This window comes from Vicia villosa, unplaced genomic scaffold, assembly GCF_029867415.1.
Source record: "Vicia villosa cultivar HV-30 ecotype Madison, WI unplaced genomic scaffold, Vvil1.0 ctg.000664F_1_1, whole genome shotgun sequence".
In the NCBI taxonomy this organism is placed as follows: Eukaryota; Viridiplantae; Streptophyta; class Magnoliopsida; order Fabales; family Fabaceae; genus Vicia; species Vicia villosa.
The window spans coordinates 250760-322848 of NW_026705296.1; the positions used below are offsets into that span (position 1 = coordinate 250760).

Sequence of the window (72089 nt, forward strand, 5' to 3'; positions counted from 1 at the left end):
TCGCAAGAATAGGATAATATATACATTTTCACAGGTTGACTCGGTGCTTGGTGATCGATTTCCAACTATTGAAGACATGAAGAAACTCAAATATACAACTCGAGTGATTAATGAGGTACAAAAATGACATGTCTCCCATCATTTGTTAAAGTGATTATTTATAGCAAGCAAGAGATGAACTTTTCTTCATATACTCAATTTTCAGTCATTGAGGCTTTATCCACAACCACCCGTGTTGATTCGTCGGCCGCTCTCTTGAAAATGATGTACTTGGAGAATATCCTATAAAAAGGTAAAACTATCATCTTGTTTAGCTGGTTAAGAACAGTTTCATCGAAGTTTATTGTCTTGTATAGCTGCATTAACTTTTATCCACACACAATATGTGATATAATACATATTTTCCCTCAACATGCAATATTCTGGGTCGGTCTTAAATACGGTGAATTTAAATTTCTCGTTAATTATTTGTAGAGGAGAAGATATCTTTATATCTGTCTGGAACCTGCATCGCAGTCCAACCTTGTGGGATGGTGCTGATAAATTTGAACCGGAAAGATGGCCGTTAGATGGACCTAACCCTAACGAGACGAATCAAAACTTCAAGTATATTACCTCTATCTTATCAACTTGCATTGCATGATTTATAATAAACAAGCAAATAATTAATATGTTATTCTTTCTATTAGATATCTTCCATTTGGTGGAGGACCGCGAAAATATATAGGGGATATGTTTGCTTCATACGAGGTACGCCCTTATATACTTAAAACTTGTTGAGGGCAAATACTGTACACATACTAACGTAACAATAATTGTTCGTATGCTTTTATGATACTTATTGTAAAGACTATAGTAGCCCTTGCAATGCTTGTTCGACGGTTCAACTTTCAAATGGCGATTGGAGCTCCACCGGTAAGTTTGTTTGTTACTTTATTGCGATATTTTAGTAATACTCGGTTTTGGTCCCTATTGACTCAACTCATTGTCTGTTTATAGGTTGTGATGACTACTGGAGCCACAATTCATACAACACAAGGATTGAATATGACTGTAACACGGAGAACAAAACCTCCTATTGTGCCCTCGTTACAGATGTCGACATTGGAAGTGGATCCGTCCAAGAACATTTCTGATCAAGAGGAAATAGGTCAGAAAGGCCAAGTTTTTCAGGCTCAAAAGTCCTGATTTCTGGAAGTGGATTCATATAACATAAAATGAATTGATTATTGGTTAGTTCCTTTTTCAAAAGGAAGAGAGCAAAACTTCAAATCCTTCACAATTCATAGTAAATAGAGTACAATTCACAGGTCATTTCTTATTGAAAAAGCTTCTAAAGAAATATAGTATTTAAGTCAATATAGATTTATCTTCTATGTAGAGTCAGCAATACTGTGAATGTGGATCAAAGTTACAAGTTTTATTCTATATATATGCATTTTTTGTTATTATGTGTTTATTTGTTTGTTCCCAAAATGAAGGATCAATCGAGGCTTACAATTACATGAACTTTTATTGTTAAAATATAAGGTTTCTCTTATATTTCATGTGTTTTTCTATACAACTAGGTCCAAAACCCGGGCGTTGCAGGTAGGACTGTTTAAATAAACTGTGAATCGAACTGAAGTTATAAATTGTTAATCGAACTGAAGATAAACTAATTGAACCGTACTAATTGAACCGTTATGTTTGGTTAGTGAATCATACTATATTGTACAAATAGTTCTAGAACTGAACCATATAGTAAATCGAACCGAATCTAAATTGAAAATATTAAAATACTAAAAATAAGTTTTAAATTATTTTTTAAAAAAAAAAGGAAAATAGTTTAACGGTTTGGTTTGAAAAAAAATTGTCTTCTAACAGTTCACTATGGTTCGAAATTTCAAAACGGTATACCAAACCAATAATTTTGGTTATGTTTGGTATTGAATAAAGTGAAACTGTTCGGTTCAATTTAAATAAACTTTTACTATGATTTAGTTCGATACAGTTTATTTTTTAATAAACTGTACCATGAACAACCTTAGTTGCAGAGTTTTAGGGAGATGAAAACTATAAACATTAAATTGAAAAGGGAAAAAATAAATTGTAGAAGCTCAACAAAATCCTTCAATTTATCCTAATAAGACTATTGATGGTAAATTGGATAATAACACTTTGACTGTTCTGAACTATTTCTGGAGAAGCTCAACAAAATCACCAGGACAATTTACATTTCACAATCAATTGAAGAATAAACATGATTACATCGAGAACTATGTCAAGGACCTATTCATCTAGAAGACTTGTAGCAACCAAAGCATCCTTGTATGGAGAAATGTTTATTTATTGAGGCTACTGGCTTGGACTCATCCTTAGTATCAGGTTTTTTGGGTCGATAATGTTTATAGAAGGCGTTAACAGCTCCCACAACCCCATCTTCGTTTTTCATGGAATTGGCAAGTTCAACAGCCCGCATTTTCACCTGCATAAAAAACACAGAACAATAGATCAAAAGACATTAAAATAAGACTAGAAGAAAAGTCCCTTTGTCAATGAACAAACAGTAGTGATTGGCATACTTAATAGGAAGTATCTATAATATGATCACTGATATTTGTTAACATTACATCCATCTGTTCAATATTCTTTTATAAAAGTTGGAAACTGTATAATGGTCGTTTATTTTATTGTCTCCAAAATGTACGAGTCACTTTCCTATAGCATAATATATAAATCCTTATATTTCAGCGGATAAATTATGTCAGATAAGCATAAGCTATTTTCTATTGCTGCTTAGGTAAAGCATAGTCCCCTTTTGCCTGGTTCATTATGGTGTCAGATGCTTGTGCATCTTAAACAAGGAAATTCATTGTACGTCGTAATGATGCTACATTCCCAACACTAACTGATGTGATATCCATTGAACATTACCTCTGGATTCAGCATAAAGCGTATGGCATCAACCAGCCTTTCCAATGTAAACTCCTTGACCGGGATGGGAGCGGGACCTACTCCTCTGGCGTGCACCCGCTCTCCCCAAAATGGCTGGTCCCCAAAGAATGGTACAATTGTAGTTGGGCACTACAAATAAAAGAGAGGAGATAACTCGTTAGAGATACATGTATAGTATAATACTCTATTTAGAATATTTCAGACTGCACTAATTACTTCAGCTCTAAGACCAGCAGCAGTTGTTCCAGCGCCCCCATGATGTACCTGAAACATTCGCAACTATCAACCGAGATTCATTTATAATTCAAAATAACTATACTTCCCACCAAGAAAAAATTAGTACGTACCACAGCAGTGCATCGTGGAAATAGCCAATCATGCGGACAGTTGTCCAGTAAGTACACAGATTTGGAGGTATTTAGTTCTGCCACTAAGAAATTGAAATCACTACATGCTTCACAATCAGAGCAGTAAAATAATGTAAGCTGATGGCATGCTCGAAGTAGAAATCAAGACTCACAATTCCCAAGACCACCCCACCCTTTATTGATGATACCTCTCTTCCCTGTTCGTTTCAGAGCTTGAACAATAATTCTTGTCAATTTTTCGGGTTCCTGTAGAGGCTGTTTTAAAATTCAAAACAAAATTTAGAATGTAAGTCTGTAAGGAGTTTAATAAAAGCATCGGTGTATATAAACAAGACGATTAAGCTCAGAATTATAGGTTTGTAGCCCCGTTTCAAATGGCTGGTCTGGTGAATGCCTATTGAATTGATCTTTTCCAGAACTGGTAAAGTTCTTCCTTTTGTTTCTAGAGTGACCCTTTACTATTGTTGTTTCTAAATGTAAATACATTTCAATACTGATGCAAATTTCATTCAAGACGGGTCTCTTTTGTTCGGTGGATTTTGGAAAAACTTATCTTTACGTTACGGACATTTCCTCAAACACTTCAAAAAAACTGATCTTCCAACTTTCATTTTCACGGACAATTTTCCAACACAACTAACGATATCAAAATAAGTTGAGGAACATAACATACCACTTTGAATCTAATGTGTGTGTCTATATATATATATATATATATATATATATATATATATATATATATATATATATATATATATATATATATATAGATAGACGCGCACACACACACACAATTGATTAATGATTATGGAAAATTATACATTGAAAAGTTATACTTAAACAGTGTATGCCTAGATTTATCAGTGTGATGAGGGGACCTATTCAAAGTCACAATATTAGGTGAGGATCATTTTATGGTACCTGAACTAAAATTGACATAACTTCACTGGGTGAAGGGAATACAGCAGTGATTGTTGCAGCCTCTTTACGGACAGTGTCTGCAACAAATTACATGTCCATCACTGATTCTTTCAAGAAAAAATAGTTTCGCTAACAGAAGAAGTTATAATTCAAACCTATGATTTCTTTGTACAAGGAGGGAAGCCCACGAGCAACATTATTAGGACTACTTTGTGCCGACTGTTCACCAAGAACTAGCCTAGTGTCTGCATTCATCACTTCCACATCAATAAACATTGGACGTGTTGCCACATAATGTTGCATCGCACTTGTGCCCCTGTTGAACTGCATTGCAAAGATCAAGCTAGTTACATATATGCACTTATTTTTCAAATATTAAAAATTTAATTTCTATTATTCTTATTTCAATAGAATAACACAGACCGACTAGTTTAGAAACAAACCTCAGCTAGTGTCCTCCTATGCTTAGAGTCTTGAACAGAAACATCTTTCTTAAGATTGTGTAGTCTCCCATCAATCTTCCATTCAAAAACACAAACAACATTAGCATAATAAAATTGAGACACCAACCCAATATTGGCAAATAGCCGAATAGCATTGCAGAACATACCAATATTGTTAAGTATTGCCAAATAACAGTTTCAGCACTACTATAATAGCACGCTAAAGCAACTTAGGTTTGCATAATTTAAACAAACAGTTATCCTCTGCAATCAGCAATGAAACGTTACATCAACCAAAATCTGAGAGAGAAGAAAAATAAAAACCTGTTTACGTAGCTTGAGGAGTTCCTTGCAAGAATCCTTGAACAAAGACAAGAGCTTTTCAACCTCAGGAAACAAAGGACTGTGAAATTCTGGTATGACAGTCTCAGATGTCAAGCACGATGTTAAGACATCTAGCTGTGCAGATATATTATGCAGGGTATTACAACTGATCTCTTAAATTATCTTCTGTCCAGGATTAAGTTGAGATCATACAATACTACAGAACCATTATAAAACTGCATAGCTGAAATATGCAGACTCAGTGTTGACAGGTTCTGTTAAATACTTGATTAACAAGTAAACAATGGATGTCATCTCTGATGTTATGACATCGTACAATTAACAACAGCAAAAAGTAAATTGCACACAGAATTGTTAACCCAGTTCGGTTCTAACCAACCTACATCTGGGGGCATACCAAGCCAGGAATGAAGTTCACTTCCAGTAGTATTATTTTCTTACAAACAACCTCAGGTTTGCAGGCAACAGCCACTGTTTACCTAATGACTACCTAATGACCCTTCTATCTAGGATACCGCACCTAGATAAGAGATATCCCCATCTCAATTCCAATCACCGCAGTGATGTTGAACAATCTCCTAATTCCAGGAACTGTTACAACTGCCTAATATCCTATAACACTTCAAATACTAAGAAGGATAGAAGAAACACTTCTATCAAAAACACCTAAGACTAAAAGTGGTTAAACTTTTAACTTAGAACACACCTTGAAGTTGCTTCACAGCTTCCTCCAAGAACAATACTCAGCTCATACCTACAGGTTTAGAGTGAGAACAAACTTCCTCTTGCCTACAGGCTTCAAGGTAAACAGGGTGACCATCCCACAGTCCGGGTGGTTCACCTAACAGACTCAGCCCTAAAACTACATCTTCTTCAATTCACGGCTTCTACAAAGTAGGTTATAAAACTTCTATTTATAACCCTTTTATCCCAACTGGATTTGGGCCTTCAAAATAACAGCATAAGCTGTAACAAATTCATAACAAAACGCTGCTATATTTACTCCACAAATATCTCCATATTATTGTAACAACAAATAGCAGCTCCAAGATATTCTCCACGAATATCTCCATATTTGTTATAATAACAAATAATTATTCCACAATCAGCTCCAACAAATAAGGATTCGCTCGTAGTCAAATCCTAACAGTAAGTTTCCTAGAATAGTGCCACTTATATCTAAACTGCAGTGCCTTCTACTGTCAGTTCAGAAACATTTACTGATGTCATAACATTCCACTTGACATCTAGTAAACTTGTATTAGCTAACAGAAGTACATCCTCAGGACATCTTATACCCATGCACATTACCAAAAATCCTTTGCCAATTACAAACATCTACAATCTCCCCCTTTGGCAAATTTTTGGCTAAACAATCAATATGTCACTCCCTCACAAGACACAATACACAACAGTGATGTACTTGTAGCTAATACACCATACAGACTTCCTCACAGGCTTGTAAGTGACATACATACAGCATCTCTCCCCCTGTTTGGCCACAAATGTTGCCAAATCAATCAAGCAAACCAAATTGCCATACCTTGTTTATTTTAAATTGATGTTTCAACATTCTTTGAGACAGCTACATCATTCCTTTGAGTTGAGGACATATACTGCTCCCCCTCAACTTCAGAGTTCCATTCACAGACTCTATTTCCTCTTTTGGAACATAAGAGGATACTCAATATGACAATACAATAACTTGGCCCATCCAATTACTTGTATAGTAAACCAGTTATCTATGTTGGATGACTCAGAACACAAGACAGTCAATGTTCAAGACTATAGACTCACAAGACATATTCAAAATAGACAATAACTCTATGTTGAACTACTGAGAATACAAGAAGCAACATGTATTCAGACTAGAAAATAAAGACTCAAAACAAGAGCAAGAAGAAAACACAAGATCTTATGCAAAAACAACTGCAAAGATTGACCTCAGATTTTGCAAAATCTGAACACTACCCTTAATCCCTATGTTCATCACAATTTGATAAACATAACCTAAACTCTAGACACAGGACTATACTTATATTCAATAATAAATATAAGTGACTCAAATAATGAAAGAATAAACTAAAACAAAAGACTCTATAAACCTGAGCATAATGCATAACATACCTAGACTTTAACAAATGTCTTGATCAAGAGATGTTATTTGAGAAATCTGCTTCAGGTGAACTTGTGCAATGGTTGGAACATGCACTGTATCAGAACAAGTGATACACACCATCAGAACATGTTTTAGTTGATAAATCAATGAATGTTCCTTGCTGGTTTCAAGGATAAAACATGTTGTGAGTTATGTTCTGACATCACATATGACATTGTTCATCTGCTTTTGAGATTAGTCATTGATAGACTTTCCATGAAGATTATATGCAGATTAACTTTGTCATTGCTGATCTTCAAACTCCTTTACTCCCCCTTACTTATACAAACAGAGGATATCTTTGATGTTTGAACTTAAAGCATCCTTCACTTGGACTTGCCACAGTTTCCAAATATGGAATACTTTAGTTACTTGCTACACAATATACAGTCTGCCACTTACTGTATCTCGTTGTAGAAGAACTTAGAATGTATAACCATGAGATTGTCTTCAATGATAAGCACTAAATTAACTTTAACACATGAAGACTTTGAGATGATGTTATAGCATCTGATGAGACATCATCTTTCATGATTCTTGATTAACATCTCTAATAGCTTGTTCATTACAGTTTGGTGAAGATAGTAGAGTTCTTTTATCAGCATAATCAAGGAATAGATAGCCAGCATCTCAATATACCACTACAGACTCACACTCTGATTATGAGATGTTGGATGCCATAGTCTATACCTCTAGAGGAGATTCCCTCAAGAGATTTCTGGAAAGACTTTAGGAATGGCATGACACTGAATAAGTCAGATTTTCAATGGATCATCTGACATCCTTGATTCTTCAACATAACTTCCTTCTTTGAATATTACTTTAGGGAAGTTCACAATCCATAACCATATTTCACTGTGTATAAGACACAGTATTCAGTTCCAACAACTGTTCTATGGTAATGAATCACAATATACATCTGGTTCCTTTGATCAGAAGAAAAAACCAGATATAGGCTCAACTTGATTTTAATATAAAGGGATAGAAAGGTATACCTTTATGAATCAATTATGGCATTTTGAGCAAAAAGAGTAATTTCTACATATATGAACATTGTTGTAGAATTACCAATTGATCGTGTCCTGATCAATCATAGTCAGATGTCTCCTCTTCCAGATCAGGAGTAGGTTCCAAACATATGTACTCACACTACATTTGCTTAGCACCAGAACATCTGTTCTTCAACTGGTAGCTGCATACCAGTGCAGATGTCACAACTTTTAGTGTGACATTTATTCCTCCTTTCAGGAAAACACATGCAGATTTTATGACTGACATTGATCAAGAGTCATTCATCAGCAATAATGAACCATGTCAAAATGAGTGGACTTGAGAGATTACTCAAGTATCTTTGACACTTCAGTTATGGCTGTAAGAATCTGCTTAAAATAAATTCTGTTGAGTATGTCCCAGAGATAGAGAACGGACAGCAGTCTTATTTCAACAGAATACACATTGCTTACTTCACATCTTATAATAGTAAGCATCACACATAGGGCATAACACTGGTTTTACCCTAACAAATAGCTTGCTTCAGCTTCAAGCTATACCCTAGACCCAAGCACCTATGGATAACTTTGGTCTAGCACACCTAGTTACCAAGATCTTCCAACTTTAAGATCAAGTAACCCTCTTCATGTCATATGAAGCCTTCAACATGAAAGTAGTTTAGACCACTACTGTCATCTAGATTAGAATCTGCCCATTCCAATCCACACTAAGTCAAAACTGCCACTTTTGACAATAATGTTGCTCTCCAAACTTCAGCACATTGTCTGCTTTTCATATCCATATTAAGCAGAACATGTTATAACATGAGGTGTGACATCACACACATCCTTGGTAATCTCACCTTCCACCAAGAAAACACCATGCTGGAAACACAATCAGCACAACAACAGTAATACTTTCACCTTATCCAGGACAACACATGTTTCCTTGTACTTTGATGAATGGAAAACATAAGACGCATCTTCATGTCTTCAAGAGCGCACCCTCTGTTCAATTCCTTATTGAACACAATCTTCCTCAGTACTTAGACTCCATGCTCCCTTCATGGTTCTTCATTAATGTTGTATCATAATCAAAACATCCAGCACACACAATCAACCAGCTTAGAGCACACACATCTTCTTGAGTCTTCAATCTTATCACCCTTCTGCCCAAGAGTAATTTAATCCAAGACACGAAAAAAGCCAACTGCCACTTGTTGTCTTCCTCTTTTAGCTGTTGATTACATCATCTACCTTGCATAAAACCAGAAAGTATCTCCCATAGATCTCATCCAGAAACAGACAGGATGCCTGCTCTGATACCAATTGAAATTCTGGTATGACAGTCTCAGATGTCAAGCACGATGTTAAGACATCTAGCTGTGCAGATATATTATGCAGGGTATTACAACTGATCTCTTAAATTATCTTCTGTCCAGGATTAAGTTGAGATCATACAATACTACAGAACCATTATAAAACTGCATAGCTGAAATATGCAGACTCAGTGTTGACAGGTTCTGTTAAATACTTGATTAACAAGTAAACAATGGATGTCATCTCTGATGTTATGACATCGTACAATTAACAACAGCAAAAAGTAAATTGCACACAGAATTGTTAACCCAGTTCGGTTCTAACCAACCTACATCTGGGGGCATACCAAGCCAGGAATGAAGTTCACTTCCAGTAGTATTATTTTCTTACAAACAACCTCAGGTTTGCAGGCAACAGCCACTGTTTACCTAATGACTACCTAATGACCCTTCTATCTAGGATACCGCACCTAGATAAGAGATATCCCCATCTCAATTCCAATCACCGCAGTGATGTTGAACAATCTCCTAATTCCAGGAACTGTTACAACTGCCTAATATCCTATAACACTTCAAATACTAAGAAGGATAGAAGAAACACTTCTATCAAAAACACCTAAGACTAAAAGTGGTTAAACTTTTAACTTAGAACACACCTTGAAGTTGCTTCACAGCTTCCTCCAAGAACAATACTCAGCTCATACCTACAGGTTTAGAGTGAGAACAAACTTCCTCTTGCCTACAGGCTTCAAGGTAAACAGGGTGACCATCCCACAGTCCGGGTGGTTCACCTAACAGACTCAGCCCTAAAACTACATCTTCTTCAATTCACGGCTTCTACAAAGTAGGTTATAAAACTTCTATTTATAACCCTTTTATCCCAACTGGATTTGGGCCTTCAAAATAACAGCATAAGCTGTAACAAATTCATAACAAAACGCTGCTATATTTACTCCACAAATATCTCCATATTATTGTAACAACAAATAGCAGCTCCAAGATATTCTCCACGAATATCTCCATATTTGTTATAATAACAAATAATTATTCCACAATCAGCTCCAACAAATAAGGATTCGCTCGTAGTCAAATCCTAACAGTAAGTTTCCTAGAATAGTGCCACTTATATCTAAACTGCAGTGCCTTCTACTGTCAGTTCAGAAACATTTACTGATGTCATAACATTCCACTTGACATCTAGTAAACTTGTATTAGCTAACAGAAGTACATCCTCAGGACATCTTATACCCATGCACATTACCAAAAATCCTTTGCCAATTACAAACATCTACAGACTGGTAACCCCTTGTGAATACTTAATTGCATCCCTTAGATGACCGTTCGGCAGAGAATCAGCACCTTCCAAATAGAAGCTTGAACGAGAGTCCAGATTGTTCGCCGAACATAAACAAAAGACTCCCAATGAGTATCCAACAACTAGGATCAGACAGCATGTATTCAGGAAATCAAGGTATATCCTTCATTAAGATACAAAGGAAAAAGATTTTTGGTGAACCTCTCAATTTTGGCTTCATCCTCAGCCGAGAATTCCAACTTAACGATCAGGAAGCTGAAAGTCACGCTGCAAGGAGCCAGTTTATCCAATTATCAGTAAAAATAATTAACAACTGAACCATGTGAATGCAAGCAAGTAAAGCCAAACAGGGTAAACCTGTAGAGTTGCACACTGGAATTTTATACTCAACGCATCAGATGCACTGATATCTATCTTTGGTCCATAGAATGCTCCATCCCCTTCATTCAACTACATGTGAAAGACCTATATGACCATATATTTGATAACTTCTAAGATTAGGCAATAGAAAATAAGTAGCAACAACACGAATTAAGGGACCAATATAACATATCTACAAGGTGGCTTTTAGTCTCCTGCCAAATTGATTTATGTCCTATCAGAAACTAAACTAGATAAATACAAGACAGATGAAAATTTGTTAATCCTTGGTAGTAACAATCAAAACAGCCACATTAATTTTCATATGTTGAGTGTCATGCAGATCATTACTATTTGTATCAGCTTGCATCACTTAAGACAGTTGCATAAAAGCCATCAGATATAGTTAGTTTTAGGCTCCTAATATTAACATCATATTCAGATATTAACTAAACCAAACCAAACATTCCTGGAGACAATGTAATCAAGTACATAAGACATACGACCAACACACATACAAGACATATACATTATTGATGAAAACTTGCATGTGGATGACTTGTGGACAACAGCATACGAGCGTCCCGAACCTCTACGACATATTCGAACTGTTAAAGACAAAAGATAGTATTTAGGAAGCATATTTGAACTGTTTAGGATGACTTTTGTAATGAGTGTATTTTCATAACTTCCTGCATGATGGTAGTATTTAGGAAGCATATTGAGCAGAACCTACAATAAGAGGAATGAATAAGCATAAAGATGAAATTCAAATCAAAAGGCCACCGTAAAAGTAACTAAAACAATAAGAAAGACTTAAACAATTACCCTGTGTTGCTTGTATTTATCCCTGATAGCTTTCAATGGTGCCGCCTTTCTTGACAAATATAAATCATGTAAAATGAGTACACATTCTTCCAACTCAGCAGATTTATAACCCAAGAAATCACTAAGTGATGAAATCTGCAATAGATTCTCAACATTAATTGCCTTGAAATACATTTATTATATTACTCATTCACATATTAAATAGACTAAAGCAAAGGACATTGAATATTTACCCAAGGATGTACTAGCAATTAAAACACCGAGACTCACTGAAACACACAAATTGCACAGTAAAACATAGGTGTTCTCTTTTTCTCCGTCTAAGAAACAGAAAAAACTTTAATAACCTAAAAATTGTAAACAATAAGTAAAAATAACAAAATCTTACCTCCATGTGGCGAAGATAGTTGGAAATATCAAATGCATACGGTTCAATAATCTGTTAAATTTCATGTTTTGCGTTGGTTCAGTGTTTTTCCCTCATTTTTGAACCACGAGTCTGCATCTTCGATTGAATGGAAAAGTGTAAACGAATATGAAGAAAGAGGAGCAAGATTAGGGTTTGTGAAATATGGAAGAAGAAAAAAGAAACGGGAGATTGTGTCTATATAGAAAAAGGGGTTTTTGAAAATGTTTTCGCCAAAATGAAATTCCATGAAGCTATTTGGTTTTCTCGAAAATTTGAGTGTTTGGGTGTTTAACTTTGGTTTGAAATTGGGAGGTTTGTAGCGGGTTTTTTTCAATGAAATGTTAATTTTTGGTTGCCGCCATTTTGTTCCGCTTTGCTGTCTAATTAAAACCACCGAATACAATTTCAAAAAGATAAATTTTTTGAGTTTTCAATTTTACTAATAAAATAATAAATAAAAAATGAGTTAAAAGATAGTGTACTGACAGTGTAAAATAGTTTTATACTATCATCCAATAGGGAGTCATGAATGTGCCATGTCATTAAAGTTTTTTTAAAATAAAAGAATGTTTTAATTGGATGCATGGTGGTGATTGGTTGACAGTGTAAAAATATTTTACACTGTCAGTGCATGACCCATTTTCTCATAAAAAATTGTTATAAAAATAAAATGATTTATTTTAATTGATTCATAACATAACATTTTTTTTACGAATGTATCAAATTAAATTATGAGAAAATAGAATATCGATTTATCATATAAATTAATTTTACACTGTCAACCAATGATTATTATGTATTTCGTCAAATCATATTCGAATTTTTGAATTATTTATATGATAATAGTACATTTTTATTGAATATCAGTGTAAAATTAATTTACCCTATCGATGGTCATCTATGAGTGAACCATCGAAGATAGTCAACAGATAATAGTTAATTATGTGTGAACTATGTCAGAGATGCATAGATGATGATCAACTATGTGTCAATTATGTTAGTGATGCGTAGATGATGGTTAAATATGTGTGAACCATGGAAGATTGTCACCATCATCTACTGATTATTTTCCATGGTTCACACATGGTTAACCATTATCGATGAATTTCTAACGTGGTTCACGCAAAGTGGATCATCGTAAAGGCATCTCTGACATGGTTCACCGTCGTCTAATGACTATTTTCCATTGTTCACACATAGTTGACAATCATCAATGCATTTCTGACATGGTTCAAACATAGTTGACCATCATCAATGCATCTCTGATATGGTTCACCATCATCTACAGACTATTTTCCATGGTTCACACATAGTTGACCATCATCAATGCATCTCTGACATGGTTCACCATCATCTACTGCCTATTTTTCATGGTTCACACATAATTGACCATCATCAATGCATTTCTGACATGATTCACACATAGTTGACCATCATCAATGCATCTCTGACATGGTTCACACATAGTTTACCATCATCAATGCATCTTTGACATGGTTCACCATCATCTACTAACTATTTCCATGGTTCACACACAGATGACCATCATCAATGCATCTCTGACATGGTTCATCATCATCTACTGACAATTTTCCATGGTTCACACATAGTTGACAATCATCAATGCATCTATTACATGGTTCACATAGTCGACCATCTTCTATGCGTCTCTGACATGGTTCACACATAGTGGGACATTAGCAGTTGACTGTCTGACATGGTTCACACACAGTCGACAATCTTTAGTGCATCCCTGATATGGTTCACACATAGTCGGACATCATAAGTTGATTGTCTGACATGGTTCACACATAGCCGACAATTTTTAATGCATCCCTGACATGGTTCACACATATTCGAACATTAATAATGCATCTCTGACATGGTTCACACATAGTCGATCATTATTTATGCATCCCTGACATGGTTCACACATAGTGGACCATCATTAATGCATCTCTGACATGGTTCACACATAGTAGGACATCTCTAGTTGACTGTCTGACATGGTTCATACATAGTCGACCATCTTCAACGCATCCCTGATATGGTTCACACATTGTCGAACATAATTAGTTGACTGTCTAACATGGTTAACACATAGTTGAACATCATCTATTATATGTCAAACATGGTCCACCCACAGTTGACCATCTCATATCCATTTGTAATGTGGTTCATACATAGTTAACCATCTTCTATTGATTGTCTTACATGGTGCACACATATTTGAACATCATTTATGAATCTCTTACATGGTTCACACATAGTTGACCATCATCTATGCATCTCTGACATAATTCACACATAGTTTACCATCTTTTGTTGACTATCTTCCATTGTTCACACATATTTGACTATCATTTATGCATCTCTAACATAGTTTACCATCATATGTTGACTATCTTCCATTGTTCACACATAGTTGACCATCATTTATGCATCTCTGACATAGTTCACTCATAGTTGATCATCTCCAGTTGACTCCCTAACATGGTCCACACCTGTTTTTAATGTGGTGAAGTCACACAATTATGTGACTTCAAGTTAAAATGACTTGATTTTCTATCTTAAATAAATTATCAAAGTTGAATAAAAAAGTGAAATGAGTGCTAAAAAAATAGGTTTGCACTTGGTGAGTGTTGAACTCATGCCCTCAAGGTTGCAGCTTAAAACCTCAGCCAACAGACCAGGCGCTTACACGTGATCATAATGCCCAATCAGTTAATAAAATAGTAAAGCAGGTTCTAAATGGTTAAAATAAAAATAAAACTCAAAAGTTAGTGTAACATGATGCACACATATTTGACCATCATTTATGCATCTCTAACATAGTTTACCATCATATGTTGACTATCTTCCATTGTTCACACATAGTTGACCATCATTTATGCATCTCTGACATAGTTCACTCATAGTTGATCATCTCCAGTTGACTCCCTAACATGGTCCACACCTGTTTTTAATGTGGTGAAGTCACACAATTATGTGACTTCAAGTTAAAATGACTTGATTTTCTATCTTAAATAAATTATCAAAGTTGAATAAAAAAGTGAAATGAGTGCTAAAAAAATAGGTTTGCACTTGGTGAGTGTTGAACTCATGCCCTCAAGGTTGCAGCTTAAAACCTCAGCCAACAGGCCAGGCGCTTACACGTGATCATAATGCCCAATCAGTTAATAAAATAGTAAAGCAGGTTCTAAATGGTTAAAATAAAAATAAAACTCAAAAGTTAGTGTAACATGATGCACACATATTTGACCATCATTTATGAAGCTCTTACATGGTTCACACATAGTTAACCATCGTACATTGACTCTCTGACATAGTTCAGACATAGTTGACCATCAAATATGCATCTCTGACATAGTTGACCATCTTCTGTTGACTATCTTCCATTGTTCACACATAATTGACCATCATCCATGCATCTCTGACATAGTTGACCATCTTCTGTTGACTGTCTTCCATTATTCACACATAGTTGACTATCATTTATGCATCTCTGACATAGTTAAGACACAGTTTACCATCTCCTATGAGTAAACCATGTCAGAGATTCAACAGATGATAGTCAAATATGTGTGAACCATGAAAGATAGTCATCATATGATGGTTAACAATGTGTGAATTATACCAGACATGGTTCACACATAGTCGAACATCATTTGTTGACTCCCTGACATGGTTCACACATGGTCCACCATCATCAATTGACTCTCTTACATGGTCCACTCATAGTCGACCATCATCAATTGACTCTCTGACATGGTTCACACATAGTGAGCCATCATTTATGAATCTCTAACATGGCTCACACATAGTTAACCATCATATATTAACTATCAATAACTTAGTTTACACATAGTTGACCATCTACTAATTACTATCTTCCATGATTCACACATAGTTGACCATCATCAGTTGAATCCCTGATATGGTTCACATATAGTTGATCAACATCTATGCATCTCTGACATAGTTCACACGTACTTGATCAGCATTTATGCATCTCTGACATAGTTCACACATAGTTGACCATCATTTATTGACTATATTCCGCGGATCACTCTTAGTTGAGCATCATCTATGCATCTATGAAAGAATTCACACATCGTTTACCATCTTCTATTGAATCTCTTCCATGGTTCACACATAATTGACCATCATCTATGCATCTCTGATATAACTCACACATAGTCAGACATCATCAGTTAACTCCTTGACATAGTTCACACATAGTCTAACATCATTAGTGCATCCCTGACATGGTTCACACATGGTCGAACATCATCTGTTGACTATTTAACATGGTTCACACATGGTCTACCATCATCAATTGACTCCCTAAGATGGTTCACACATAGTTGACCATCTTTTATCCATCTATAACATGGTTCACACGTAGTTGGACATCATCAGTTGTCTTCCTGACATGGTTCACACATAGTCGGGCATCATTAGTGCATCCCTAACATGGTTCACATATAGTAGAGCATCGTCCGTTGACTCCTTGACATGGTTCACACATGGTCGAACATCATCAATTGACGCCCTGACATGGTTGACACATAGTCGAACATCATCAGTTGACTCCTTTACATGGTTCACACATAGTCGACCATCTCCTGTCCATCTATAACATGGTTCACACATAGTCAGACATCATTAGTTGACTCCCTGACATGGTTCACACATAGTTAACCATCTTATATTCATATGTAACATGGTTCAAACATAGTCGACCATCTCCTGTCCATCTATAACATGGATCACACATAGTCGAACATCATCAGTTGACTCCTTGACATGGTTCACATATAGTTGATCATCATCTATGCATCTCTGACATAATTCACACATAGTTGACTATCATCGGTTGACTCCCTGACATGGTTCACACGTAGTTGACCATCATCGGTTGACTCCCTGACATGGTTCACACATTGTTGATAATCATCTATGCATCTCTGGCATAATTCACACATAGTTGTCTATCATTTGTTGAATCTCTTCCATGGTTCACACATAGTTGACCGTCATTTATGTATCTCTGACATAGTTCACACGTAGTTGACCATCATCATTTGACTCCCTGACATAGTTCATACATAGTCGAACATCCTCGGTTGACTCCTTGACATGTATTCCGTCAAATCATATTCAAATTTTTGAATTATTTACATAATATGGCATAATAGTATATTTTTATTGAATATCAGTGTAAAATTAATTTACCCTATCGATGGTCATCTATGAGTGAACCATCGAAGATAATCAACAGATAATAGTTAATTATGTGTGAACTATGTCAGAGATGCATAGATGATGATCAACTATGTGTCAATTATGTCAGTGATGCGTAAATGATGGTTAAATATGTGTGAACCATGGAAGATTGTCACCATCATCTACTGACTATTTTACATGGTTCACACATGGTTAACCATCATCGATGCATTTCTATCATGGTTCACACAAAGTTGATCATCGTCAAGGCATCTCTGACATGGTTCACCGTCATCTAATGACTATTTTCCATGGTTCACACATAGTTGACAATCATCAATGCATTTCTGACATGGTTCAAACATAGTTGACCATCATCAATGCATCTCTGATATGGTTCACCATCATCTACAGACTATTTTCCATGGTTCACACATAGTTGACCATCATCAATGCATCTCTGACATGGTTCACCATCATTTACTGCCTATTTTTCATGGTTCACACATAATTGACCATCAACAATGCATTTCTGACATGATTCACACATAGTTGACAATCATCAATGCATCTCTGACATGGTTCACACATAGTTGACCATAAATAATTTAAACTTTATTTATTTTTAGATTTTTAAAAAACATCAAGTTTTTAAATAAAAAACTAATAATTCTAATTTTGAATGCAACTTTTCATTATGCAGTTAGTCCCTAATTAATTTTAGTCTTAATTAATACAATATAATTTAAATAATCTTAAACATAACATAATATAATTTTAATCTTAATTTTAATTTAAACTCTAATTATTTTGTAACGTTAAAAATGAAGACATTGGTGCAAGATTTCAAACATTAAATATGAAAATAAATTAAATCTCTTTAATGGTACACCACACCATCATCTATTCCAATCTAATTCAATGCAGAATTTATTTGGAGCATTCTATACAAAAACCTCCAATATACATATTGTGAATCATACAATATCATACAATATTACAAAAACCTCCACTATACATATTGTGAATCATACAATATAAATATAAAAAAAAAGGAAAATAGTATTTTGGCAAGTTTGACAAATGTCACATTTTTAGAATCCTTGTCATTTTTACATTTGTTATTTTTAGAAAATTTACTATAATTGACTTTATATATTTTTTAAAATTAACTATTTCACATAGAAAAAAACAAAATAGTCACGTTGAGATAACCAAAATCATGAATTAAGGACTAACTAACCCATTCAATTCTTGTTGTTTTCCAAAAAAACAAATATTCCCCCTCTCTCATCATAAAATCCAACGCCTTTCTCTCTTAGAAATCATAGGGTTTCTCTCTTCTCAAGAACTATTTTAAAAGTATTTTAATTTTAGTTTTGGTTAGTAATATACATTAAAAATAGTAATTTTTATATAAATGGTAATATGATTCTTTTTAAAATAATTTCAAACAAACATATAAAAGTATTAAATGTTGCAATAATTATATATTAATATGTATATTAATTTAAAAGTATGTTCAATGATGCAATAATTATATGTTGAGTGAAATACTTTAATCTTAAATAACAATTGATAAATATTGAAAATACAACGTATTTTAGTTTTTAATTGATAAATATTTTCTCTTGCTATTATTCATTGTTACAATATCAAACAAACATAAAAAAATAATTAAAACTATTTTAATTTTAGTTTTGGTTAGTAATAATCATTAAAAATAGTAATTTTTAAATAAATGGTAATCTGATTCTTTTTAAAATAATTTCAGACAAACATATAGAAGTATTAAATGTTGCAATAATTATATATTAATTTGTATTTTAATTTAAAAGTATATTCAATGATACAATAATTATATGTTGAGTGAAATACTTTAATCTTAAATGACAATTGATAAAAATTGAAAATACAACGTATTTTAATTTTTAATTGATAAATATTTTCTCTTGCTACTATTCATTGCTGCAATATCTAACAAACATAGAAAAATAATTAGAACTATTTTAAAAGTATTTTAATTTTAGTTTTGGTTAGTAATAAACATTAAAAATAGTGATTTTTAAATAAATGATAATCTGATTCTTTTTAAAATAATTTCAGACAAATATATAAAAGTATTAAATGTTGCAATAATTATATATTAATATGTATTTTAATTTAAAATTATATTCAATGATGCAATAATTATATGTTGAGTGAAATACTTTAATCTTAAATAACAATTGATAAATATTGAAATTACAACGTATTTTAATTTTTAATTGATAAACATTTTCGCTTGCTACTATTCGTTTCTGTAATATCAAACAAAAGAAAAATAATTTGAACTATTTTAAAAGTATTTTAATTTTAGTTTTGGTTAGTAATAAACATTAAAAATAGTAATTTTTAAATAAATGATAATCTGATTTTTTTAAAATAATTTCAGACAAACATATAAAAATATTAAATGTTGCAATAATTATATATTAATATGTATTTTAATTTAGAAGTATATTCAATGATGCAATAATTATATGTCAATATGTATTTTAATTTTAGTCAGTAATAAAGATTAAAATATAAACCATAAACTGCTCTATAAATATTAGTAAATTCATTGATCTCCACCGCATAAACTTTTGATCACATTATTTACAGTCACAAAAAGAACAAATAATATATTGTTTCCCATAAGTAGCACATGAAAGCCAATAATAAGCTTAGAGTAGCCTCTGTATGATCATTGAATATCGCATACAAAATTTGGTGAGCTTTGTGCCTGCCAAACAATTGTGTCCAATCTCATTGATTTGAAGTACGGGACAGACGAAACGAACCACCAGCGTGCATCATTTAAAAAAAAGGTAAAGGAAAACTGCAGGTGGCTGGGATCGAACCCACGCCCCCGCACTTTATGAACTTAAAGCCCTCCCATTGCCGCTACGACATCCTTGCTTCGCTGTAAGTAAACGAAAATTATACAATATATATGAAACGAAAGCGCTTAAAAATCTGAAACAAAAAAGCTTACGCCGGTACTGTTCCTCCATTGTTCTCACCATGCTTTTCCCGGACCTGCACATTTCATACTCATATAACACAGCAAATAAATATTAAAAAATCACATGGTTCAATTGGAAATTATATTCTGAACACAATAATATCTTCTTTTTTGTCCAATTTTACTTCTTTTGAGGAATACCAATTTGAAGCTTTGATAACCCAACAATGGTGAAAAGCCAAACTCCATCTTCTTCTTCCTCAAGACCACCACCATGGCCAAACTCATATTTTCTCCATTCCTCATCAAATTGAAAAATGTAAAATACCAAATTGCTCGGAATTTCATCACGATTCCAACCATGTAACTTATTAAAGCTATCAACCAAAGATAAATACGAATTTCCAAAAAGTACCAAATAAACCCTAACTGAACAATTCAATCAATCTATGAACACAGTTGATTTTAATCGAAATTGACGACGCAGTTAGATTTAGCAATATAATATCTACATCTTCCTACAAAAAATTTATGCTAATGATGCTTATATGATGACAGTGTCGATGTCAACGGCGGAGAACCACCGCCGGAAAATTCTCCAAACCAATTATAATTTCTCACGTTAGTTTTTTTTTATATTTATGTTTATATTGATTTATTTTGAGTAGATTTTGATTTGGTGAAATGGAGATTGAAGTGAAATTGTTGAAATCAAAGGGTATCTGAAATTATATTTTTACGACTATGAAAAGATGAAGTGTGGAAGATGAATCATAATTTATTTTATTCTTTTAAAAACATTAAAATTTAAAAACAATATTAATATGTTAGGAACTAATAAACATTAAAATTTAAAAACAATATTAATATGTTAGGGACTAAGTTGCAATATACAAACTATAAAATTACCACAGTAAGTGTCAATAAGGGTCATTTAATGCTTCAGTCCACTGTGGCACTATTAGGACTTAGGGCTTAATTCTGATTGGTCAGGCAGTGACTTCACCACTGAAGTCAAATGGGCGAATGCACCGTAGAATTTCCCTATATGAATATGTCACTCTCTCCTTCAATTATTCTCTCTTAATACAAACAACACAAGAACCTCAAATTAAGGATTGGTACTACGTAGTAAGACAAACTACCACTACCAGCCTATAAAGAGCATGGTGAGAAGTTGTTGTGACAAAACTGGATTGTGTAAAAAAAGTTTTATAGCTTATGTTACTATGTAGGGTTATTAGAATTGTCACATACTAACTAATTAGTTTCTAGAAATTTAATCTTCACAAGATAATTATCGTCAAACTTTATGAAAAATTGGGTATCGTCAAACTTTATGAAAAATTGGGTTATATGTATCGATATGCAAACTCTCTGTCGCCCCCTCCATCGCAAAAGAATCATATTAGAAAATTATTGAGAAAAAGACTCACATGCCAACTTCTGGGGTTCGGCACGTCTTGAATAAATTCAAAGAAACATCTTAATATAATATTTCCCTAGACTTAAATATATTTTTGGTCCCGGTAAATTAGCGAGTTTTTTATTTTTGTTCTTGTAAGTTATTTTTTTGTTTGAGACCCTCTATTTTACTTTTTGCTTGAGGTTTAGTCCTTAAAGCCAAAATCCGCATGAAAATCTGCAGGTTTTCTGCGGATCTTCCTGTGAATTTTCCTGCGGATTTTGATTTTAGAGACTAAAACGAACACGAAAGTGAAATATAGGGACTAAAACAAAAAAAAATACTTACAGGAACGAAAATAAAAAACTCGCTAATTTACAAAGACCAAAAGTGCATTTAAGCCTATTTCGTTATCACTAAGATTACAACTAATATAATTGGATCTGAATCCTCTTCTGTTGGGTCTCTATTGCTCTCTAGTCTGCTCCAATCCAAGCCTTTAAATTGATCTGATGATAGGAAAAAAAAATGGTCAAAGAAAGAGTAAGCCATTAAATTTAAATCAAAGACCTGATGTTACACAGGAGAGGTGGCAGCAGGAAAAAGCATAAGGAAATCTTTTTCCATAATAATTATTTTGTAATATCCCAACATATTATATTACTTAAAAAATCCTTCCATTAGTAAAATAATGGAATTAAGATGTTGAAAAGGTAAAAGTCATTCTTATTCTTATTTAAAGAGACATTTTAATTATTTCTCAATGATATAACATGATATCGCAAATCAAGTCAAGATTTTTTTTTAAGGGTTAAATGACTTTTACCCCCTGCTATATAAGCGTGTTTTGGTTTATCCTCTTAAAAAAAAATTTAAAGCAGACCTAACAAATAAAGATTTCACCATTAAAGTCTCTGTTCCATTTGTTTTTGCCAAGATTCTTAGAATCTTGCATACGTGGATAAAAATAATGTGCTAACTGTGTAATTGCTGCACGCGTGCCATTTTTTTTAATTTCCACGTGGAAATTCTTTTTTTTTTAATTTTTTTAAAAAAAATATTTTTTTTAAGTATTTAATAAGTATTTAATAAAATAGCAGTAAACAAATAAATAATTTATCAAATAATGTATATGTAAAAAAAAGCAGTAAACAAATAATTTATATATTTTTATAAATTATATATAAAATTTATATCCATTTGTAACCCCCTACTTATCACTCTAATAGGTTTGAGTGAAAATAATTTCTTAAATTTTAATTGCTTCTATTGTTTAATTTCTTACATTTTATTATATGATTTATACTCTTATTATTCTTTTGTTGCTTTGGCCTTTTTCTTCTTATGAATCTTAAAAATATAATATCGTAGTACTTGAATGGTCTATGAGAAATATTAAGATTTTTATGTCACCTACCATTATATGGTCTATGAGAAATATTAAGATTTTTATGTCACCTACCATTATATGGCTCAAATTAAAACTCATCAAACTTGGTGAAAAAAGTTAGGCAAAAGAAGAACAACATGTAAACCACTATTGAGGTTGGTAGGTTTGAGACTAGTGAGTCAAAGTAGGCATATTAGGCCACTAAAATTTATGATATTGGAATATATAGAATTGAAGATATAGTAATTCTTAATAAAATTTATCTTATATTAAACAAGTTTCTTATTTACAATTTATCTTGAAAAATAGTAAATCTAATCCCATAATTTTATTTAGAAGTATGAATAGTCTCAAACTATATTTATTTTTGCTTAAACTATATGTTATTTTAATATTTTTGATGCAAGAAATTAAACAATAGGAGCAATTGGCCTAGTGGTAGATTGTGACTCTTGGAAGTATTATGTCTTGGGTTCATCACTCATTGTAGACAAAATAATTTACTTTTGATATTTAACCTTTTAACAACCAATCAATAATGTTAAAAATATATATAAAATTAAAAATAAACTTTCTTTAAAAAGGATTTCAAAAAAAATTTTAAATTTTTTTTTATTAATTAAAAAACACGTGGAAATTAAATAAAAAATGCCACGTGTGCAGCAAATATACAGTCAACACATTATTTTTGTCCACGTAGGCAAGATTCTAAGATGGAATCTTTATTTGTTAAAGTCTTCTTTAATAAAAAAATTTAAGGGGGGTAAACCAAAACACGCCTATATGACAGGAGGGTAAAAGTCATTAACCCTTTTATATATACTAGCGTTCAGACGGACACTCCCGTGTCCGTCTATCCGCTTTTTTTAATGCGCACAGCAGAGAAAAATAAACGTGTGTATATTTTTAAGTTTTAATAAAGTTTTTACTGCACGATATATTTTAAAATAATATTAGTTAAACATAATAAGTAGAATTAAAATCAAGATGATAAATCAATTTTTGACTTACGATATTAAATATAATATTATTTAAATAAAATTATTAAAATTAAAAATAAGCGGATAAATGTCAAGTATTACTTCCTTTCTCTCTCATTCTCTCCCAAAAATCTCCCCCTCTCTCAACCTCTCAACTCTCTATCAACTCTCGCTCTCCCTTAATACTTGTTCTCATTTTCTTTCTCTCTCTCTCTCTCTCACTCTCTCTCTCTCTCTCTCTCTCTCTCTCTCTCTCTTCCAACGCTCTATATCTCTCTCTCTCTCTATCTCTCTATCTCTCTCTCTCTCTCTCTCTCTCCCCCTGAATTCACCCTCTCACTCTCCATCTCCATCTCCCTCTCCCCTTCAACTCTCGCTATCTCTTTCTTTCTTTCCCTATATCTCTCTCTCTCTCTCCCACTTAACACACACACACTCTCTCTCTCTATATATATATATTTCCCTTTCACTCTCCCACTTCAATTCTCTCTCTCTCTCTCTCTCTCCCTTCTCTTTCTTTATCCATCAACTCTGTATCTCTTTCTCTATTTCTCTCTCACAAAAGAAGGATATAATGTCACACAATATTAATATAAGAATGTTGTGACACTTTTAGAGAGAGTTGAAAGGAGCGAGGAAGAGAGAGTGTGTGTGTCTGTGAGATATATAGGGGAGAGTAGAATTGGATTGGGAAGTTGTTTTATCTCGTTCGTATCGGGAAGCAAATAGTCTAGCGAATGCGTTGGCAAAGCACAGTTTTTCTATATAAGATATGTGTATTTATTTTTCCAATTGCCCAGATTTGTTTACTCATATCTTGGATGCAGATGTTGTTGAGGAAATTTAATAATTTGCACGTTTGGGTTGTCCTAGTATTTAGGAGTGTCAGTAAGTTTGTTTCAGTTTACCTAGTAGGTTTGTTTCAGTTTACCTAGTCATTAGGAGTTTATTTTGAACGTGTTAGATAGTGCCTATTTTCATGGTACTTTCAGTTATGTATTTGCCTATTTGTAGGCAGTCAGTTTATGAATGAAATAAGCCAGAAAACCATATTCTGTCTCCTACTGTTATCAGTGGTATCAAGAGCTGGTTACGTGAGAGGAATTTCACAGTGAGAGAAAAAAAATACTGTGAACTGTGAGGGAGAGAACCAAGAAAATTTGTAGTTTCTTTTTCTTTTTCTTTTTTCTCAACCATGGCTTCAGAAAATAGCTTTGTGCAAGCAGTTATTCCACGCTTTGATGGTCACTATGACCATTGGAGCATGCTCATGGAGAACTTCTTGAGGTCCAAAGAATATTGGACGGTTGTTGTTTCTGGAGTAGCAGAACCAGCAGCGGGTGTTACGGTGACAGATGCGCAAAAGACAGAGCTTGAAGGGCTGAAGTTAAAGGATCTTAAAGCAAAAAATTATCTCTTCCAAGCTATTGATCGCACAATTTTGGAAACAATTCTTTGCAAGGACACCGCAAAGCATATTTGGGATTCCATGAAGAAGAAATACCAAGGTACAACAAGAACAAAGAGGCAGCAGCTTCAAGCACTTCGTTTGGAGTTCGAATTACTTCGAATGAAATCAGGAGAGACTATTACTGACTACTTTTCAAGAATGATGGCTATTGTTAACAAGATGCGAATTCATGGAGACAAGACAACAGATGTCACCGTTGTTGAGAAGATTCTTCGATCTTTGACACCAAAATTTAATTTTGTTGTCTGTTCGATAGAAGAAGCTAATGATGTTGATGAACTTTCAATTGATGAATTGCAAAGTTCCTTGTTGGTTCATGAACAAAAAATTAACCAACAAGAAAAGGAAGAACAAGCATTGAAGACCTTATTAGAAAATCACTTCATACCTAGTAGAGCCGATAGAGGACGAGGAAGAGGTAGAGGTCGATATAGAGGAGTCAGAAACAACAATGATCGTGGGAACCAACAGCAAAATCATCATCAAGAGAGTCAGCTTCAAGGAAGAGGCAGAGGACGCGGAGGCCACCACTCAATAACTTATCGATCAAAGTCAGCAGACAAATCCAGTGTTGAATGTTTCAGATGTCATAGGTATGGTCATTATAAATCCGAATGTCAAACTGATTTGAATAAACGAAGTGGAGATCAAACTAACTTTGCAGAAAAGGAAGAGGAGGTGTCTCTTTTGATGGTGTGTCACGTGAAGGAAGAAACTCAACAAAACATGTGGTATTTAGACACTGGCTGCAACAACCACATGTGTGGAGATAAGGAGGCATTTTCTGACTTGGATGAATCCTTTCGCAGCTCTGTTAAGTTTGGTGACAACTCCAAAATTTCTGTTATGGGAAAAGGAAAGGTAACAATCCAAACCAAAGGAAATTCCACCCACGCTATCACTAATGTTCTTTTTGTGCCAGATTTAAAAACCAACTTGCTTAGTGTGGGTCAATTACAAGAAAAAGGATACGAGATTTTTATCAAAGATGGAGTATGTCAGATTCAAGATGCAAAGTTGGGCTTAATTGCTCAGGTTATGATGACGGCGAATCGTATGTTCCCACTTTATCTCCACAACACAGCTCATTCATGCTTCTCGACAAAATTAGAAGATGAGGCATGGCTATGGCACTTTCGCTATGGGCATCTGAATTTTGGTGGACTGAAAACACTACAACAAAAAGGCATGGTGACGGGGCTTCCTCAAATTACAGCTTCTTCTCAAGTTTGTGAAGAATGTGTTGTTAGCAAACAACACCGTAATCAATTCCCACAAGGAAAATCTTGGAGAGCGAAGAAAACATTGGAGCTTGTTCATTCCGACATTTGTGGGCCAATAACACCACATTCTAATGGAGGTAAAAGATATATAATTACCTTCATTGATGATTATAGTCGTAGGATTTGGGTTTATTTTTTGCAAGAAAAATCCGAAGCCTTTGTAGCTTTTAAATGCTATAAAGCGCTTGTTGAGAAAGAAGTTGGCAACCCAATAAAAGTTCTTCGCACGGATCGTGGTGGAGAATATAACTCACATGAATTTGCAAATTTTTGTGAGAACCATGGAATCAAGAGACAACTTACAGCAGCTTACACACCGCAACAAAATGGTGTATGCGAGAAGAAGAACCGCACTATTATGAATATGGTGCGTAGCCTTTTGACAACAAGTGGCATTCCAAAAAGTTTCTGGCCTGAAGCAGTTAATTGGAGCACTCATTTGTTGAACAGAAGTCCTACACTTGCTGTTAAAAATATGACACCAGAGGAAGCATGGAGCGGAAGGAAACCTACCGTAGATCATTTCCGAATTTTTGGATGCATTGCCTATGCCCATATTCCAGATGAGAAGAGGAGGAAGCTAGACAACAAGGGAGAAAAATGTATTTTTCTTGGTGTTAGTGATAAGTCAAAAGCTTATAAACTATACAATCCTAGCACCATGAAAATTGTCATCAGCCGTGATGTGGTATTTGATGAAAAATGCACCTGGTCATGGAATCAAAATGGTCTTAAAGAAAGTATTCCAGCTGATTTTGATGATGAGGAGAAAGGACAGCAACCTATGGAAAAAGAGCAAGAAGATGAAGTCACTCAAATAGTCCCAACTGATCAAAGCCCACTTACAGCTGAATCACAAAGACCTCAACGTGTTCGAAGGAGACCAGCATGGATGATTGATTATGAGGTAACTGGTGTTGACCAAGGTGACGACCCACTTACACACTTTGCTCTATTTTCAGATTGTGATCCTACCATCTTTGAAGTGGCTGTAAAAGAACCAAAATGGAGGAAGGCTATGGATGCTGAAATTACAGCCATTGAAAGAAATGACACATGGGAACTATGTGATCTTCCAAAAGGGCAGAAAACAATTGGTGTAAAGTGGGTTTACAAGACAAAGCTGAAGGAGAATGGTAAGATCGACAAACACAAGGCACGCTTGGTCGCTAAGGGCTACAAGCAGGAGTTTGGTGTTGATTATAAAGAAGTCTTTGCTCCTGTTGCAAGGCATGATACAATCAGGTTGGTGATTGCTATGGCAGCTCAAAACTCATGGCCTATCTTCCAGTTGGACGTAAAATCAGCATTCCTCCATGGAGATTTGCGAGAAGAGGTATTTATCGATCAACCTCCTGGTTATGTAAAGCTTGGCAATGAGCACAAAGTGTATAAGTTAAAGAAAGCTCTATATGGATTAAAACAAGCTCCACGGGCTTGGTATAATCGTATAGAAACTTATTTTTTGAAGGAAGGATTTCAAAAATGTCCTTATGAACATACACTTTTCACAAAGACTGAAGATGGAGGAAAAATGCTCATTGTTTGCGTATATGTAGATGATTTGATCTACACTGGAAATAATACAGCCATGTTTGGAAGTTTTAAGAAATCCATGATGGCTGAATTTGAGATGTCTGATCTTGGCATGATGCATTACTTTCTTGGCATTGAAGTGGAACAATCTTCTACTGGAATTTTTATTTCTCAAAAGAAGTATGTGCGAGATATATTGAACAGGTTTCAAATGAAGGATTGTAATCCTGTAAATACTTCATCTGAGTTTGGTATGAAGTTAAACAAAGATGACGGTGGAAAGAAGGTTGATGACACTATTTACAAACAAATAGTGGGAAGTTTAATGTATTTGACAGCAACAAGACCTGATATAATGCATGCTGTAAGTGCGATTAGCAGGTACATGGAATGTCCCACAGAGATTCATCTCTTGGCCGCAAAAAGAATTTTTCGTTACTTGCAAGGTGCTAAGGACAACGGGCTGTTCTACAGAAGTGGAGAAAAGTCAGATCTGTTTGGGTTTACAGATAGTGATTATGCAGGAGATTCGGATGATCGAAAAAGCACATCTGGGTATGTTTTCAAGATGGGAACAGGAGCTGTTTCATGGTCATCAAAGAAACAACCTATTGTCACATTATCATCCACCGAAGCTGAATTTGTTGCTGCAACAGCTTGTGCTTGTCAAGCTATATGGCTAAAGAAAATTCTTAAAGAGCTGCATTTTAAGGAGGATGGACCTACTCAAATTTACTGCGACAACAGTTCAGCAATAAAGCTTTCAAAAAATCCAGTTTTACATGGTCGAAGCAAACATATAGATGTGAAGTATCATTTTTTGAGGGATCTCACAAATGATGGAGTCATTAATCTTATTTACTGCAGAAGTGAAGACCAGATAGCTGATATTCTAACCAAGCCTCTCAAGTTTCCTGCATTTCAGAAGCTCAGGAGGTTACTTGGTGTTTGTACTTCAAAGTTTTCAACTTGAAGAATGAAGTTTCAAAGTTTAACTCTTACTAAACTGAATCTGTGTCTAGAACATCAGTTTAAGGGAGGGATTGTTGAGGAAATTTAATAATGTGCACGTTTGGGTTGTCCTAGTATTTAGGAGTGTCAGTAAGTTTGTTTCAGTTTACCTAGTAGGTTTGTTTCAGTTTACCTAGTCATTAGGAGTTTATTTTGAACGTGTTAGATAGTGCCTATTTTCATGGTACTTTCAGTTATGTATTTGCCTATTTGTAGGCAGTCAGTTTATGAATGAAATAAGCCAGAAAACCATATTCTATCTCCTACTGTTATCAGATGTAAGGGGTAGTGTTACTCCTAGATTTGTTGCGGTGTAGTTTTTTTTCTTTAGGCTTTTGCCCTCTCTGTTATCCAAAAAAAAAAAATTCCTTTTAAGTTGTGGATTTCTCCCACTTAGAAACATATGTTCAAGCAAGCGATATATTTTCTTTTGTGGGACTCATAACATAATTTTTCAACAAAATTATTCATCAACCAAATTAACATAAATAATTCGCACTTTGAGTCATAATCTAATTTAAATTCATCATTCTTAATTGTGTTGATTTTTCTGTCCATGAGAATCATGAAGATTTTCATAATAAATGATATTGTTTTGGTTCTCTTAGTTTTTTAATTTACTTTTTTTTTTGTTGCAATAAACAATAAATTTTGTGAGGGAAATATAAATGTATATTTTTCTTAAAATGTGAATTTGTAAAAATAATATTAATTAACAATAATTTTAAAGTCTATTTAGTAAGACTAAAAAATTAACTTTTAACTTTTCAGCTCACATTAATAAAAAAATATCACGTTTTGTTATTTCTTTTTAGCAAAACTTTATAGTTTTTTTACTATCTAATGACTTTTTGTTAAAAGCTATTTGAAATATCTTTTAAGCTAATTGCTTTTAATTTGTATTTTTTTTCATCCATTTTTATTTAATCATTTTAGCTAAATCTCATTTTTATCATAATCATTTTAATTAAAATAAATATATTTTAAATGCATGAATGGAAAAAGTCATATTTTGTATGTCAAAATTTTATGATACCTTTAGTGCAATTTTTCTCTATTCTTTTTCTCCATTGTCTCCACTCCACACCTTTGTCCATTCTCTTTCTCCATTGATTTCAATCTCTCTCTCTCTCTCTCTCTCTCTATTGTCTGGCCACTCATACTCTATCATTTGTCGTTCGTCGACAAACTTTATATATATATATATATATATATATATATATATATATATATATATATATATATATATATATATATATTACAAATTTTACTCGTGTGTTACGTTTAATTTAATAATCATATATAACAAATAATCTATGACAGAGAAAGAGATTGACATTAACATGACATGGTTATCAACAACAAAATATTGAAGAGATAAAGATACTAATTTATTTCGGATTTTAAGTTAAAAGTACAACATGACAAATGGAAAAACATTAAAAAGTAGTAGTCAAATGATGCTACTATTATCTGCACGACATTTCCAAAAAAAGTAAACCCACACATTACTGCATTAATTTATTTTCCATAGCTCCAAAGTTGTTCATCGTCCACAGGACTGCTGAAGTATCCTTGTTCACACCAGACAGGTAATAATGTAGCATCTTCACTTGGAGGGACATATGAATTGTCTATCATATATGGTTCTGTCCAGAAATTATCATTCAAAATATCCATGTATGCATCCATTAAAGGAAGCTCATCAAGAAGATAATTTTCATATGATAGTTCCGTAGTTGTTGGAGTATCCATTGTTCCACTTGAAGATGGGATTGAAGATGATGGACTTGAAGAATTGGGACCACCACAACTATTCTCAAACACTCCTTCATGTTTATTGTCTTCTTCCATTGTAGGGTTATCTGAATTTGTTTCTTTGGAGTTTCCTGCTCTATTATTAGTGTCTGACTTATTATTTTTTATAAAACGCTTTTTCAAGTTTGTGTGCCAATGGTTCTTTATCTCGTTATCTGTTCTTCCCGGCAAATTTGCAGCAATCACAATCCATCTGCATAATAACAATTGTTTCGTCCATGGTTGTCAAGATCTCGATCTAGATCTTAAAATCTTAAGATTTTACGATCTCACTCACCCCAGCGATCCCGATCTTAAGTAGAATTGTGTATTGTAGTCAGATTGTAAAAAAATGCCCCTAATGTCTAGTAATTGGCTAAATATGTCCCTAATGTCTTACAAATTATCCATGTGGTAGTAATAATGTATAAAAACTCAATCATACATGTTAAAGAATTTGAAAAAGAGTCATTTTCTCACTAATACACTTGTCTAGTAACATATATCATGTAAAAACACTTCAAATTTATACTACTATTTTATCATTTTGGTAGGATCTTATGATTTCGGTTGCAATTTTATGTTTTACGATCTCGTTACTTCCTCTCGATCTTACAAAAATAACTGGGTAGGATCTTCCGATCTTAACTACGATTTTATATTTTGCGATCTTGTTATTCTCTCCCGATCTTATGTAAGATCTCGATCTTGACAACCTTGGTTTCGTCATCATAAAATGCCCTAATACCATATACCGAAAATAAATGAACACATTATAATTTTAATTAAATCCATCTGCAACAAAACTTGAACTAAAGTCCAAATTATATATATATATATATATATATATATATATATATATATATATATATATATATATATATATATATATATATATATATATATATATATATATATATATATATATATATATATATATATATATATTTCAAGAAGTCTAAGCTTCATTTGTATAAAAAGGTTAAACTTTATCATCAAGATTCTATCATAGACAATACCTATTACCCAGTTTTTCATGAAGTTTGATGATAGTATCTTCTTCTTCTTGAGTAAAGTTTCCTCTTTTGAGATCTGGTCTTAGATAGTTCAACCACCTTAGTCTACAACTCTTCCCACACCTTTCAAGACCTGAAAACATTATTCCAATATACACATAAACTAGAAGAAAAAAACCAACCGACACATATGAAGAAATTATTATTCATATATACCTGCAAATTTAGGTAGTTGTCGCCAATTCCAAGAGCCATATCTAGTTACATAAGCAATTAACTTGTTGTCTTCTTCAGAAGTCCACGCACCTTTTCTCATTCCAGTTTTGTCACAACAAGGGCTTCTCACCATCTTCTCTAACTACTACTGATTCCACATATATAAGTGCCTTATATGGTAAGAAAGTTTAACATTTGAAATCAATCAATTGAATTTAGTAATATATAATTGGAGGAGAAACTGATAAGTATACTGTGAAGTGTGGACATGCATGTGATACGTCTACGAGTTTATTTTCTTATGTTATAACGACCACACGTTAAGAATATCCACTTCAAAAACAACATGTGCTCAAAACTAATCACATGTTGCACTGTATCCTAATGTTTTGTTTTTTTGTACAGTTTTAGGAGTTTTACTATAAAATGTTTTCATTTTTTAACCGGTAAAAGAAATTGTGACAATCTAAGAAACTAAATTAACTAAGATATTTTCATCTCTTGTTCACACCTTGTGGGATAATTCTTTTTGTGTATAGAGTTTTTGTCCTTATGTAAAAAGTAGTGGAGGTTTGCTGTCAATCTCGTGCAAATTGAAAGGTAGATCCTTGTTCTCTTTTACTGGTGGTCCTGTGTTTGTTTGGAGTGGAGAGCTACTAATACTTTGTGTTATATGTAGTTAATGTTTATTCCAAGTGTTCCATATCTGATAAGAGAATGTTGTGGATTGATTTATGGTTCCGTAAAGTGAGTTTTTGAGGTTACAATTAGTGTTGTTTGGGTGATTTTAATTCTATTTTCTCTTCAAAAGAAATGGTAGGAGTCGGAGATCTATATAATACCTCTAGAATGTAGACAACTTAGAGTATATTTGGATGAGGTAATTGAAAATTTTAAAGGAATTTAAAATTCAAAGCAATTCAAATGATTCAATTGAAATCCAATCATTTTTAAATTATTTGTTTGGATGGAGTGTTAAGATAATTCATTGTTAAAACTTTGAGGTCATTTTTTATAAAATTTAAATTTTTTGGACCAAATTAAAAAATTAAAAAGTAGAGAACAATTTGCAATTTTAAAAAATTTGAAGGACCAAATTGTACATTTTAAAAATTATTAAGGACCAATATGCAATTTTTTGAAAATTTTTGGAGTCAATTTTGTAATTTTGAAAAATATGAGGACTAATTTGCAAAATTTGAAGCAATAATAGTAACAAACACATTCTATGGGGAATGAGAGGAATTTCAAATTCTTTGGTTTTTGGTGTCATTTCAAAATGATTAAATTTAACCTAGATAAAATGCTCCATAAATTTCCATCATTTTAATAATTCTTCCTTTTTGTATCCAAACAAGAAATTTTGTACAAATCATTTTAAATTTCCTCAAAACATTACATTACCTCATTAAAATGCTTCATCCAAACACACTCTTAGAGTTCTCTCAATTCAAGATGGAGCTTATTAACTTACCTCTCTTAAGTAGGAAGTTCACTAGGTTCCAATGGTTGGATCAGTCGAGCGAGGTTATCCAATGGACCCTTTGTATGGATGTTTCTGAACACTGTCGTGTTATCCTAAAATATGCAAATCAAGTGTGGAGTACTAAGCCTTTTAGATTCAATAACCATTGGTTATCTCACAGTAGCTTCGTAGAGTCAATGCATTTGACCTGGATTGGTTATGAGATCCACAAATGGAAAGCTTTTGTTTTGTTGGAAAAAAAAATCTCTCAAATTATTTTCTAAAGAGGTGGTGAGTAAAGTGGATTATTTGGCTGATCTTATGGACATAATATGCAAACGAGATTAAGACTAGATATTGGGAGTGATTTTGAATTTGTGGTCTTTGTTATTATTCTAAAGATCTAGGTTTAAGTAGCTTAGGTAAGTAGATACTAGTTCTAGAAACTTTGATGCTTATGTTAAAAGTAGAGGTAAACATAATGCTATCATAACTCAAAAAGTATGAGAGGGTTGGATTGAGGGGTGTTTGAAATTAGGAAAAAGTTGTTAAGTATTTCATTTATATCTTTAGAGAATCAAATGTTGTTAGACCTCACATTCATTGTGTTGTCTTCCACTCTCTTTCTAATGACGATAACCTTGTATTGACAACCTCTTTAGTATTCTAAAGTCTGGGTGGGTTCAATTTCTCCTTCCTGACAAGGTTTTAGAATCTTGTTAGAGATGGTTTAGGGATTATGTTTGATCAGTTTCACTACTTTGCATCTCTACCCCGCAATTATGCATACTACGTTGTGACATTGATCCCTATGGTTAAATATCCCTCTAATTTTAGGGAAGTTTGGCCGATATCTTAGGTGGGATCTTTATATAAGTTGGTGGCTAAAGTTTTGGTTACTAGACTTGGACTGGTGATGAAGAAACTATTTTTCTCAAATTAATCGTATTTTCTTAAGGAGGGTGTTGGTTGATGAATGGTTGTTGTCAATGAGGTGAAAGACTAGTCTAAAAAATCTAAGAAAGCTTGTCTTATTCTTAGAGTTGATTTTAAGAAAGCGCATGATTAAGTTAGTTGCATCTTTCTGGATTATATACTTATAAGATTTAGGTTTAATGAGAAACATATGACTTGGATAAGTGCTTTTTGGATTATGGGCTTTGGATCTTATGCAAGACAAAGATTGACAATATTTTGGAGCTTATGAATCATTTAGAAAAAGGAGCACATTTGGTGAGTTTTGACCAAAGTCCATGTTAAGCTAGGGTTTGCCATCTTATTCTGGTTGATTCTCATTAAAGTTTAGCAAGAGTTAAGAAATATGGAGGAAATCAAATGAAGTGCAAAGTAAAATGAAATGGAGGGAAAAAAAAGATAGATTCAACTTCCATTTGAGGAAGGTTGTGCTCATTCCAATTTCATCTCAAAAAACCATTCCATACACAATACCATTCTATCACATTTCCACAAGATTCTCATTCCATATACAAAATTCAAATTATACACCAAACATCCAACTACATTCCATCAAGAAAGTTACATGAAAATTTACACAAAATCTACACCAAACCTATTCTACAAATTCCAACTCCATCTTCAACTTCATCACTCCAAGCCATATATGCCTTGCCCTCCATGATTCCATGTTGCAACTCCTTCTCCAAGATGCGTTACACCACCGCCTGCACCATTATGTAATTCAAAACGGCCAGACCAAATCCAGTAGCAAATTGGCATGGCCATAACAAAAACTAGTACATATATTTCTATACAAACACAAGTCAAAACGACATATACAATGCAAAAAGCCATATAAAAACCGCATATATCCAAACCGTGCTCTACATCCAATTACACAACAAACAATATATCATAGATACATTCAATATATCAAAAAACCAAGAAAACTATGTCCATACATACATGACTTCAAACTAACACAGTTCAAATAAACATCACAATATCATACAATTCAACAACCACTCATAAATTCACTTACACACTTGCATCAATCTAATATCCAAGCATCAAAACAACATACACACATTAGCCATACTAATTCAATAATATACTACCATATATAACCAAGCCGAGTTCAAAATTCATACATACATACATACATACATACATACATACATACATACATACATACATACATACATACATACATACATACATACATGACTTCAAACTAACACAGTTCAAATAAACATCACAATATCATATAATTCAACAACCACTCATAAATTCACTTACACACTTGCATCAATCTAATATCCAAGCATCAAAACAACATACACACATTAGCCATAATAATTCAATAATATACTACCATATATAACCAAACCGACTTCAAAATTCATAAATTAACCATGACATAAAAAAACAGTCAGCCCATGTCATAACACATCATTATGAACAAGTTAAATTACCACATTCAAAACAGTACCATTGTTGAAAATGACATCAAGCCATAACCATCATCATATCATACATACACATTCATAAGCTTACATACACAAGTGAAAACCAAACTAACAAAACATTGACAATTAACTTCCTAAGAATATTGTAACTAACATAATTACTAACAGAACTAACAACCTAACTAAAATTCAAAAATAGTTACAACAATTTCTAGATCATAACTAACTCTCTAACCAACTAAGATCTCACTCTTCATTGCTCTAACTAACTCCCTGTATTCAATGGCTATGATATGTTTCCATCCCTAACTGTTTCTTTCTTAACCATCATTACAACAAATAACGCTTTTCCTGACGAAGCTTTCACGTCATCTAGAAAAAAACTGAAGTTTTATTTTAAGGCACGCCAAATATATATATATATATATATATATATATATATATATATATATATATATATATATATATATATATATATATATATATATATATATATATATTAAAAAAATAGCTTGTCGCCGCAGTTGTTTTTAAAACTGAGGTTATATACCATTCAGAACATGCTTTGAATCTCATCTAATACACTTTATGCTTTTATTTATTAACAACGTTTAAATAAATAATTTAACCCTTCGGTTTCTATGATAACCAGAGGGATAAAATAATCAGATTTTACTATAAAATGCTCGTCGAACAGATTTCACCCTAATGCTATCATATTTGTAGCCTCCCCACCATCGAATGCATTATATTTTTAGGATGGATTGCAAAACTGAAAAAAAAATGTTCTTCTACCTTGAAGAAAACATTTTTTCAGGTTTTGCAATTCATCTTAAACAGTTATATTGATGTTGATGTTGTTGTTGTTGAAGGTTTTGAACAACTATATTTATTTCTAAAAGTCTTTACTGATGGATTGCAAGTGCAGAAAAAACATTTTTCAATTTATGGAACAAACACCTAATTAGAAGTTAGATGCATTCAAAGCATGCAAATTATATACGCTAGTGAAGGTAGTGATAATGATAGCATCAACAATCAATCTTGGTGCAGGAAGACCTGACATTCAAGTGCAGATCTCTAGCATCTTGTACGGGACCTGGACATGCTATGTTTTTAATATTCTAGGTAAACAATCTTGGTATTCTGCGAAGATTTGTTGCATACAAGGTATTTTTGATATTCTGGGTAAACAATGTAAACATTTGTTTTTTGAAAAAAATACTTTAACCCTTGGGTTTTTTTAAAACTGAGGGGTTGGGGTAAAATAAATTTTTGTTTTTACAAAAATGGTTACATTGTTTCCCTAGAATATGAAAAATACATTGTAAGCAACAAATATTGTATGGGACCTGCTCATGATGTAATTTCAATATTAAGGGTAAACAATCCTGATATACGCGAATATTTGTTGCATACAATGTGTTCTGGACTGGGCCGAGCAGGCCCAGCTCCCCTTGCTAGCCGAGCAGGCCCAATCTACTTGGGCCCTTTTTTAGTTACCGTTACGAACCAGTCCACGCGAATATCACGTGGACAACGCTTCAGCAAAGGATCCGGTCAACCGCCTCCGAATCCTACGCCACGCTCACCCAGAACGTGAGTGACCTGCTGACTCAGCCCTAGCAAAGGGTGTTCTGGCAGTTTCCTAGCACGTGGGCCTCCAACTGGATCTGGCCCAAATAGGAAATCTTAGCCCAGCGCTGGGGGCTTTAAATACCCTCTTTCATTAGAGGGTCAGGTATTCATTCTCTACTTATTAAACCATTGCTCTTTCTCTGATAGCTACTTACTTTGGCATTGGAGAACCTTGCAAGTACCCCCCCTTCTTTGTTCAAGATCTTCGAGGACGTTAAAAGCCTCCTTAGGGTGCGTTGTAAAGCGCGAGGCTGTGCTCCGAGGGGAAACAACCACCCAATCCTCGTGCTTCCTTGGGGAAACTTCCACAATTGGAACTTCTTCATCTTGCGAGCGACCAATCGCTTCATATTCGTCAGTTATGTCAAGGACAACGTCATTCCGGGCGTCGTCGGTCATTTACCTGAAAAGGAGAGGAAACAGTGAATTTGACATGTCAAATCCACCCTTCCACCGCAAGCCAAGTGAAAGGGCGAGGAGGATAGACGACGAAAAGCTCCCACCAACCGATATAGCTGAGGTACTTTCGGCAACAGTCAAGTATATCCGGCAAGCGTTCGCCGACGACGCTGGTCCTTAGCGAGCTACGAAACAAAATCCTCCCGTAACATCCTCACCCCTTTCAAACTATCCTAGGCAAGCGCACTATTCAAAACCGCTTACATTACTTCCTCTAACGCTCCTCCCCGTCGCACTCACATCCTGCTTAGCTCACACATTCGTTTCCCCTCGTCCCGCTTAAAGCACGATCGACAAACGCATACGAAACATACGCTAATTCCTATTCTCCTCGGCCTACTCATGACTAAATCTCCTAAATCTATAAAGCAAATAGGAATGGAAGAGGGTAAGGACACTTACTTGGATCGAGATGACAGAGGGAGAAAGCGCAATGAAGACGAAATCCTTGAACGAGCCTTGGGAGAGTTTTGAAAACAAAGTAAACTAATGAGTGGCCTCCACCTTTACTTATATAGGAGAGGGGGACAGAAAGGCGCCATGATTGCCTAGGAAATCCAAAAGGTGCTATCATTACCTATTCCAAAAGGCGGCTCAAAGCGTGGGAAAACGCGAAAGGCGCCATAATGTGCCTGGGGAAACTCAAACTGTGCCATTAATGCTTAAGCCAAAAAACGGATGTGTGTAATGATGATGCTCCAAGCAATTGCCACCTGTCAATCGAAGCCTGACAGAACAAATCGAAGCTTTTCGATTGAAGACCGACAATAGATTCGTCCACCTCCTCGGACATGCTACGCGCCATCGAGCCGACTATCTCCTTGACCTGAACGTCTTTCCATAACAACTCCGCTCCCCGCGAGTCGAGGACCCAACCTACAAGACCTTAGTTTACCACAAATGTTCATTCGAACACATGCTCGGCCTATCCCCTTAACCAAAGTCGTCACTCTCACATGACTAATGACTTGGGGGGCTCCTGTTCTGGACTGGGCCGAGCAGGCCCAGCTTCCCTTGCTAGCCGAGCAGGCCCAATCTACTTGGGCCCATTTCCAGTTACCGTTACGAACCAGTCCACGCGAAGATCGCGTGGACAACGCTTCAGCGAAGGATCCGGTCAACCGCCTCCGAATCCTACGCCACGCTCACCCAGAACGTGAGTGACCTCCTGACTAAGCCCTGGCAGAGGGTGTTCTAGAGGTTTCCTAGGACGTGGGCCTCCAACTGGATCTGACCCAAATATGAAATCTTGGCTCAGCGCTGGGGGCTATAAATACCCTCTTTCATTAGAGGGTCGGGTATTCATTTTCTACTTCTTAAACCCTTTCTCTTTCTCTGATAGCTACTTACTTTGGCATCGGAGAACCTTGCAGGTATCCCCCTTCTTTGTTCAACAAGCCAGATCCAGCCGCTGTGACGATCCACTCTGATCAGGTAAGATCACAATGTATTTTTAATATTTTGGGTAAACAATGTAATCATTTTTGTAAAAAAATTACTTTAACCCCTCGGTTGATTTAAAAACCGAGATGATAGTTAAGTGTTTTTTCTCACTATTTTCCATCAACGACCTTAAACACAAAGGTTATCAACTCTCAAGAATCCATCATTAGTGATCTGCGTGAAACCTAAGAGACATCCATTATATAAGTTCTCTTACAATATTGAAAATTTAAATGAAATATATGAAGCGCTTGATGGATCGGGTGTTTTCGTTATTTTTGAGGTACATTATGACTTTTGGTTCTTTTGGTGGTCTTAGATGAGATCTGATTTGTTGGTGGTGAATCTGGTGGCTTGAGATCTAACCTATTATCATTAAGGTGGATTTTTAAAAAAGAGTTATTTAGCTTTTCTGAATGTATGTCGGATATTATTCTTTCCTCTTGGAATTGGCTATTATCCTTCTATAAGCTAGGAGATCTTTGTAATTTTCATACTTGGAATATTCTACCGCTCCTTTGTTTCGAGTTGTAGGAGTTTTTCGTTTGTATTAGGCGGAGTATCCCTTATGCTCCTTTGTTTAATCTGATTGCTTATTTAAGAAAAAATTAAGGTGGATTTTTAGTAGCATCAACCTTTCTTTGGGGACCCCTTGGTCTGTAGAGTTTGTTGGAACTTTCTTGTTGTATGTTGCTCTTTTTCGTATCGTTTTTTTCTTTAGGTGATTTCTGGCACTTGTATTTTGAGACTATCTATATAGCTCTTTGAAATCGATATATAATACTTAAAAGATTATCAAATAGAAAATATTGATTTTAAAATTACAAATTATTCTTCAATTAATCATTGAAATCAATAGCATGATATTAGTTAACTAGAATACAAATAATATCAATGCCAAAAAACTTTATATTTATCTATAGGAGATTATTGAGAAAATCTGAAATCTCATGTTAATTAGAGGTAGAGTTTGAAAAAGTTTATATAAATAGACATCCCCAACATTACAAGTCTCTATTGGAGGGATGATTAAGACAAATTCTAATTTTAATATAATGCTAAAGTCTATTGAGCATGAGTCACCTGCCACTTATATCCACTTATCAAGTCAATAGTGTTTGGCATGAAAAAATTGGAAAAATCACAAATCCCTCAAAGATTAAAAATAAAGTTTAACAAACTTTATATAAATTAGCACTCCTTACCTTAGATGCAGATTTTATAAGAATGAATTAAGATAAACTATAATTTACTATTCAACTTATAATTTTAACTCTAAAATAATTCTTTAATATGAATCGGAGCTGATATTTCTGCATTTGCGCCAACTAAATTCGAGCTTATTTCGGACAGTTTTTTTAAGAACAAACTGTTCAAATTTCGTTACTGAACATATTAGAAATATTGTATAAGTTACTGACATTTTTTGAATGAACTTAAGTATTATTTTATAGTTATATTTTTGTCTATTTTAGTTGTAGAAATGAGATTCAGAAATGTTGTAGTTGTATACCTACTGTTCTATTTTATGAATGAACTTAAGTATTATTTTATAGTTATATTTTTGTCTATTTCCTTTTTTTTACTATTAGTAATACTCCCTCCGGCCTTATTTATAAGCAAAGATTCTCTTTTTAAGTTTATTGAATAATGAATGTATCTGGTCTTTTATGTAGACTAGATACATTCCTTATTCAATGAACCTAAAAAGAACATTTTTGCTTATAAATCAGGCCGGAGTAGTATTTGTTAGGAAAAAACTTTTTTTAGTTTCTAGTTGTATACCTACTGTTCAGTGAAATGACTAAACATATATACCATTTCCATTTCCATGAAAAACTAGGACCACCTGCATCTCTTTTATATATTACACTACACTACCATAATAATATTGAGTCATATACAAAATCTTAAAACAATTTGTAAGTACCAAATTGTTAGTTTTTTAATAGGAGGCTTTTAGTGTGGCCCAATCTATTTTTCTCTATTATAATTGTTGACATGTAGTTGCAGATAATCGGATCATTTAGATATTATATAATATAAATATATTTTATATAAATTATTTATATTATATAAAAAAAATTAATATTTTTTCATCATCATCATCATCTTTGCTTTCAATTTTTTCACTTTCTTTTTCCAAAACAAAAACTAAAGTAGAAGAACAACGTCAATAAATCAAACAACAAAAAATCATCATCATCTTCATCATCCACCAACATCTATCATTAACAAAAACACAAAATATTACTAGAGTATTTTACAAATATTTTCTTTATTTCTTTTGGTTAAGTGGTTTAACTTTTTCTTCATCTATTTTTTGTTATGAAAATATTTTTTTGCAAAATCCTTTTCTTTTGTACACCATTGTTACATGTGCAAGGTCCAAAATTAATTTGTATGCCTTGAAAATATTTGTAATTATATTTTTTTCACATTTTATGTTACACAATATATTAAACAAATAACACCAACAAATTCAACAATGCCAAATCATGATCATCTTCATCATCCACAACACTAATCATTAACAAAAACACAAAACATTACAAGAAGAAATTCTGAAAACAATCAAGAAGATGTTTTCGTTTCATGGAATAAATGGAGTCAGGTTGATGTGCATAAGATATATCCTTATGTACAGTGCATAAGTCTCGTACGAATAATATTTAAATTGTTCCGAGTAACATTTTAGTTAGAAACGAGTAATAATATCATAATTCATGAATAATATATGCATTATTCGTACACATCTATTAATTATGAGTAATTATTAATTGTGAGTAATGAGTACACTATTTTGAGTAATATTTACACCATTCTGAGTAATATCGAATTTTAACTATTTTGAGTAATATATTCATTGTTCTGAATAATATTTATACTATTTTGAATAATCTGTATACTATTTTGAGTAATCTGTATATTATTTTAAGTATAAATGTACTATGGATAAGGATATACCTTATGCACATCAACATATCCCGAATAAATGCATACCTCACTCTTGTCACAAATTCTATTTTTTAACATATTTTTTTTATTCTTTTCATCCAGTTTCTTTAAGCAGAGATGAAAGATGAAAATCTAAACTTTGTTACTTGATGTTTATAGATGTGAGAAGATAAACACTTGAAGAAGAATAAGATGATGATGGTATCAAGACTCACGTTTCCGATCCCTCAAAATCAAAAAATGCAATTCTGTTACAATTCTCATCGTGAATGCAACACGAATTTAAGAAATGAAATCAATCACACACACACACACACACACACACACACACACACACCTTACGTACACTCATTTTTTCCTGTGAATCGAATCGGAGCTCTAGATATCAATTGTTTGGGCATAGGGCTGAAGATGAATATGAGATGCAAGAAGAGAGAGAAGAGAGATACAACGTAACAAATTCCCAATGGTGAAAAATTCAGTTATGAAAATCATGAAAATTGTTACACCAAGGTGTTTAAATACACAGAAGAAATAGGACACGTAGGAAAATTTGAAAGGTTAAAACAAAGATAAACTGTCACGTAGGCATAACAATCAAAACTAAAACTCAAAAGTTAAACACAACTTCTGGAACAACAACCTCATAAGCCTCTGCTTCTGACTAACAATACTGCTTATAAATTTGAGTTATTTCTAATAGTAATCAATATTGGAGCCACGAACGCCAAGGTATATATATATAAATGGAATAGGATCAAATGACACTAAGGTGTCAAAGTTTAATTTGACATCAAATCTCAACCGTTAAAAGAACTAATCAAACGGTGATACTAAATGAAATAAAATAATAAAAAAAATATGTATAGCCTATTTTTCTCCTAAAAATTAAACTATTTATATGATCATTTGATCATTTGATCATATATATATATATGATCAAATGACACCAAGGTGTCAAAGTTAAATTTGACACCAAATCTCAACCGTTAATACGACTTGATCAAATGATCATATAAATAGTTTAATTTTTAGGAGAAAAATAGGCTATACATATTTTTTTTATTATTTTATTTCATTTAGTATCACCGTTTGATTAGTTCTTTTAACGGTTGAGATTTGATGTCAAATTAAACTTTGACACCTTAGTGTCATTTGATCCTATTCCATTTATATATATATACCTTGGCGTTCGTGGCTCCAATATTGATTACTATTAGAAATAACTCAAATTTATAAGCAGTATTGTTAGTCAGAAGCAGAGGCTTATGAGGTTGTTGTTCCAGAAGTTGTGTTTAACTTTTGAGTTTTAGTTTTGATTGTTATGCCTACGTGACAGTTTATCTTTGTTTTAACCTTTCAAATTTTCCTACGTGTCCTATTTCTTCTGTGTATTTAAACACCTTGGTGTAACAATTTTCATGATTTTCATAACTGAATTTTTCACCATTGGGAATTTGTTACGTTGTATCTCTCTTCTCTCTCTTCTTGCATCTCATCTTCATCTTCAGCCCTATGCCCAAACAATTGATATCTAGAGCTCCGATTCGATTCACAGGAAAAAATGAGTGTACGTAAGGTGTGTGTGTGTGTGTGATTGATTTCATTTCTTAAATTCGTGTTGCATTCACGATGAGAATTGTAACAGAATTGCGTTTTTTGATTTTGAGGGATCGGAAACGTGAGTGATTGGTGAGATCTGAGTTAGTTTCAGTGCACAAGAACGAAGATAAACGGTGAAAAATAGCTTGAATACAAAGCTTCCAATCTTTGATGGAAAGAATTATAATCAATGGATGATTCATATGCGTGTGTTGTTCGGTGCTCAAGACAATCTTGATCTTGTCACCGACAATTACGTTTCGAATACAGCAGATGCAATGTCAGAAAGAAATGCGTAAAGAGATACGAGGAAGAAAGATCAAAAGGCATTGTTCTACATCCATCAATGTATGGATGTGAATGTGTTTGAGAAAATTGCTAATTGAATGACGGTGAAGGCTACGTGGGACATACTGACACGGCGCTACAACGACTACGCATCAGTGAAGAAGGTGAAGCTTCAGTCTCTATGTAAGCAATATGAGAATCTCACCATAAAGAATAATGAGAAGGTACCTGATTCCTTCTCGAGAGTGATTTTGATCATAAATGATATGAAGGCTTGTGGATAAACGCTCTATGAACAAGTAATCATTGAAAAGGTGTTAAGATCTCTTACTCCTCAATTGATTACATGTTGTAGCAATTGAACATTCTAAGAATCTCAGCACCATGAGAATTGAAGAGCTGCATAGTAGCCTAGATGCACATGAGTTGCGTTTGATTGAGACAACCTCTGAAAGAGATGTGGAGCAGGTTCTGAAGGCGTCTTCTAGTAATAAGTGTCAGAAGCAGTCTGTGTTAGAAGCCATGAAGGGACATGGTCGTGGTTCTCAGAAGTCAAAAACCTCCAACTCTGATGAGAAGAAACATCAGAAGAGAAATGATAATCTTGACAAAAGAAAGGTTTAGTGTTACAATCTTAACAAGTTTGGTTACTTTGCTAAGGACTGTTGGTCAAACATGAAAAGGAAATCAGAAGAAGCAAACATAGCCAGAGGAGATTATGATGATGAGCCTTTGCTGTTGATGGCTTATGAATCTGATGGTGGACATTTGGTAGACTCGTGGTATATGTACTTTGGCTTCTCAAATCACTTAGCTGGAAACAAACAATGACTGATTGATTTTGACTCTAAAAAGAGGACAAAGATAAGACGCGCTGATGATAAATATCATAATGATGAAGGTATGGGAAATGTCAAAGTTAAAATGAAGAATGGTAAAACTATTCTAATCAAGGATGTTTGGTATGTACCTGGCGTGAAGAGCAATCTGATGAGTGTAGGTCAGCTCATAGAAAAAGGTTACTTAATTACCACAAAGAAACATTTCTTGAAGTTGTATAGTTCTGATCAGAAACTGATTATGCAATTTGAGCAGAGAAACAACCAAACATTCAAAATTTTTCTTAACACCTCGACACATAAACCTTCTTTGAATGTGAAATATTGTCCTCTAAACCTTTTAAAACCTTTTCATATAAGACATGAAAAAATAGAGATAACATTAATAATGCTATTAAGAAAAACCACCATCCATCACGCTAAGATGCTAGTACTTCTAATAGTTGAACCTATTAGATAACTACTTAATAAAGATGACATAAGTAGCCCCTCTAATGAGAATAACCCCAACAGGAAGCCCCGTGTAATAAAAAGAAAGTGTTTCAAGTCTACAATAAAGAAAGTCACTGGTAGAATCCAAAAAAAAAATGTTCACATTAATCCTTATCAAACAACTCTTAGAAAATTTCATACATAGGCTAGAAGCTAGCTTAAAACCCCTTAAGTATAACTTCTACAGTCCAAAGGTTCTCAATAGATATATTCTTTAAAATAAAAGTATCATCAATATACTGAAGATGAGATACTGTAACACCCCGTATTTTTCGTTTATTAATTTAATTGGGATTTGAATTAATTATTTGGAATTGATGGAATAATTGGTTAATTAAGTGGAGAAATTGTGAAATAAGATAAGTGGGCTTAGTGTTGTGGTTAGTAAATTGGAGGTATTAAGTATTAAGCCCGTTACTAAAGTTGGGTTCTATTTTCATAAAATAAGAAAATAAGGAAAATTATGGGAATAGAAGTAAAAATCCAAAAGAGGAGAAAGAGCAAGAACACGTGAAAGAGGAGAAGAAGAGAAAGGGGGAAGAATCAAGATTTTGGCTAAGGTAAGGGGGGACTCTTCCTTTAAGTATCTCTTATGTGATTATAGGTGACAGACTGATTGATATATGGATTGTTTCAATTAGATATATTGGGATTGTTAGGTTTAGGATCGTCATAGTTTAGGGTAATTGATGAAATTGCATAAACTAATGATTGAAAACCTGTTTTTGTGGATGTTAAAGCAGAATCAGCAGGTTGTGGCTTATGCGTCAAGACAACTCAAAGTGCATGAGAGGAATTATCCGAATCATGACTTAGAATTGGCAGCTGTAGTCTTTGTATTGAAATTATGGAGACATTATTTGTACGATTCGAGGTTTGAAGTGTTCAACGATCACAAGAGTCTGAAGTATCTCTTTGATCAGAAAGAGCTTAACATGAGGCAGAGGATATGGTTAGAGTTTCTTAAAGATTATGATTTCGGGCTGAATTACCATCCAGGTAAAGCGAATGTCGTTGCTGATGCGTCGAGTAGGAAGTCCTTACATATGTCTATGCTAATGGTGCGGGAATTGGATTTGATTGAACAATTTCGAGATTTAAGTTTGGTATGTGAAGTACTTCTAATAGCATTAAATTGGGTATGCTGAAGCTGACGAGTGGTATTCTTGATGAGATTAGAACAGGTCAGAAAGCTGATGTTGAGATGGTTGATAGATTGACTTTGATTAACCAAGGCAAAGGAGGAAAATTCAGGATTGACGAGAATGGTATAATGAGGTTTGGTGATCAGGTTTGTGTTCCTGATGTTGCAGAACGAAAAAAGAGTATTTTTTAAGAAGGACACCGGAGTGGTTTGAGTATTCACCCTGGTGCTACCAAGATGTATCATGATTTGAAGAAGTTGTTTTGGTGGCCTGTAATGAAGAAAGAGATTGTTGAATTTGTTTACTCTTGTTTGACTTGCCAGAAGTCGAAGATCGAACATCAAAAGCCGTATGGAGCTATGCAACCGTTGTTTATTCCGGAATGGAAGTGGGACATTATATCTATGGATTTTGTTTCTGGGTTGCTGAGGACAGTTAAGAACTGCGAAGCTTTTTGGGTTATCGTGGATAGATTGACGAAGTCTGCTCACTTTATACCGATGAGAATGGATTATTCGATGGAGAAGTTAGCTCAATTATATATTGAGAAGATAGTGAGTTTACATGGTATTCCTTCGAGTATTGTGTTAGACAGAGATCCAAGATTTACATCGAGATTCTGGGAAGGTTTGCAGAAGGCGTTGGGTACTAAGTTAAGATTGAGTTCTGCTTATCATCCGCAGACTGATGGTCAGACGGAGAGAACGATTCAATCGTTGGAAGACTTGTTGCATGCTTGTGTGTTGGAAAAAGGTGGTGCATGGGATAGTTATTTATCGTTGATTGAATTTATCTACAATAACAGTTTTCATTCAAGAATTGGTATGGCTCCGTTTGAAGCTTTGTATGGTAGAAGATGTAGGACGCCACTGTGTTGGTATGAATCCAGTGAGAGTGCGGTAATTGGACCAGAGATTGTTCAAGAGACAACAGAAAAGATCAAGATGATTCAGGAGAAGATGAAAGCTTCTCAGAGTCGTCAGAAGAGTTATCATGATAAGAGGCGGAGAACACTGGAATTCCAAGAAGGAGATCATGTGTTTCTGAGAGTGACTCCTATGACAGGTGTTGGTCGAGCGCCGAAGTCAAGAAAGTTGATGCCGCGTTTTATTGGTCCGATTCAGATTACGAAAAGAGTATGAGAAGTGGCCTATCGTATTGCTTTACCACTGACGCTTGCGAATTTTGATGATGTATTTCATGTGTCCCAATTGCGGAAATACATTAAGGACCCGTCTCATGTAATCCAAGTGGATGATGTGCAAGTGAAGGACAATTTTATAGTTGAGGCATTGCCTATGAGAATCGAAGATCGAAAGTTGAAGCAATTGTGGGGCAAAGAGATAGCATTGGTCAGAGTAACTTGGGAAGGAGCAGCAGGTGGGAATGTTACTTGGGAACTGGAGAGTCAGATGAAGGACTCTTATCCTGAGCTGTTCATTTTAGGTATGTTTTCGAGGACGAAAACTCTTTTAGTGGGGGAGAGTTGTAACACCCTGTATTTTCCGTTTATTAATTTAAATGGGATTTGAATTAATTATTTGGAATTGATGGAATAATTGGTTAATTAAGTGGAGAAATTGTGAAATAAGATAAGTGGGCTTAGTGTTGTGGTTAGTAAAGGGGAGGTATTAAGTATTAAGCCCGTTACTAAAGTTGGGTTCTATTTTCATAAAATAAGAAAATAAGGAAAATTGTGGGAATAGAAGTCAAAATCCAAAAGAGAAGAAAGAGAAAGAACACGTGAAAGAGGAGAAGAAAAGAAAGAGAGAAGAATCAAGATTTTGACTAAGGTAAGGGGGGACTCTTCCTTTTAGTATCTCTTATGTGATTATAGGTGATAGACTGATTGATATATGGATTGATTCAATTAGATATATTGGGATTGTTAGGTTTAGGAACATCATAGTTTAGGGTAATTGATGAAATTGCATAAACTATTGATTGAAAACCTGTTTTTGTGGATGTTTGACGATATATGATGATGTATTTGATGACTATATACCTTTAATCGATTTTAGAAGTGATTTTGGGTGAAAGATGCGTTGAATCACAGGTCTGTCACAGAGGTGAAACTCTGCATAATCGCACGTCCGCTAAGCGGCCTCTGGCTCGCTAAGTGGATGATGTTCGTTTTTTCAAAAAATAAAAGGGCTCGCTAAGAGGACCTAGCCCTCTAAGAGGAGGTCCCAACGTAGATAGCTACTGTGATACACCGCTTGAAGCGGGGTTATTGAATTTCAGGTGCATAAGCGCGCTTGAAGGTCGCTGAGCGGACCTTGTTGTATGCAACTTTTTCTAAACTCTGAAATAGCGTATCTTTTGATTCGTGTATCCTTTTTTAGTGCCGTTTTAGGCATTGCGAAGCTAATTAAATATTTTATATGATGAAATAATGAAATGGGCTATGGCCCTATTTTATTTTAAAATCTCAATTTAATTAGTTTGATGGAATTAAACATTGTGTGCATATGATGTTAGGTGTAACAATGTGATTGACGTGGTGATGGCTTGATTTTGATTATTATTATGATTTTATGATTAATACGTAAACGATTGAATGATTGTGCAAACATGTGCATACTTTATCGGTGATGGAAATGGTGAGTTATGGTGAGACGATACGGCGCATCAGATCGGTGATGTTTTAAGTATGTCATATGTGTGCATTCATTCATAAGTATTTGGTGATGGATCGCGGCTATGTTTGGATCATTGGTGGGCATAATTCCTATTGTATGGAATTTATGCCGGTGGGGCTGAATCTCGGTGATGATTAGATCGGTCGGGTGGAGTAATTCCACGGCTTATTGGTACCACATGCATAGTGTCAGTTGGTTCGTATGCATTTTATCATAATATGATTGGATGGGTTCAGTGTTATGTTGGGTGATGTGTTTGTCGTGTTTGATGAATGATAGTTAAGAATCTGAATATGTGTAATTGGGTGAATGATATATTATGACGTTTTGTTGCTTATGAATGCATAATATTTATTAATTGTGAATGAGACTCACCCTTACATGTTGACATTTTCAGATTAAGAAGTAGCGGCTTATTGCTCGGTGAGGATGGCTTGTAGAGTTCATCTGTTAGTTGGTGTCGTGTCAGTCATGCTCTGATAGTGCAACACTGGGGAACGATTTAGTTTAGAGTTAAATTTACGTACTCTATTTTATTTGGTTTTGGATTATGTTTCCATTGGTTTGTATTGGTGATGTTATACTATTCTGCTGTGATAAAAATGAATTGTTATTTGGTGAATCGTTTCCTAATAAAGCATCATAGATGACATATGTTTTGAATTTAAATTAATTGTGACACCCTTAGTTGCATGTTTTTACTTTGATTATATTAATAATTTCCGCGGGGTTTAGAAGGGTGTTATACAGATACTACCAAATTCGGTGTTCCTATTCCAACTCAACGACCCTACTAATCTAGCCATTTACCCCTTCAGCCACTAGTAGAAAAAGGAAGTGGACTCAGGAGCATACTTACTTCAGATCCTTTTGAATGCTAATCTCTTGTGTTGGGCAATCTTTGACCAACACTGCGAAATTCCTATAAAAATCATAAGCTCTAATTCAATACACTCACTTATCATTAAAATTCAAATTTGACCAACATATACTCCATAAACTCTCAAGTCAAAAAGTCATCAATCCACTTAAAAAATAGACAAGAATTCCTAACTTTCTTAGTCAGGTTAGTTACTTCATTCACAGCCACCGCACTATCTATCAACATTCGACCTTTTAGAAAGACAAATTGACTAGGAAAAACAAGTTTTTCCATGACATCCTATTGTCTAGTAGCTAATACTTTAGCCACTAATTTGATAAAGAACTAACCAAATAAATAAGTCTAAAATCGCTTACCTGAAAAAAGAGAATTAACATAGGATTCAAGGTGGCAAAGTAAGAATTAAAACAATGAGGTAACGATGCAAACTGATGAAATTGGAGAAAGGAGAAAGAAAAATCATGTGAAACATGACTCTTGTTACCATCGCATAAGGCAATCACACCATCTAACTCATGAATATTAAAAGAAGTAGTCAAGGCAAGGTTATCATTATCAGAGAGAGCGGAAGACTATCCCATCCATGGGAGACCTGTTTGGCTCCTTGAAAATCACTGGAAAATAATTACACTTTTTGCCTATTCCAAAACACCCCTTCACCAACCTTCAAGGCCAGACTATCATTCCTCTTACTTCTGCTCCCTAACAGCCTCTTATATTTGGATCTTTGAAACATTTTAGAATTTTTATTCCCTCCCAAAAACAAAACTTCTGCAATATTAGTAGAACGGGCCTGAATCTTCTCCTAAGATAAAAATTTCTTATCAGTTACAACATCCAACTCCCTAACAGCCTCCCTTAAAGAATCAATTTGAAACTCTGAGTTACCAAACACCTACTTATTCCAACCTTTCAACATCAATTTAAGAGCTTTGAATTTCTCCAATAAAACAAAAGCCTTCCAAGCATGGTTTTAAATTGCGGTCCGCAACCGCAATTGCACCCGCAATATTGCGGATGCGGTTGCCTTTGCAACCGCATCGGACCGCAATTTAAAATCTCGCCTCTGGTGCGGAACCCCATCGGACAATTTTTATCATGTTTTTTTTTAAGTATTTTTATCAAAAATCAATATATTAGATTTCTAAAACTCAATTTACTTTTTATATAATGGAAAAACATAACATTAAGTGTTTTTCAATATAATATTTCAAACACTTCGTTTAAAAAATTCACGCCGCAACGGCCGCAATGCGCATCGCAACAAGCGCAATGACCGCAATCGCAACCGCATCCAACGCCGCAACCGCAATTTAAAACCATGCTTCCAAGTTCCAACCGCTAACTAAAGAACTAGAACAACAAGAAAGAACAATCTCAGAAAAACTGCAGTGCAGTGAGATAACCACCAATTCAAAATAGACTAACGTGTGTTTGGATGAAGCATTTTAATGAAGTAATGTAATGTTTTGAGGGAATTTAAAATGATTTGTACAAAATTCATTGTTTGGATACAAAAATGAAGAATTGTTAAAATGATGGAAATTTATAAAGTATTTTATCTTAAGCTAAATTTAATCATTTTGAAATGACACCAAAAACTAAAGAATTTGAAATTCCTCTCATCATCCATGTTACTATTATTTCTTCAAATTTTGCAAATTGGTGCTCATATTTTTCAAAATTACATAATTGACCCCAAAAATTTTCAAAAAATTGCAAATTGGTCCTTAATAATTTTTAAAATTTACAATTTGATCCTTAAAATTTTCAAAAATTGCAAATTAGTCCCTACTTTTCAATTTTTTAATTTGATCCAAAAAATTTAAATTTTATAAAATATGACCCTAAAAATCTAACAATGAATTATCTTAATATTTCATCCAAACAAAATAATTTAAAAATGAATGGATTTCAATTGAATAATTTAAATTGCTTTGAATTTTAAATTTCTTTAAAATTTCAAATTACCTCATCCAAACACACTATAAGGGTTAGAAGATCAGAATTAGTATTCAGTAGAATACTTAAATGCTTGGCTGGAATCAGGGCCGGCCCTGGGCCAGGGCAAGCAGGCCCACAACCCAGGGCCTCAATAAAATGGGGGCCTCATTTTAGGACGTGTAGTTAAAAAATTATGATACTGCAATAATACAATATATATTTGTGACCGAAAAAGACTAGCAACTAATTATTTCTGGCTCAATGGTTATGGCTTTGCTTGAAATGTTTACTGTTATCAGTTCGATACTTGCCCTCTCCATAATTTTATTTATCATTCTTTTACAGAAGCATTAGTTCGATGTTCACAGTCAATTAACTTTTCTCAAATTTTAACTATAAACTCTTTTTTTTATACAATCAATAAAAATTGAGATTTTTAATTCAATTTTATTTTCAATAGTTACTTATTGTAGCTTTTATAATTTTAATTTATTTTAATATAAAATATAGATATTATTGATATATTATAATTTAATATTTAAAATTTAAAATTTTATGATTTAATTAACTTATTTATTATTAAATTTTTATGACGAAAACAAATTCATTATCGTTTGTGTTTTGATTTATTATTTTTTTATCATAGAAATAAATTTCTTACCAAGACATTGTTTAAGTTTACTCCTACATTTCTTAGTCATATGATTTGATTTTCCGTAACTGAAGTAGGAGAAGCACCACTTTCATTTCTTTGAGACAGTGTTTGTTGTATAGAAATTTTGATTATATCTTCGGAATTCTTTTTCATGTTAAAGGTGAATAAAAAATCAATTTTTGTCAGGGGTCCATTTTTTTATTTGCCCTGGGCCTCTAAAAAGCCGGGACCGGCCCTGACTGGAATCATAGCTAAGCTTCCACTAACTTGATGCTGAATTATTCATGCCTTCATAATGTTAACTCTATCGTTTTGAATCTCGATCCTATAAAATATAATGTTAAAGATTAGATTTTATTTCAATATATAAAATCTACTTCCCTTTGACCAGTTGATCATAATTTTTCTTTTTGATACCACTTTCAGGAAAATCTTTCAAACTACATATTACTTATATTCACAAGACTGTATATTTGAAATAAAAGTAAACAACTTGCATGGTCCTTAAGAATGTCTCAGTAGGTGCAGTTAGTTATATTTACACCACTCTAACATTTCAAACTATTTTTACTTATATTCACAAGACGATATATTACATTATGTTGATTTTTTTACCTGAATGCCACAAAAATGGAAGTTTAATACCACAATGTCATAAAGTGGAAAAAAAATACCAGAATGCCACCTTTCCAGTACAGGTCCGGCAAGGCCTTGGACGGACTGGAAAAGGTTATTTTTTGCACGTTGGGGTCCGGCCAGGGGTGGGCCGGACGCTAACTAGGGCCTTTTTTTTTATTTTTTTTATTTTAATTGATTTAAAGAATTTATTAATTATAAAAATTGTTTTTTTTTAAAAATGATTAAAAGACAATAAAATATAATAAAAAACATTATAATATAATTAAAAATAATTATTTGCCAATATTTATTTTAATTGAATTTAAAGATTTATTAATCATGAAAATTGTTTTTTTATTATAAATAATGATTAAAATATAATAAAAAATTAAAAAAAATGTTATTTTAATTATTAAAAATATGAGTGTAAGTCACGGGTTGGACGAACATGTGTAGGTTCGGCCAATAGATGGACGAGCATGTGTAGGTTCGGCCAATAGATGGACGAGGACATATATTTTATTATTATTTTTTTGCCTATAAATAAGACTGTACAGCCACATTTCCACTCACACCAGTTACAATTGAAGGTTTAGTGTTACTATTGGAGATGTCTTCTGAACCCCTTCCAACGTTTCCACCTATGAAGAGAGATGCAACATTATTTTTTTCAGCAACAAAGCCTCCGTTGAAGATCAAACTATGGAACACCCAAACTTTTGAGCATCTACAGAGGCACTTGATCGGATGGTTAGACGGAAACATTCTCGAGGGTGAAAAGATAAGGAAAATTAAAAGGCAGGTCACGGAGAAAGGCCCAAATGGAGTAGTAACTCGTTCTTGGAGAGCCGTGAAAAATGATGCTGGTGTCCTTATGATGATGCTAGGACCACATGATATTGTGTTGATGGTTGTAATCTCTTAGAATATGTTTTATTTGTTTCCTGTGATGTCGTTTTAAGTGTTTCCGGTGTGGTTGTTTTATTTGTGGCTGTCTTTATTTCGATGTCATTGAATGTTGTTTTAGTAATGTGAAATGTTGTTTTAGTTATGTTTAATGTGAAATGTTGTTTTAGTCATTGATGGTTGCAAACTCAATTAAAAAGACATTATATTACATTCATAAAGCTAGTTGAAGTAAACATTAAATAAAGCTAGTTGAAGTAAACATTAATTAGGCCTATTAGACGGGCCTACTACATTTGGACATTTACTTCGGATATGGCCTACTTCACGGCATATCCCACACATTCTCTTTTCCTTTTCCACGTCGTCCATTTCGGTTCGAATCCGAGTACTGTTAGGGCGCCCTCTTTTTTTCCTACGCATAGTTTCCTCATGACAAAGAGTAGGCCCTCTATATTGCGGCCAATTGTCTTGATGTGGGAGGATCTGGAAGCTTTGTTGGTAGACTTTAAAAACATGTTGTATCTTGAACACGTCGGGTATGTGAATGGTGTAGTCTTGGCGTATACTTTCACATGCTGCAATCACATGTGAGCAAGGCAAATGGAACGCTTGAAATTTTCCACAATCACATGTTCTTTTTCGCAGATCAACACCGTAAGTACCAGTTGGACGACCATCGTTGCGGTTTATTCTTTCGGCCACCATAAAATAGAATCTCTCCCGGTCAAATTGGTAAACATTATGACTGCTTGCTTTGTTGACTTCTTCAGTCATCCCCTTGATACACTTGTCTGTAAAAGTTTGGCCTGATGTCAACCTCTTTGTCCATTCATGTCCGCGTTGACCAAATAATGCTCCCATCCGAAAATATGTGGCCGAAAACAAAGACGCTATTGGAAGATTTCTGATTGCCTTTAGCACAGAGTTCATTGCTTCTGCAAGGTTAGTCGTCATGTGTCCCCATCGTTGCCCTCTATCAAACGCCCTTGCCCACTTCTCCCTGGGGATATTTTCAATCCACTCCAAAGCATCTCTATTTGTCTGACGAATTTCGGTTCTATAGTAATTGTACGTTGACTCCGTCAATGCATATCCTGTTACAAATAATAAACATGTCAAGAAACCGACAAAGATCATTTGACAAATGTACTTCACAAAGATCAATTAGACTATTACCCATGTTGACGAGTTTTTTACGTGGTTCCTTGTCTCTAATCGCACGCATAAAATTTTGCGCGATATGCCTAATGCAATAGACATGTGAAGACGGAGGATTTTGCCATCCATTTGCAGGATCATCATAGGCAGTTTTAATCGATGGATGTCTGTCTGATATTAGGCATAGATTGGGTTGGGGTGTCACGTGGCTTCTTAGATTACGAAGGAAAAAACTCCAAGCATCCTTGGTTTCACCCTCGACAATAGCAAAAGCAATTGGAAAAATGTTACCATTCCCATCCTGCGCCACAGCCATCAACAATGTCCCTTTGTACCTTCCATACAACCATGTTCCGTCGACTTGAACAATTGGCTTGCAATAGGCAAAACCATGGATGCATGGTTGAAAAGCGCAAAATAGACGGTGGAATATCATCTTATCACCCAACTGACTTCCTTCATTTGAAAATGCAGGTAACGTTTCCAAGTCTATTATCATTCCAGGAAGATATGTTTTCATTACCAATAACCATCGTGGAAGGTCATTGTAAGATGTCTCCCAGTTTCCATACAAGGATTCTATGGCCTTTACCTTTGCAATCCACGCTTTTCTGTAAGATATATTATAACCATACTTTCCTGTTATATGAGAAATTATGAGCTTTACCTTAATTGCGATATGCCAATGTTGTATAACAGCAACACACTCCTCCTTGTCTTCAAACTCCATTCCCTCATATAAATCAACATGACTATAGTTTGTTATGTGCGAACCAAATATTGATTCAGACTGTGCCTCTTCTAAACAGATATTTCGCATGTGATCCGGTGGGGCGTACATGCTAATCGGTCGTGCAATTGTAGGCTGCGACGGCTCAACAATATCAGGGTCATTGTCATCACCAAAAAGATCTTCATATTGCACTTCTTGTATTTCATCTTCATTGTACTCGTCCACTTGTTCGTTGGGTATAAATGGTTCGTTGTTTTGTGTTGGCTCTTCATCAGTGGGTTGGCTCATACCGTATTGATGCGAAATTATATATCTTAAGTATGATTGCTGTTTTATTTCCTGATAAATCTCATAATGTATTGCATTCTTCTTGGTTCAAATTTGTCAAAGATCTTGATGAATGTGGCAAATATAGTTGGGGGTCTGCGTGTTTGGCTTACCTTTACAGGGAGATGTGCAAAGCATGTCGTGTAGGATGCATGAGTGTTGCAGGCTGCTCACTCATTCTCGCTGTGTGGACTTACTATCGCATTCCACGACTTGCTCCAAGGAGTGAAATTGCTCCATCCTATCCATACGCCACTAGGTAAATTCTTTATTCTATATATTTATTTTTCCACTAAATTAACGCATATTCCTAATTGAACTTTTTAAATATGCAAGATTTGCACAACGAGGTATGGAGTATTTCTCATCTCCAAATGCTTTTCTTGATGGATATCGTTTCATTTTGGATCACATGGTCCAAGGAGATGTAAGTTATTTTCCAAGCCATATACTAAATCTTTCGTCTACGTGAATACGACTCTTATATTTATTTATGTCTTACAGTTTTTGTGGAGGCCTTACGAAAAATATCCTCGTCGCACTCAACGAGAAGCTCGAGCGTGGAGTGCAACTACATATATTATTTGTTTTCATATTGTGGAAATGCATCACGCCGACAGGGTTAGGCTTCAATTTGGTTTTACGCAAAACATCCCTCAACCCCCGAGGTGTCTTGGAGATCATCACTTGGTAACGAAGAATGATGTAAAGGATTGTAATTATCGAGATTTGAACATTCAAGAGAACAACGAGTGGAAGGGTAGAAAAAAATTAATAATGACAGGTGAGGTGAGTACTACTTTACGCCACACCGATGAATATATGCAATGGTTAAGAAATATTCCATTAATATATTTGTCGAAAGAAACGTATTTGGCTGACCCTCGTCATTATGCCTCCTCTTCATCAACCCCACAAACCGCCTTTCAACAAGAAATCCCACAATCATTCCAACCAACACCACAATTCCAAACAACACCACAATTCCAACAAACACCACAATTCCAACCACCACCACAATTTCAAACAACACCACAATTCCAACCAACAACACAATTCCAACAAACACAATTCCAACAACAAACTTCTTCCTTTCCACAAACATACTAACACACTCAAACCACACAACAACACACATTTTTTGCCACACCATCTCAAATTCCAACCCCTTACACCTCAACCCCCCAAACAAACTACTACTATCACCAAGAACAATATCAACAATCAACACTTCGACCACCGCTACATAACACCCCAATCCCTCAACCCGACTTCGACCAGTCATACTCCCAATCTCAACCGCTTTCACTCTCCCAACCACAACATACCTTTGACACCACAAATGTCTACTATCCAGACATGTCATCAAATGTGCCACAAACCTTTGTAGGTTCTACTCAACCATTCATTGACATCACTGATGATCAAGTACTCGAAAATTTACCGACAATAACTCTAGAACAACTGGCTACGTTTATGAATGATGGTCCGTCGCATCAAAACGATGATCTTTCAAGCGACGATTCTCCACAAAGGCAACCTCCACCAAACATTGAGCAACCGTTAGGTAAGGGTAAGAGACCAAAGATACTCAAAAAATGTCTCACTGGGGGCCATATGGTCCAACCAAAGCCCAAAAAAAATAGGTCTTTTTTCCTTGTACCTGTTTATGTATTGAATAAAATAAATATTTTATTCATATTTAATGTTATTTATTATATTTTAATGTTTTTTATAAATATTGGCAACTAAATTTTTTATTATATTTTAATGTTTTTTATTTAATTTTATGGTTTTTTAATCTTTATTTATAATAAAAAATCAATTATAGTAATTAATAATTATTTAAATCAATTAAAAAAAAAAAGGGCCTAGTTTGCGTCCGGCCCACCCCTGGCCGGACCCTAACACGCAAAATTTTTTTACTTCCAGTCCGTCCAAGGCCTGGCCGGACCTGAACTGGAAGTGTGGCATATTGGTATTTTATTTTCACTTTGTGGCATTATGGGATTTTAATCTCATATTAGTGACATGGAGGTAAAAAAATCCATTATGTTGCTTTTATGCAGTTATTTTTACGATTGATGCTTTATCTCTTTGACACTGTTCTGCTTGAGGGTTGTACATGAAACTGAAAGTGAACCATGGAGCATGGTGCAAGTATAGGGTGGTACCTGAAAATGGGCCCTGGAACACGGTGCATGCATAGGGTTGGTACCTAGGAGCGGGCCATGAAACATGGTACATGCGTAGGGTGGTACCTGAAAGCGAGCCATGAAGCAATGTTGGTGTTGGGTCGTATGAGTTAAATGTACGAGAGTCCTTTAATGTTCGGGAGTTGTTAATGCCAATCTGAAATGACGTTGGGTATCACCAATTTTAAAAAAATGATATAACAAAATAACTATTATTACAGAAAATGAAAATTAGGGTATCAATTGAACATAATATCAAAAAAAGGAAAAAACAGAATTTTTTTTCTTCAAATAACGAAGTTTTCAATGCTTAATACTAATATATTCATCTTTTTATCATATTTTTCAATGTATCCATCTTTCAGAAAAAAGAAAAAGAAAAAGACAATATGGACTCTTAAAGGCTAGTAACGTTTCCTCCTATATTAAAATGGGGGGTGCCAATTGAATTGGTGTTCGGTATTTTTTTAAATTTTATATATTTTTTTGCAGAATTAATATTAGCGGTAAATTTTTCTATAAATTTAATATTATTAGCATACTTACATGCGTAGACAATATGCTACGCATGTATATCTGCAAGTAAATTTGTAAGAAATGTCAAATTTATATTATAAAATTAAAATAAATACGCTAACACACCATATTAAAATTAGAAGAGACTTTTGACAACATTTTTTTTTTTGAATGTTGGGTATATTAATTAATTTATTTTTGAAAGTTAGTTATTTTGATGTTTTTGATGAAAAAATTGGTCAAAAAGAGTAAAAAATCTGTCTTTTCTCATAGTTTCATAGACAGGTGAGCTTGGGTGAGTGTGATTCGGCTCAACAATTCTATCCCCAATTTTTTATTTCAGTTGGAGATAGGTCCGAACACTACAAGATATACTCTCTCCAGCGACATAATGTAGCGACGTGGATGTCACGTGGGTAATTATTGTCATTTGCGACGTGATAAACACATCGCAACGTGTTTTTAAATTTCAAATAACTTTATAAACATAAAGTAACCAGGAGTCAGACATTGGGGTATGTAAAAAATGTTGCGACGTGGGATAAACATCACTATATTAAGTTTATAAATTAAAATAGAAAAAGTTATAACATTCACGTAGGGGGCATGATTCAAATTTTAAAAAATTTAGTTGTGACGTTACAAACACGTCGCAACTTTTAGAGGGAAAATTCAACGTTCCACTGAAGTGACATGGTGGCAGCATTGCAGGCAAGAACATTAATTAATGTTACCGTTGTCATGTTGCAACGTGAGTCTCACATGGCAAGGTTGCGACGTGATTCTCACGTCACTGCTTAGTTTATTTATTTACGCGTTTTGCTTCTTCCACTTCTATTCCTCCTTTACAATTTCTTGTTCTTCTATCCCAAAACAAAACCAGAAACGTCCCTCCTCTCTCAAAATCCCCAAATTTTCAATTCCCCCAATTCAATTTTTCATACCTTTCAATCCCAAATATTTTTCACAAATTTCACATATTGTTGTATTAAAGGTAAATTACATCAGTATTTTTTATAATTTTGTTTTATATTCATACTGTATTATGTTGTTAATGCTTTAAATTTTTTTGTTTCCATTTTGAAGAAAGAAGAAGGTGAAGGAGAAGAAGGTGGAGTAGAAGAAGGTGGAGTAGATTGAAGAAGAGGTAAGTTTTTTATTTTTTTTCAGATTTTTTTTAAATATTTATTTATAATGTGATATATTTTTAATATAGTTATTAGGTTTTTTTTTAATTAGGTTATTTTTTAAATTAATTATTATAAAATGAAATAATAAATTAAATATTACATATTTATTTTATAAAAAAATAAAACAGAATATAGTAAATAAAATAAAAACGAAAATTATATATATTTTTTATTAATATTTCAAAAACTATTAGAAAAAAACTGATATATTAAAACTAGTATTAATATTATTATATATTAATATTATCAAAACTTTTATATATTAATTTACAAAATATATTTTATGTTGTTGTTGTAACGCCCGGAAAAATAAGTATAGGCTTAATTTGGACGTTTGTGACGTTTATTGGAATTTTACCGTTTTGAGTCGTTTCAGTCGATATTAGTTCGGGATGGCGGACTAATATTTAATTGAAGGTTTCCATGTTTTTTGTACTGGAAATATTATTAAGGTAATATTCTGCGTTTTGGGGTTTTTCTGAGCAATTGAGTTTAGACCGTAAAGTAGATATTTTGATTGAGATATTTTGAGAAGTGGGGGAGGGGGGGAGATAGAAAAGAAGATAAGAAAAGAAAAGAAGAAAGAAAAAAAAAGAAACGGAAAGGAAAGAAAGAGGCCTGAATTGGCAATTTTTACCAGTAAGAGCTTAATGCTCGGTAAATGTGTATTTGCCTAAGTGGCAAGAGGTCATCAGTGGGAGCTACATGCTCGATGATAATGGCCTGAGTGGCAATTTCCTGAGTGGTATAAAGTCCCAGCATAATGCTCGACAATGGTGTATTTGTCATAATGAAAAGAAGAGTTTACTCCAGATTGGTACCACATGCATATGCATAGTCGAGTCTCATTCATCATTGTCTGTCTTTATAATTTATGTTATCATTCATGTGTCGCATTACTTATATATCGATTGTGGTTGAATGAGTGGATTGCCGTGACTTTTATTCTTGAGCTATTAGGTTGGTCCGTGTGTTTTATTTTGATTCATTGTGTTTTAGTCGCTATATATATATTATACTTCTTCATAATAAATTATATACTCACCCTTCTGCTGATTTGATGCTTGAGTGGCATCCTGCAGATTAGCCGTTTTGGGAGTCTTTTGGAAGAGGTAGTCCTCCAGTTGATCTTGTCGGTTGCTCTGATACATAACACCGGGTAGTCGGGAGTCTGTTGTTATTTATTTGCATATGACTCTTTTGAACATGTATATGTGATGATGTGTATTGTAAACACTTTATTTTGGAAAACTCCTCTTTGAGAGTGAGAGTTAGACGTGTGTATATATATATATATATATATATATATATATATATATATATATATATATATATATATATATATATATATATAGAGGAGGGATCAAATTACACCCGAAGAGTTACACCACGAGTTACACTCGTTCAATAACTACATTTCGAATTAATATTTTTTAAATTCAACCGTTGGATTGAAACATAATATCATATAGATCATACCTATAAAGTTTGAGCTTAATCTATAATGATTTACTATACGATCAAGATATCCAAAGATTAACGTCAAAATGAGCTTTCATATAACGTTAATTTTGATGTAACTCTTCGGGTGTAATTTGATCCCTCCTCATATATATATATATATATATATATATATATATATATATATATATATATATATATATATATATATATATATATATATATATATATATATATATATATATATATATATATATATATATATATATATATATATATATATATATATATATATATCTTCCGTGTGCTATGTATCGTTTTATAGGCAGGTGTTGTATGCTTTTGGCATCGCTGATGGCCGTTTGTTTTCTAGGTGTTTGTTTGGTTACTTAGTGTAACATCCTAATTGTGTTGTATGAAATTTTAACACTCTGATATTTTCTTGCCTAAATGCTTGGGTAGAATTGGGGTGTTACAGTTGTTTTTAAAAATTAATAGAATATATTATTAAAAATAATATATGTTTTATATTGCTTTTTTTTTTCTTTCATATTTAGTAGATTAAATTGTTAGAATGATAAAAATGTATATGATGTAAATGCTAATTTTGAGTTTAGGAGTTGAGGAGTTTAGAATGTTAAAAATGTTTAGATTTAATTTTAAAATCTGTTTTTTATTTTCTAAATAAAATATATGTATTTTATGGTATTATTCTTAAAAACAGAAAATATTAATAAAAAATATATAATTTATGTAATTGTTCTTAAAAACAGAAAATATTAAATTGAAAATAAACTTTTTTTATGTGCAATATATATTAAATAGAAAAAGAATATATGTTATGTTATTTTTATTATATTAAAAATACATTTTTTTAAAAAATTAAAATATATATTCAAAAGTAGAATATATATTATATATGTATATTTAAAATAAAATAAAATATAATATGATTATATGTTATATTTCTAAAATTAAAATATATGTTATTGTTATTAAATTGAAAATACATTTTTTTTAAATTAAAATATATATTAGAAGTAGAATATATATTATATATGTATGTTTAAAATAAAAAAATATAGCGACGTGGTAATCACGTGAATCAAAAATAATATTTTTAATAATAGTAAATATTTAATAGTAGTATTTTTATTAAATAATATTTCCAATATGTGTAGTTTAAAATGTGTAGTTAAAAAAATAATTTTATGGTTAACATATGTTCAATATAACATGTGTAGTTAAAAATATTAGTAGTATTGTTATTAAATAATATTTTTAAGAATAGTAAATATTAACTAGTATACGTTTAAGAATAATATTAAGTTGATTAATATTTGTAACTCAAAATGACAATGATTGTATAAATGTGCAGTATGGAATATTATCGGTATTATCGTAGTTGGATGTACGATAGAACATTTCCAGGAAGAATGGGACTTAAACCCAATTTTATAGTAGGAGTTGAAGGGTTTATCAGTTGGGTGTTTGCTCAGGAATTATGTCGAAGCGAAGGAGGAGTTAGGTGTCCCTGTCTTAAATGTGAATGTAGACCAATAATTAGTGACCCACAGGAAGTAACATCTCATTTGCATAGAAGGGGTTTCATTACAAATTATTGGGTTTGGACATTTAACGGTGAAAAACTGCCTAGTAACGTACCAGAGACTAGCAACGCGCATGCTTCAAGTAGTCAGCCGCCTATGGAATATGAGGAAAACTTTAATCTGATTGGTGACATGGTTGAGGATGCTTTTGGTGTGAACTTGACCTATGATCAACCTGAAGATTTTGGTAGGGAAGAGTTGCCGAATGAGGAAGCGCAGAAATTTTATCATTCGTTGAATGAGATGAATACGCCGTTGTTTGATGGATCGTCTAACTCAAAGTTATCAATGTGTGTGAGATTATTGGCCTCCAAGTCAAATTGGAATGTTCCTTATCAGTGTTTGGAATTCTTCGTAAAAATGATGTTGGACTCAACTGCAATGAAAGACAACTTGCCTACAACGTTTTATGAAGCAAAGAATTTGGTGTCGAAGTTGGGCTTAAGTGTAAAAAAGATTGATTGTTGCATTAATGGTTGTATGTTGTTTTACGACAATGAGTTTGGTACTCAAGATGGATTGTTGGAGGAATGTAAGTTTTGTATGAGTCCAAGATATAAAGTTCGCAGTAGAGCCGTTAACAATAATCAAGACCGTGTAGCAGTAAAGTCCATGTTTTATCTTCTGATAATACCAAGGTTAAAAAGAATGTTTGCTTCAATGCACAGTGCAATTCAAATGACATGGCATCACACAAATAAAACAAGTCCAGGCACAATGCCGCATCCATATGATGGCGAGGCATGGAAGCACTTTGATCGAATACATCCTGATTTTGCCGCAGAACCTAGAAATGTTAGGCTTGGATTATGCTCAGATGGTTTTACTCCTTATGTTCAAGCGTCGGGAAGTATGTATTCTTGTTGGCCAGTTATTGTAACCCCTTACAACCTCCCTCCTGAGATGTGCATGACAAAACCATACATGTTTTTGACGTGCGTCATTCCAGGACCTTCGAGTCCAAAAACAGGAATTGATGTGTATTTACAACCTTTAATTGATGATTTGAAGAGATTATGGATTGGAGAATGAACTTATGATGTATCACGTAAACAAAACTTTACAATGCGAGCTTCCTTGATGTTGACCATCAACGACTTTCCAGCATATGGCATGTTGTCTGGTTGGGGTACGCATGGAAAAATGGGTTGTCCGCATTACATGGGATACAACAAAGGGTTCACGTTGGCTGAAGGTGGGAAAAGCTTGTGGTTTGACTGTCACCGCAGATTTCTACAACGAAATCACTCCTATAGAAGAAACATGACTAACTTTAAAAAAGATGTACGAGTGAAAGATTTGCCTCCGCTCGAATGCCACCATGGGCTATATGGGAACAAGTTATTGAGCTACCAAAATTTACAGATACTAGCAAAGCATGCCGGATTGAAGGATATGGAGTCACGCACAATTGGTCAAAAAGAAGTATATTTTGGGATCTCACGCACCCCACATCCCACACATGTACCAGCACGTGAGGTTGATGAGGATGTTGATGAGGCAATTGATGAGATAGATGGAGCTGATCTTCGTGGGAGGGATGATCCCGATGAGATTCATGTCATTGACGGTAGATTTTGGATTTGGCCCGAAGGAAGTAAGTAAGTTTCCTATTTAAAAACTTTTATAGTATCTATACATTTTCATTTTTTGTATAAATTTATATTTAACATTTTCATTTTTTGTTTTAGTTTTGCGCCGAGTCGGACTGCTGCTAGGATTGTTAATTATATAATTCAGCAGATGTATAAATCATCTTTTAAGAGCTATGGCGATGTCAAAAATATAGATGAATGGTTTAAAATGTTTAAGGTATTATTATTTATTGTTATTTATTTAAGTTGTGCATTTAATTTATTTTTTTAGTTATTGTTATTTAAATGAAATTCTAATTATAATTACTTAACTTTTTATTTTAATGTCATACAACATTGCAGGTGAAATGTGTGTGGGATCCGTTGAATGAAAAAATGGTTAAAAAGGTTTTCAATACCAGATGCTCTAAAAGAATGTCTCATATGCTGCGGCGAATAAGGGAGAATTATGAGCGTCACGACATCCATCCTAGCTGGATAGGCGAGGAGGTTTTCCAGGAGCTTGTTACATATTGGAGCACTCCATAATTCCTGGCTAAATCAGAAACTTTTAAGAAGATGAGGGCATCTGAAAAGGGGGGTTGTGTCAATACAGTTGGAAGTATTAGTACCGCGGAGCATGCCCGACGATTGGTAAAAATTTAAAAAATTTAAGTTACATCTTTTTCATAATATATTTTACTAATTATTTTTAATTTTATTATTTAGGCTAAGGAGTTAGGGAGAAAACCATTGATGCCTGAGTTGCTTTCGAGGATCCGGACAAGGAGATCGGGAGGTTTTGTCGACGAGCGCAAGAGATTGTATCTTGTAAGTAATGAAATTTATGTTATTTATTTTTTTTAATTTAATAAAAAATTTGTAACGTTATTTTCACGTGGCCACCTATAAATTGTTGCGTGAATTTCATGTGGCAATTGATAAATTGCCACGTGAAAATCACGTGGCAAATCATAAGTTGTGGCGTGAAAATCACGTGGCAACTTTGTAATATATTCTAATTTAGTATAGTATGTACATATTTATTTAGTATAATTAAATATGCATGTAAATATTTAACTTAAATTTTTTTATTGAATATGTGTGCAGGATGATTATGATAGATTACTTGCAATTTTTCTGTAAAATAATCCTCAATACATGCCAGTAGAGAGGAGGCCGCTTAACGCTGATGTTGATCACTATATTTGGTGTGAGGTTATTAAAGAAAAATGGCCTAATGGTTGCTTTTTTGGGGTTGGAAATTTGGCGTCCAGCTATAGAGCTGGTGATCGCAATCTGTTTCAAAGAATTATAGATAGAGAGGGTGGATCGCGTCAACCAAATCTGACACGGGAACAAGCTGAAACAGTAAGAAAATTGGCGAGACGCGAAAATGAGGCCCTGAGGTAGCAACAAGAACAGCAGATGGAGATGATGCGGAAGACGCAATATGATATGCAGCAACAACATGCGCGACAGATAGAGGACATTCTGAAGAAGCAATCTGAGATGGAGGAGCAGATGAGACGATTTATGCAAGGTGGTGGGAATTAACGTAATGTTCCTAATCTAGAGCCGGAGGATGACGGAGTGGATGATGATTTTAATCCTGATAATTATTTTCCGAATGATAATGATGCCTCATAAAAACATTTTGTATTTCATTTGTTTTAAATTTATATTTATGCAACTTATTTTACATTTTAATTCATTAAAATATTAGTTTTAAAATTTTAGTTTTATTTAATTGAATTTATTATATAAAATTTATTATATGAATTTATTTTATAAAGTTTTGTTATATAAATTTTATTATATAAATTTTATTTTATAAATTTTATCATATAAATTTTATTATATAAATTTTATTATATATAAATTTTATTATATAAATTAATTAATTTATTATATAAAAATACAATTATACCTGCGTTATTTAATTTTTAAATAAAAAAGCATACAATGTAGCGACGTGAGACCAACGTCGCTAATAAAGTCAATTTCACAGTCTCCCACACCTGCCACACCTGCTCTGCGTGCAGGGACATGTTCCCCATATAAATTTATTGCGACGTGGGAATCACGTCGCAACCTTCTGACGTGTTTTCCACGCCGCTACTGCTTTGCCACACGTGCTCATGCGACATAGCAGCCCACGTCGCTATAGTTTGATTGTGACGTGATTTTTAATGTTGCGGCGTGGCATCCACGTCGCTTTAGAGCATTTTTTTAGTGGAAGTAGGACATTAAAATTAAGATCAGCATGCTTCTTTTTTAATTTTTAAATGAAAAAAATTATATTTGTCACTATAATAAATAATACATTGTATAATAAAGCTTTCATCTCTGTCAACAAAATATAGCGTTCATCTCTGTCAACAAAATATATGGGATAATAAAGTTCAATTTCAAAAAATAATATAACAGAAATGTTATTATTACATAGGATAAAAACTAGTAGACAAATTGAAAATAATATATCAAAAAAGAGAGAAAATAAGGCAAAATTAGATTAACCGACATACTTAACAATTAATTTTTTTTAAAACAATCAAACAATAAAACTTAAAAAGAAAATTAAAAAAGTATATAATTAAAATTAAAAGAGGACCTTATTGAATTTTTTATCAACAATTAGATTTAATTAATATTTTTTATTTGAAAATTCCATATAAAGAGAACTTTATTGAATTTTTTCTATTACAATTAATATTCAAAACTTCTCTAAAAAGATATTCTTACCTAAAATATTTTTATTGGGATTATTAAATTTTTATTAAAATATTGTTAAAAAATTTGTCACTATCATACTTAATTTTATTTACGATATTATCATAAAATATAATACAAATGTATTTTGTATTTTTGTTTAAAATTTAAATCATATAAATAATAAATATTTAATTCACATTATATTTTAAGATTAAAATATTTGTTTTATTTTAAGAATTGTGATAGTCAATTATATTATTTTGAAAAATTATTCAACATAAAATATTTTTATCATGATTTTTTTATTTTTTAATTAATATACAAATATATAATGTTATTTTATAAAAAAGAAAAATTATTAAATTAATAAAACTACATATTAATTAAAATTATTAATATAACTATAATAAAAATATACAGTAGTATTAAATATCTTGATTATTATATGGTTATATTAGTTTTTAAACTAATATATAATTATATTAATGATTTTGATTAATATAAAGTTGTATTAATTTTTTTGTTTGAATACTACGATGTATAGTAGTAGAATATATTTTTATGGACTTAATATAGAGTTATATTAAGGATTTAAATTAAAATGTTTCTTTTTTATACAATGATAATAAATATAATTTAACTATAAAATAACAAAACACTACCAATGAAATTAGTTTTTGTTAAAAATATCTAAAATTAATCTAATAAAAAATATTTGTTGCATATTAAGAATAATGATGACCAAATATATTATATTTATTGTTATTGAATAAAAAAATATGAATGAATATATTATTTTAAAACCGGTAATATAATTATATATTTATAATCTAAAAAAATATATTCATAGGTTTTAATTGATGTATTAATTAATTTTTATATTAAATAATAATAAATATTTGTATATTGATTAAAAAATAAAAAATACATTCTATAAAATTATTTTATTTTAAAAAATTTATAAAAAGAATTTAGTTAATTATCATTTTTCTTAAAATATAAAATGAATTAAATTTTGGCATAGATTAAATAAGTTATAAAGAAAGAAAACCACGAAAAGAGAAATTAATCTATTTCATTAATTTCAATTGATAAAAAATTTATGATTGTAATTAATTATTGTCGTTTTTCACGTAGTTCTCACTGGATATATAAATAAAATAGTTAAATCCACTTGTTTTTATTAAGGTCTATTTTAGTCTTCATTAACTACAAAATAGTTAAATGCACCTTAAGGTGCATGTTGCTAAAACACAAAAGAAAAGAAAACAAAAAAGAAAAGCTCAAAAAGCAACAAAACAAAAAAAGAAAAGAAAAAAAAAGAAAGGTTGAAAGAAAGCAGACACATCATCCCCTAAGCTCAAATACACTTGAGTGCAGTAAACAAGGAGAGGTAGCTGGCAATCCAACCATCCCCTAAGCTCAAATACATTTGAGTGCAGTGGCGGAGCCAGATAAATTTTTTTGGGATGGATTATAAATAAAATGTAAATTTTTTGGGATGGATTATAAATAAAATGTAAATAAAATGTTTTGGGATGGATTATAAATAAAATGTAAATAGAATTTTAAATAAAACAGTTAAGTTAAAATATATTTAAAGTTAATTATAAGAAAATGAATTACATGACTTAAAAGTTCCTTAAAATAATGATCGACGCGTTCCGAATGACTTGAAAGGATAATTTTCTAAATGAATTTGATATGGATCTCATTTTAGATAAGCTCTTTGTATTACATCCACTTCATTTAGTGGATATTGCCAAATTGGAGAAGACTTTTCAAGATTGCGTTCCAAAGAATTTTCAAAATTGCTCTTCAATTGTTGGATTCTAAAGAACTATTTCAGATTCGGACGTCGGAATTATAGTTTCTTCATCTCTCTCTTATCTTTCAATTCCAGATGTTTTCCTCTTGTAAAAAGAATCAATTTTCCTATTTTACCTGAGAAATTATAAACTCCAACTAAATTAGAAATTACCTAAAAAAACTTATAAATTAAATGAGTCAATTGTAGTTTACCTAAGACCAATTGAAAAATTATAAACTAATCAATTGATATTCATCTAGCATATTAAACCATTACACAATATATATCTGATAAAAACAGAAGAAATTAAGATTGATAAAAAAATCAAACTAATGCAATAATGATGTGTTACAAGAATGAAAAATCAACCTGTAAAGCAAATCGCATGCCTTATCATTGTAAACAAAAAACAAACTCTTCCAAGAGCTTATGTAGTAATAAATAAACATGTGAACAAACATGCAATGGCATAATTTTATGAAGCAAATAGCATGCCTTATCATTGTAAACAAAAGACAAACTCTCACAGGATTATTTCATTTCACCAACATAAATCATGTAAAAAAATTGAAGAAAGCCTTATCATTGTAAACAAAAGACAAACTCTCACAGTATTATTCCATTCCACCAACAGAAATCATGTAAAAAAATTGAAGAAAGTAGATAGTAGAATAAAATGAAAAGTCCCAAAATAAAGAAGGAACACCGAACACCTTTTCACATTAGGATTCAATTTCCGATTCCGGTGGTAGCAATCGCGACCGCAACGACGAGAACAATCTGAGACTGAGTTTGTGAATCTGAGATGAAGATGAATGGTATCGGTGGTGGAAAACACAACAGTACCAGTGAGAACAAACTTTTTCCGTACTCGTAGAAGATGAAGAAGTATGTTCCTTCCAGTTCCAATTTCGACGGTAGAAAACGCATATGAGAAAGGAAAGGTAGAAGGTTTTTACCTTCTCAGTATTAACCTAACCGTGAATGAGAAAGAAAAATTAAGAGATAAGTTTTGATTTTAATTAGGGGCATTTTAGTATTTTCCATTATATAAAAAAATAGAGGGGTGGTCGTGGCCTTCCCCTATCCCTTCCCAGCTCCGCCACTGCTTGAGTGTGTCACTCTCCTAATCTGACTAGGAAATGGCAGAACTTGTAGCATTGGAATAGATCTACTTTAACGCCAAGCTAATTATCAAGTGCATCCAGTTATCAATAGTCAAACTTTCGTGAAAACAATAATTTTGTTACATAATTTGCAGTGGCGGAGGCAGAAATTTTAGGGAACCTGGGAAAAAATTTTACACTCTGTTTTTACTAATTTTACACCTTCTTTCTACTAATTTTGTTCTTGATTTTGTCTAAAAATTTTGCCCTTGATTTTGTACAAAAATTTAATACCATATTTTTACTAATTTTGCCTTAATTTTGTCTAAAAATTACTAATTTTGCCTCTGGTGTTGTCTAAAAATCGACTATTAAGTGAAAAATATACAACAATAGGAGGGATTGAGTCCGGGCGCGTGCCCGGGTTCGCTGGGCTGTAGTTCCGCCCATGACAATTTGCATATAACCTTAAAAGTTGTATGTGATTGTCAGGGCCGCCGGACAAATGTTGAGGCCTAAGGCCAAATTTTAACCAAGGCTTTTACTTTTGAAATAATTCCCCACTAGATTACT

At 33.3% G+C, this 72089-nt stretch overlaps 3 protein-coding genes and 1 pseudogene across 10 annotated transcripts; 1 reads left to right on the plus strand and 3 right to left on the minus strand.

The window, feature by feature from the left end:
* Positions 1-1451, plus strand: part of LOC131630254 (protein LUTEIN DEFICIENT 5, chloroplastic-like) — a 4262-nt pseudogene extending 2811 nt beyond the window's left edge.
* Positions 1452-2064: 613 nt separating this feature from the next.
* LOC131630244 (sterol 3-beta-glucosyltransferase UGT80A2-like) lies at positions 2065-12754 on the minus strand. 8 transcript variants are annotated; one of them, XM_058901035.1, is made up of 16 exons: positions 12372-12754; positions 12217-12252; positions 11984-12118; positions 11674-11887; positions 11153-11260; positions 10997-11062; positions 10774-10917; positions 4994-5070; positions 4670-4744; positions 4382-4550; positions 4227-4303; positions 3458-3560; positions 3285-3367; positions 3154-3201; positions 2917-3066; positions 2065-2467 (listed from the first exon to the last, which is right to left on the minus strand). In XM_058901035.1, exons 6-16 carry the CDS (start codon positions 11013-11015, stop codon positions 2276-2278), a joined length of 1137 nt encoding a protein of 378 aa, XP_058757018.1. In that variant the 5' UTR covers positions 11016-11062; positions 11153-11260; positions 11674-11887; positions 11984-12118; positions 12217-12252; positions 12372-12754; the 3' UTR covers positions 2065-2275. The 8 variants fall into 8 exon arrangements, with proteins under 8 accessions (XP_058757018.1, XP_058757019.1, XP_058757016.1 ...); XM_058901036.1 differs by having other exon boundaries at positions 11153-11245; positions 11685-11887; positions 12217-12303; XM_058901033.1 differs by having other exon boundaries at positions 11685-11887; positions 12217-12303.
* Positions 12755-31088: 18334 nt separating this feature from the next.
* On the minus strand, positions 31089-32893 carry LOC131630246 (transcription factor MYB14-like). The gene is made up of 3 exons (XM_058901040.1): positions 32716-32893; positions 32503-32632; positions 31089-31697 (listed from the first exon to the last, which is right to left on the minus strand). The coding sequence occupies exons 1-3, from the start codon at positions 32846-32848 to the stop codon at positions 31208-31210; spliced, it is 753 nt and encodes a 250-aa protein (XP_058757023.1). The 5' UTR covers positions 32849-32893; the 3' UTR covers positions 31089-31207.
* Positions 32894-55382: 22489 nt separating this feature from the next.
* LOC131630255 (uncharacterized) lies at positions 55383-57300 on the minus strand. The gene is made up of 2 exons (XM_058901050.1): positions 56298-57300; positions 55383-56215 (listed from the first exon to the last, which is right to left on the minus strand). The coding sequence occupies exons 1-2, from the start codon at positions 57298-57300 to the stop codon at positions 55383-55385; spliced, it is 1836 nt and encodes a 611-aa protein (XP_058757033.1).
* Positions 57301-72089: the final 14789 nt, after the last annotated feature.

Coding starts and splice junctions, on each gene's coding strand:
- LOC131630246 (XM_058901040.1), bottom strand. CDS start 32,848: ATGGTGAGAAGCCCTTGTTGTGACAAAACTGGAATGAGAAAAGGTGCG. Junction 32,633..32,715: donor ACAACTACCTAAATTTGCAG/GTATATATGAAT, acceptor TAATGTTTTCAG/GTCTTGAAAGGTGTGGGAAG. Junction 31,698..32,502: donor CATGAAAAACTGGGTAATAG/GTATTGTCTATG, acceptor GTTATTATGCAG/ATGGATTGTGATTGCTGCAA.
- LOC131630244 (XM_058901037.1), bottom strand. Junction 4,304..4,381: donor CTTGTACAAAGAAATCATAG/GTTTGAATTATA, acceptor AATTTGTTGCAG/ACACTGTCCGTAAAGAGGCT. Junction 3,368..3,457: donor GTGGGGTGGTCTTGGGAATT/GTGAGTCTTGAT, acceptor TCAATTTCTTAG/TGGCAGAACTAAATACCTCC.
- LOC131630255 (XM_058901050.1), bottom strand. CDS start 57,300: ATGAGCCAACCCACTGATGAAGAGCCAACACAAAACAACGAACCATTT. Junction 56,216..56,297: donor TAAAAAACTCGTCAACATGG/GTAATAGTCTAA, acceptor TATTTGTAACAG/GATATGCATTGACGGAGTCA.